This window comes from Podarcis erhardii (assembly GCF_964252035.2).
Source record: "Podarcis erhardii genome assembly, chromosome: 4".
In the NCBI taxonomy this organism is placed as follows: domain Eukaryota; kingdom Metazoa; phylum Chordata; class Lepidosauria; order Squamata; family Lacertidae; genus Podarcis; species Podarcis erhardii.
In genome coordinates, this window is record NC_138508.1 from 43,930,675 (window position 1) to 44,002,763 (window position 72,089).

General features: G+C 41.3%; 1 long non-coding RNA gene across 2 annotated transcripts; it reads right to left on the reverse strand.

Annotated features, from left to right (window-relative positions):
- Window positions 1-14,281: 14,281 nt before the first annotated feature.
- On the reverse strand, window positions 14,282-25,463 carry LOC309339680. Of its 2 annotated transcripts, none has more exons than XR_014155529.1 (3): window positions 25,328-25,463; window positions 20,001-20,125; window positions 14,282-14,341 (listed from the first exon to the last, which is right to left on the reverse strand). It is a non-coding gene; the product is annotated as an uncharacterized lncRNA (long non-coding RNA). The 2 variants fall into 2 exon arrangements; XR_014155530.1 differs by lacking the exon at window positions 14,282-14,341 and adding an exon at window positions 15,152-15,312.
- Window positions 25,464-72,089: the final 46,626 nt, after the last annotated feature.

Sequence of the window (72,089 nt, forward strand, 5' to 3'; positions counted from 1 at the left end):
CAATGGGTGTAGCTGAATAATAAAATGTGTAGTTCACTTCAGATTCTTATATGCTTATTTAAGGAATGTATTATCTGCTCAGTGGATATTCATCTCCTTTAAATCATTGCTAAGAAATTGTGCTTAATTTAGTTGTACACAAAACTTGCATTTGCACAGATTGAAATGTGTGCTATGTTTGTGTTATTGTGTATCTGCAGAAAATAATAAACTGTTCCAGCATATTCTTCATACCTGATAGGAGTTTGCTGTTTGAGTCACCTACTGTGTAGGGAATTCTAATTGAGCTCTTTGGTATGAATATTCATGACAAAAATGAAACTGGTTTAGAAAGAGATTATACATAATTCACTGCTGCCTTGGAACTGCACTGACTCATACATAGCTGTCAAGATTTACCTGGGGAGAGTTATAATTCATAAAGTGTCTTTTTAAAAATTACACTAGCATTTGGGGAAGGACAGGGTTTGATAATTTCTTCACAGAACTTTTCAAAGATGACCACATGATCAAACAACATTAGCTTTTAAATTCTCCACTTGTGTTCTTTTGATTAAACACGAACTTTTTGGTTTGTATTGGTATGAAAAAAGAAATGCTCTTTGAATGATCAGGTGCAAGTGACGGTAACTTGTTACTGTTGAAACAGTTTACTGTGAGCTACGTTATTCAAAGGCAAGAGAGGAAACTTCACATACTTCTTGGAGGCTAATATATGTTCTACAACCTTGATTCTAAAAACTGTTGCTGGATCAGTCCCTGTCACACACAAGTAAAATATCTTGTATTTCCTTTTGTTTTAAAGAAATCCTTTGTCCACTTTGCTATCAGACTTATTTTTACTGCCTGGAATCATCAATAACCTGCCTCTCTCTTCCATGCCATCAAATTCAACAGGTATTTTGAGCGAACAATTGATAAGGAAGTCCAACAGTGTCAGATTTGACTTCAAAGGAAGAAACGTCTGAAAAATGAGGGAAGTGGTTAAAAGGAAGTTGAAAAGGAAGGTCAAGTGGTTAGAATCTCTCGAGAATGCATGGGGGTTATTCAAAACCATAATAACAGCAGCTCAGAGAGGATGTATCCCACAGATCAGGAAATGTGCAGGCTGCTAGAGGCAAGAGGACTTCCTTCATGAAATGGAAGTTGTGGCCAGATGAGAAGGAAAAGGAATACATACTTTGGAAGAAACAGGCAGTAATGGAAAGGAAAAAAGAAAGAAAGAAAGAAAGAAAGAAAGAAAGAAAGAAAGAAAGAAAGAAAGAAAGAAAGAAAGAAAGAATTTGAGAAGTACAGTGGTACCTTGGGTTACGAACTTAATTCGTTCTGGAGGTCCTTTCTTAACCTGAAACTGTTCTTAACCTGAGGCTTGCTTTCGCTAATGAGGCCTCCCGCTGCCGCCGCACCACCAGTTGGGAAATTTCCAAACAGCCAGCCGGACACGTGTGCTCTAGCTGCCAGGGATGGCAGCCGAACATGATGGGGCACAACCACTGGCCACCCAGGAAAGTGGTAGGAGGCCATTCCTGGCCGTATTAAAAAAATAAAAATGAATGGATCACCAAGTCTTCTTCACGCACCACATAGTTAAACTATGCAGTTCCCTACCAGAAGATGTAGGGGTGGCTACAAATGTGTACAGCTTTAAAAGGATTTGAGACAAGTTGACGATACGGCTGCAAGTCTCCCAGTCCTCTGGCCTTTAAAATGGGAGTGGGGGTAATTGTTTTTGCTTGTTACTATGGTATTTATTTTTGTGTTTTTTATATTGTAAGCCACCCTGTGATCCTCAGATGAAGGGTAGTATAGAAAATAATAATAATAATAATAATAATAATAATAATAATAATAATAATATAAAAATGATGGCTGTGTACTACCTCCAGTATTGCAGACAGAATGCCTCTGAATGCTGGTTGCTTGGAACATGAGAGAGCAGACTGCTGTTGTGCTCATGTCCTGCTTTCAGGCTTCCAGAGACATCTGGTTGGCCAGAGTGAGAACAGGATAATGAATTGAACAAGTCTTTGATGATAGTAGTCTGATGTAGCAAGGGACCTTCGTCCTAACTCGTTCTGTGATGGTGGCAATCTCTCTGACAGATCCTGTGAATGATGGAATGTCACTTCTTGAGTATGATGACATTTCTAGAATGTGATCATTCTGTGGAAGCCAGAGTGGTGCATCATACCTGAAATTAAGGGTGACTGGTGAACAAACTGCTGAAGATGCATCAGCTTTCATCACTGACATCTCTCATTAAGTAGTTATGAACAGAAATGCTGGCAAAGGCTGCCTAAAACTATGTTGACTTCTTTTTTAAAACAGATATACAATGGCTATTTTAACTAATTATTGCCATTTCTAAAGGTAAATCCAAAAAGGGTTTTGCTAAGTTTAACATGCAAATTTTGCGCTATATATTTGAAGCTATTTTTTCTTCAGATGTGGGTATCATCTGCATACGTCAATTAAATATGAAGTAAAAATAGTTCAAAAATCCCCAGCCTACTTAGAACTGTCAGAATAATATGTTGAGTCAAAATTTTGTTCAAAAGTGAGCCAACCATCACCACCCACAGGCAATCCATTTGCAAAAAAAGAAAAAAAAGAAAAAAGAATCTCTAAAATACATGCTAGTTATGTCCAGTTCATTGCAGCAAGTGACCTCAGGGTCCTTGGAGATTCGTTGTAAAAGCACTTTAGAGAAGCCTGCATAATGTGTGCTACATAAAAGTCATTTAAGGTTTCTTCTACATGTCCTTTAAACATAAATGGTAGTATTACTTGACAAGGTTGAAAAATAAAAGACAGAGAAGCAACATTGAGAGTTGAGTGAAAACGTAGAGACATCTTATGTTTCAGATGTATACATTAAACAGAGATCTCATACCCATTTGTGGCAGCTCCATCTTTGCAATTGTTCTGCTCTGAACTTTCGCTACTTTTAATCTTTTTCTCCATGTAGGGTGGAGCTGCATCTACTAGCCAAGTGTATGGAGAACAATGGTTGGAAAAGACAAGGAAATAGCTCCTCTTCCGGATTTTCAGTGTTTCACATCAAGGCAGGGACACATTTTGGCCCCACAAAGTGATCCTATAGGTCCACGAGAGACGCTTTCATCAGCACCAATAACAAGAATCAGTTCAGACCTTGATTTGGTGCTTTGAAAATTTTCCCAGTTTGATCCAAAGTGCATTGGAGGTGGACAATTTGGTTTGGGTCCAAATTTGGAAAACTAAGCTTTGTGTCTCCTCCACTTTCACTATTACGGAGAAATTAAAATTTGTCCATAACTTATTTTTTAAAATACTTTTGACAGAAGTGAATGGAATTTGTTGGCATAGTGGCTTCTCTTGAGAGAATAATACTACAGACAAACAGGTAAATAGGCCCTGGGGATTTTGTGGGGGGAATGTTTTAAATATATGTGTTTGTTTGCAGTCTCTCATGAGTGCTTGAGACGATAAAATGGGGAGCAGAAGAAATAAATCTCTATCTGACTTTTAGAAGACATCTGAAGGTAGGCCTGCACAGGAAAGTTTTTAATGTTTGAGGTTTTTTGTGTTTTAATACTGTGTTGGAAGCCACCAAGATTGGCTGGGGCAACCCAGTCAGATAGGCAGCATATAAATAACATCACTACTACTACTACTACTACTATTACTATTAACCAGGCAACACACCTTGAGCTTCTTGGAGGAAAGGTGAGATATAAATGTAATAATAAATAAAATATAAAAGTACAAAGCTGATTTGACTGAAGTGGATGTGTGGGCATACAGTATGGTAATGTCATAGCTTTCCTTCTCAGACCTCAAACTGTTACTACGACTGAAGGTTTTGAAAGTTTCATTGATGACATCAAGGTTGAATCTCAATATTGGGTTACAGATTAGAAGCAGGTAAAGCATAGCAGAGACCCATAAGACATAAGATATATGCTAAGTCATATATCCAAAAATTGACACCCCCCCTGTGCTCTCCATTTGAGGAGTGAGGCAGGGACACCTATTTGTGTGGGTTATTTCCAGAACCTCAGGACTAGGCAAGCAAACAGGTATTAAACCATAGAGGCTGGAGGTACATAGTTTGCTCAGACCAGCACTGTTGCCTCTGCATCCTTGATGAAAGAGGTGGAGCCAGTGGCGCCAGCACCACGTTCGACTTACAGTATCCCCAGGCAGCAGGGAGTGCATAAATGGTGCTGGTGTTTGATAGTTGCTGTCTATATATAAATGGCAGGAAAGTTGGGAAATAGGTCACCACTATAGTTACATAAAAGAGTTGATAACAAAAATTTGGAAGGTAGCAGTGATGCAGTGAAGCATGGTGTGAAGGTAGCAGTCAAGCATGCAGTGGAGATAGGAGTGAAGCTTATGTAGCTGGTCACATTAAGAAATGGCAGACAAAGAACATATCGTTTTCAGAGACAAATGGCTTCTATTAATTGAATTTATGAAAAAACAGACGCAGTGTAAATATTGATTAGTATAGTAGTCGTCACTTTTAGCACTTTTTAAAGTGTGTGCTACTTTTCATCTCATTTATGAATATTTTACCTATGTTTTAACCTAGTTATTTTGCATGTGTAAGGTGAACATTGATTTGTTCTTCACAGAAAGGATGGTAATCTATTCCTTTTTAACCACCCTACTTTACATTCTGCTGATGGAGTACACCAGATTGAGGTAGAATCTCCAAGTCATCTTTCTGTCTAGAGCACTGATGTTAGACATTTAAGTGTTAGATAAAACAAAAATACTGTTGGTTTTACTATTGAAAATGCCTTTTCCATCAATCTGCAATAAGGAATGTGGTGCTTTGTGCTAAAGTGGCCGTGCTAAATTGGATTACCGAGCTATAGTTCAAGCAATAGTTCAGATGCTGCTATGAGAAAGACATCTACTTTTTAAACTGTTTGGAGTGATTTATATGGCTCTTTCAAAAACTTGCAAATATGTTCATTAATGGCTCTCAAGGAAGCAGAATTTAATGAAAGCTATATGAGATGGAAAATTTATGTATTTTCATAATGCAATAATGTCCTTCCAGAAATATATGCTATTTTTTTATTTATGGACACCATGCATCAGTCCTTTTGAAACGCTTCTCTCATTCTTGTTCTACATGGAAAACATGGAGTGTGGACAGAAATTGAATTTTTGTGATTTTTAAAATAATCTGACATTGTGTATTTAAGCAAACAGACATGTGTTGAAATCCTGCCCAGAGATACTTCCCATTATCCCTTGATGAGGTTGTAGCTGATCAGCCATAAGTAATTTCTGGTAATTTCTGTTTGCAAGGGGAAAGCATATGTACCACTAAGAGCTTGACTTTCTGGCATAGTATAACCAACTTTGTGATCTATTATTAGAGGACAATGGTGACAGATTTCACTCTACAGCTTGGGAGGCAAAATAACAGAAATAAAAGAAAAACAGTGGGTGGAACTTTGGGTTAAATTCAGCAGAACCATGAACAGTGTGGCTGACGATCATGGCAAGGAATGACCAAACTAGATGTGATGCTGAATGCAGCTTTAATTAGCATGGTTTTCAAAGTGTAAATAGCATGTGCAGGATAACCGGGAAAGAGTTTGTGATTAAAATGTGCTCCCTCAAAATGTAATAAAATACTCCTTGCAAAGGAAAAGGAAACTATGGAGGCATGTGTTTGATCTGTCTGGTAGATGCATGACATGTACGTGTGAATGGAGGAAGATCACTGAACTCTCCTGCTCCTGCTCTCAACCACAGAAGACCCATTAGACCTTGGTAGGAAGGCTCATCAGACTTTTCTTCAGCTTTAGTATAAATACCGACAACTGGGAAACACTGGCCTGAGAGCGCTCCAATTGGAGAACAGCCTTTACTAAAGATGTCATGGGCTTTGAAGACACTCAAGCTCAGGACAAAAGGGAGAAACAAGCTAAGAGGAAGGCATGTTTAGCAAACCCTCACCATGATCAACTCCCACCCAGAAACTTATGTCCCAACTGTGGAAGGATGTGTAGATTCAGAATTAGCCTCCATAGTTACATAAGGACTCACTGTTAAAACTGTGTTTATGGAAGACAATCTTACTCGGCTTTGAATGATCACCAAAGAATAAGACTTCAGCCTTGCTCAGTTGCATTGCAAGTGTCTTAAGTGAGTTCATGATACCAGAGCAGATGAAGGGAAAGGATAGGGATGAGATGGTATGTGAACAGAGACATGTGAGGAGTGCAGTGATGGTGGTGATGGTGGCAATGTTGAGAGATTGAAACCATGAAGATGCACCAGAGGCTTTCCAAGCAACTCAGAGCAGACAACCTGAAAATGACCAATTGTGCAGTTGGATGAAATCCTCACCTTATCTGTGACCACATAGCTTCATAGAGACAGAGGTGCCTGATTGCCTGATGAACCCATACTCCCCAACTACAGTTGAATAGATGCCCGAAGTCTTTTTAGTATATTGATAATGATAATGATAATAATGTATTATTATTTATTCCCCAGCCACTCTGGGTGGCTCCCAACAGAATATTAAAACATGATAAAACATCAAACATTAAAAACTTCCCTATACAGGGCTGCCTTCAGATATCTTCTAAAAGTTAGGGAGTTGTTTATTTCCTTGACATCTGCCATCTGCCTGGTTCCCTGTAACCTTACTTCTTGCAGTGAGAGAACCGCCAGAAGGCCCTCGGAGCTGGACCTCACTGTCCGGGCTGAACGGTGGGGGTGTAGATGCTCCTTCAGGTTGTCACAGTGTAGAAGAACCACAATTGGTCTGTCCCAAGTAGAAGGCAGGACTTCTTGTTTTTCTTGGACAATAACCACACTTGCTGCATAGCTAGATGCTTTTCTTAATCAGGAAGAGGAGATTCGAAAACTGTTTGTGGTATAATGTAAAGTCAGATGTTCAAAGGAAAGATGTTCAAAAATAAACTTTCTACTGCATGTGCACAAGCCCTTTAAGCAAGCCAAAAGTAGCTCTTTGGATCCTGGCCACTGTGTGTTGCTATTTCTACTTGTGCAATGGTTTCTCTTTTGAGTCAGATAGAAATACAAGGAATAAATAAATCATATCAGGAAGCATTTGTGGTGAAACAATGTGTGTAGCTCAAAATTCTTGGCAACCAAACCCAGTAACATTTTGTAAAACATGATTTGATGTTAGAATGCCAAATTACACATCACGACTGATCAACTAACTGTGACTTTCTGTAATAAAGACTCCACATGGAAAATGTTGCTCAAACAACATCTTGGATGCAGAGACAGACAATATTATTCAGGTCTACTAACAAATGGTCTGATATTCCCTCGCTGCTTAAAAGAGGCTGATGCTATTCCTTAAGGTGCCAGAGCAATAGTCAGGTTTTGCTCATCTGAAAATCATTTTTTTAAAAAACCAAAAAAACCCCAGCTTTTCTGTAAAGCAGAAATGATGCCTTTTAGATGAAAATCCAGCAGAATTTCACAGCAGAATTCAACTTGGTTAGTATGGCACTCCTAATTGCATAATTCGTTACCTACCCTCTTGATTTAACAGGTCTAGTTCTTCAAAGCGGTACAAGATTCATCATAAAGTGCAAGTATTGTAATAAAATAAATATAAATGTACACTTTCCCCAGAAACTTAGATTTAACTCTTCATCTGAAATGTTCATAATGTAGGGAAAGATGGATTCAGGGCCCTTCAAGATGCGATTTTTAGTGAGTATTCAGGGTGATTGTGCTCTTGACAGAGGGTGGCTCCTGGAGGGGCAAGGGGGAGAACAGTGAAGAGAGGAACCCTCAGTTATTTTAACATTTTGTTTGTAGCTGTTAGAGATGAGAAGCTCGCCCACTTCCTGCTCACATTCTGTGCCCTCTTATACAATCTCTCTCTGCGCCCCCTTCCTAAATGTCAGGAACCCTCTGGAACCTCCACTTGTTTTTTGTGTCTCTGTTTGCTTTCTCTTCTGTGGAAAGACAACAAGTTTACTCATGCACAATTGCATAGGGAAAGTAGGTGCCATGGAGCCATAGCACAACTAATGGCTGTTTTAAAGGGGAGGGGGTGAGGGCAGACTGCAGGGATGTAAACAATGAAGTGGGAGGAGTCAAAGGAGGCCAGGGCAGAGTTAATAATGAAGAACTATTGAAAAATATTATTTTAAGCAGCAGGAAGAGCAGATGGTCCAGAACAAAACCATTAGAAATGCACATTGAAAGTGTAATCTTTCATTTTTATTATATAAACATTGGTTTAGTTTTTAATTACACTTAATTATTTTCCCAGGGCACTCCAATCACAATGATTTGGGAAAGGGATATGTTGAAATAAATATTAAACTAATCCTGCCCATTCCCCTATCCAAGCCCTTAGAAAGATCTTTGTTCCAGGGAGCAGAGACTGTATCACCAGAAGTGTAGGGTGGTTGGTTGCAGAAGTCCACACCCCATCAATGCCCCCTGGGATATTATACCTGCCCCTGCCTAAATCCTATTGGACCCACTCCAAAATGGTAAAGTCTTCTCAGCTATCATTTTGAAATTTAGCAGTGTTCATACTCTCAGAAGGGGTGACAATGCCTGCAAATCTCATCCAAATCTGACAGAAAATAAAATATATATCAAACTTTAGAGGTGTCCTACATTAAACTCCCTGGATGTGTCTGCCTACAATTTGGCAAGCTTAATCCACTTTGAAGAGACTCTTATGCTTGGAAATTTTATCTACTTTCTTGAAAAGGGGAGGAAAGTTATAGATATTTTTATATGTACATTTGCGTGGACAGGCGGAGTCCCCAGATCCCGAGTGGTCCCCCCCCCCCGTCATGTGGAATAACGACTCTAGACAACGTGCTATGGGATTAAATTGGCCACAACTTTATTAAATTTCAAATGTGGGTAGACCTTGGCTCAGGCATTGGGCGTTCTCCCTCCCCAGTCCCCAGCCGGGGACCTAGGGAGCTACAGGGTTATCCAGTGTGTGTGTGGGGGGGGAAGGGCTGGCTCTGGAGAACATATGTTCAAGCAGAGAGAGCCGCCCCCGTTACGCCGCCGCCGCAGGGGAGAGCAATGACGACCTTTTGGCGTACGGTCAAAGCCTCCCTTCAGAAACCCCTTTAACGGGGAACCCTGGTATCGCCGCCGCAAAGAGGAAGATGGACTAAAGGATTCCGCCCAAGGCCTCATACCGCCAAAGTTGTGACGTTTTGCTACGGGAAAGGCGAAACCTGCCAATGCAGGGAAATTCCTTTCCGGCCCTTTAACAGTGACCTTATTGTAGCAGCACCCGCATACCTGTGGAGAAAGGTTAACCTGCAAAACCTATGAAGAAAAGTTAACCTGCAAAAGAAGACATTAACTGAGGGTGGGTAGGGTGGGAGAAGCTCTGGAGCCAAGTGAGGATTACCAGGTACGATCCACCCTCTATTGTGTGGGCAGGTAATCCCTCCCCCTACCTGGCCTGCTTTCCCTGGCAACGCTTCCCCCAGGTGGGATTGGACAACTCACTGGGGTAGGCGGGGACCTCCAGGTATCCTACCTGAGGGAAGGCAAAGCCTATGCTGATGGGGCCACTCCAGATCCAGGGCTGCACGCGTCCACGCAAAGGGCGCCCCCCGTTTTAAGCGGGGAGCGGTCATTCTGGTTGGCCACTGTGAGAACAGGATACTGGAATGAATGGGCCATTGACTTGATCCAGCTGCCTGTTATATTCTTATTTCATCAGTACTGTGTCTTGGAATAATCCTGAGACTAGAACATTGTGCTGTACAGGTTACTTGCACACACCATAACACACACATTTTCTAGGAATTTAGTTATATTCATTATATTTATAACCAAGCTAAAAGCAATGTTCATGACGTTTTGGGCACTGGCCATACCTAGGCCTGCTTAGCATCACTGAGGAGGCTGCCTCATCTGCCTGCTGGGACCACATTGCATTGCCCCTCTTCTACATAATTTGGGGAAATGCTTATAAGCATTTATCTTCAACTGAGGAACACTAGATTACATACAAAGCTTATAACATCCTCAGACCCTCCAAGTGCCCCTATTTTCCAGGGACAGTTCTGGATTTACAGAAGCTGTCCCTGGTTTCTGATTTGATCCCAGAATGTCCTGTTTTTCCTTAGGGTGTCCCTATTTTCATCGGTGAAATTTTGGAGGGTATGGAGTTATCTGACCCCCAAGCCAAGAAGTATCTATATAACCTTTAGAAGACATCTGAAGGCAGTCCTATATAGGGTAATTTTTTTATGTTTAATGTTTTATTATGTGTTTATATACGTTGGAAGCCATCCAGAGTGGTTGGGGCAGTCCAGTCAGATGGGCAGGGTAATTAATAATAATAATAATTAATAAATTGTAATAGGACATCCCTATTTTCATTGGAGAAATGTTGGAGGGTATGCACCTTTTCATCTAGTCTACAGCAAAGTCTTGCTATCACATTCACCGCCACAGTAGCAATCACTTGGAAGAAATGTAACAGTTGATGGGAAATATACATTTTGATGAAAATATAAGATCTCTGTCATTCAATTTTTCCACTCGTTTGATTCAGCCGTGGTGACACGAGGAAGAACTGCTGTGCAAACACTTGTTACTGATCAGATATGACATTACTTCTGACAGAATATCAATTACGTCTCGATAGGCATGACTGCAGAAACCTGGCGTTTGATGCATTCTTATAATTTTGTACTTTCAGAATTTGAACTTTGGAGAATCTCCTTTGTGAAACAATCTATATTTGCCTGTTTATTTAAATAATTTGTTAGTCACTCTCAGAGCAGCTTGCGGATAAACAGGTTATGGAACTTGATGTGTTTCTTTAGCATGTTTCCAAGGGTGGAAGACAGATGGTCCTTAATGTCTGTCCATTCTCATCTAGACTTACATTCAAATTCACATTTAAAGTTCTAAATGGCTTGGGATCCCCAAGCCATGAAGGAACATCTCTTCCCTATGCAATCATCTATATTAGAGGCACATTACTTCACAGTAGCAGGGGATGTGATGGGGCACATGGAACCACCCACCAGACATCAACATCTATTACCAAATCAACAGTGATAATGGCAGGTATTTTATGTCAATTATAATTTCATTCTCAAACACACATAATTCAATATTTTTGCTTCCATGCAACAGGTTTTTGTAAGGGCAAAAATATTCATCTACTGCCCCCCCCCCCGATTTAGGTTGGTGTAAAATAGTGGGAAAGTGTGTGAGCAAAAATCCAAAAATCCTTGATTCAAGTCTTTCTTCCGTCAATTGTCCTCATGATGGCCTGAAGCAAGCCACTAGCTCCTCATCCTTTTTTCATGACATGACTTACCTTCCAATGATACTTTAAGGATTGCTATGATAAAGCATGCAATATACTTGCTTCTTATATCACTCCTACTAAATGTCAATATAATGTAATATAGAAGAATGGGGCATCCCCATCAGTTTTATTGAGGTCATCTGTTGGTTTGTAAGGCAAAAGGTGGCAGCCCAGTTCCCATTAGTTCAGGCCAACTTAACCACAATTCTTACCACCACCACATCACATTACTAAGTGCAGCAATGATTAAATGGCTTTTAGATGTTGCCAACTCTTGACTTAAAAAATAAAACAAAACCCCAAAACCAAATTCCAAACATTTAAATAATTTTCAATAGTGGTCTTATTGTTATGCTAAATTATAATATTTTTCTGCATTCGTATAATCACTTTTGCCTTGAAGCATATGAGTCAGCCATAGATTAACAACTGAGACATGATCACTTCTAAGCAAATTAACCTTTTCTGTCTGGGCTAAATTTTCTATTAATATGAAAATCAGCTTCAATTTAATTCCGGTTTGCTTGCATGTGTGCTTTAATTTCAGAACTTATATATTTCCTCAGCTGCACTGTGACTGTACACAGGCATCTACGGCAGCTGAGGATGTTATGGGGAAGAACTTTCTGACAGTAAGTGCTGTTTGGCAGGGAAATGGACTCCCTCGTGAAGTTATGGACTCTCCTTCACCTAAGAGTTTTTTTAGCAGAGGTTGGATAGCCATCTGTCATGGATATTATAGTTGAAATTCCTTCTTTGCAGGGGGTTGGACTAGATGACCTGGAGTCCCTTCCAACTATGATTCTATGTGAGATCAAGAGCCTTCAACATACAGCTGGCAGAAATGACCAGTGTAAAGCTTCTCCTGGCAACTTTGGTCCTCTTCATTGGTCCATTTCATTGGATCATGCACAAGGAGGCAGGAGGTTTCCACTTATCTCCCCATCTGCCCACCTTTCAAAGAATTGTAATGTTGGAATGGACCCCAAGGCTCATCTAATCCAAACCCCTGCACTGCATTTAACAGACATTTCATTCAATCGGCATGACTAATTTAGGTTGATTAATTTCCATGGGTGTACTCTTATAGGGATGCATTGCATACAACTGCTGCATAAAGACAAAGTAGTCGAAATCATGAGTGAGGACATTGCCCAGACACAAAGAGCGCAGAGGAAAAACAAGGGACCAGATGAACTGTTTGTTTTCTCATTTTCATAGCTGCCACTTGCTCAAGGCCAGTACTAGAAAAACCTAGAAAAGAAAATGAAAGAGACTTATAATTTATAATGCATACTTTCATGAATTGCTTGGAGCATTTGACTAATTTCAAACACTTTCCTGAAATGCTAAGCTGCCCTGCGTATGAAGTGTGCTAAAAATCACTGCTCCAAAAATAAAGTGTCATTATAGGTTGCTTTTCTCTTGTGTTATTTACCTGTTTTGTTTACATTTGGCTGCTGTTGAGTTGTTTCACAATATTATCAGATTTTATTAATTGGTTTGATAGCTGAGACCACCTTCATAGACCTGTTAGTTAAATACTGCACCATAACGCCAAGCTATTGCACACTGCTGCATAGCATTAAAGTGCTTTTTAAAATGCCCTTGACCTCATTAAAAATAACAAGACCTCTTTACAGCTTTGCAAGCACTTAGCTAGGCTGAAGGGTGTTGTAAAGAGGGTGGAATATATTATGAAGTGCCATACAAAGTCTAAACTAGGTAGGCAATTAGTGAACTAATAAGGGTGCAGTAGTATTTCCTTGGAAACTGTTAATTTTTACATCGATAAGTAATTATCATTTGTGCTGGTAACACAGCATAAATTCATAGCTCGTGCTGGTCTAATAGCATGGCTCAGAAAAATAACAAAGGGATTTTAAAGATTGTAAATGTAATCTTATTGTGAGAAACATGGAAATATAGAAGCCCAAATAGGGGGAAATCAATTAAGAAAGATTAGCACTTCTTATAGCAGCAGTATCTCAAAATATATAGAATGCTACTTCCCCTGTTATTATCTGGGGTAGTGAGGGGAAGTGATATTAATCCAATCCTCCAGTCTTGGCACTGTCTTGTCTGTGAGCTATTCTGCCCAGTATACAAAGCACTGAACAACCTGTGACTCAAGCACTGTACCTGAAGAAAAGTGTCTTTTCCAGTATTGCCCCACCTGATTATTAGCTGCGGGTGCCCTGCTTGTTGTCACACTAGTGGCTAAAGCTGACGGGGCATTTTCAGTAATCTCCTTAGGTTCAATAAAGCTTACTACCAGGTAAATTTGTATAGTATTCCCTGGTCTTTCACAGTCTTCATCTCCGTATAGAAATCTCCAGACTGCTCTGCAGAAGTTTTGAAGGTGTTCCATGACTTACGAATGTAGGAAGAAATGTAACAGAAATATTTTCTGTTGAAAAGGCTTTCTGACCTTCATTCTGAAGGGAATACATTCTGGTGCCTGGAAGGACTATTGTGCTTCACAGCTGTATTTGCCGTGCCAACATGTTTAAAATGCTTCAAAGGGATGCATCTCACTGCAATACTCAGAGCAGACCCACTGAAATCAGTGGAGGTACTCTGCGTATGACTCAGGGTCCAATTAAAATTCTCTCCCTCCTGGGCTTCTCAGGGCAGTAGTCACCCCATACTCTTACAAGTTTAGTGGCTGGGAGAGCTGGGTTGAGGGACACCCCCACCCCCAATACTTGGTTCAATTTGTTTTTGGATGTTGTGTTAGGCTGCAATCCTAAGCCCACTTACATGTGAGTAAGCACCTCTGAATTCATTTGGACTGACTTCCTGGTTAGGACTGCAGTCTTAATTTGATAAAATCACATGAAGCATTTTCTAACGCAAAAAGAGGGCATGTCTCTGGAACTGTTAAAGCATTCTGTAGATCTCAGGGTGGAGGAGATGATTTAATTTTTTCTATATTTCCTTGCTTGTTCTTAGGCCGATGGTGGCATGTGGAACGTTCAAAAACAGATATTGCACTTTCAGAGGTCAAGAGCACTGTAAATACAATAAATATTCCAGTCTGAGACACACATTTATTATTGTTCCTTCAAGAGCCAGAAGCTATATCATATGAGAAAAATGAGAGAGAAGTGAAGAGGTCAAACAGGTTTGCGCTATCATAACATGGCAAATATGAAGCAATACATTTTAAATAAAAATTGTCATGCACTGTTGTGATAAGAGAATAGCTGCTTATATTAGAGGAAATTATTCTTATACAATATAGCTCTCCAAGCTCATAAAAGGGCCTGTGCTAAGCATGCAGTTCCTCATGCAGCAATTGGAAAAATGCTATTGAGATAATAAAAAGTATGTGTGAGTGAACAGTATGGCATGTGTGAGCAACCTTTCCCTTCAATCTGCATTAATAGTTACACTGAGTAAGGTGCGTAATCCCATTACAACATAACACAGTCTTATGAAATCCAATGATACTTTTTGCAATATGCTGCCTTTTCTTCTTGCTTTGACAAGAATAACATTCAAATGTCCTCGCTTACAATAACTATACATGCATGGCTGGGGGGGGGGGGGATCTAAAACTCTATATACCTGCCAAAATGTTCCCACCCCTAATACATACTGATAATGGTGCTGCTGATACTACTACTACAAGTACTAGTAATACTACTAGTAGTTGAGTTACTAGGAGCAGCATCAAAAGAAGAAACATGAATAAGAGTAGTAATCTAATAAATACCGATAATACCACTACTCCATAAAATTTATGGAGGTATATATTATATAAAAGCCCTGTAATTTAGGTCAGTATAAACCAAGCTTCCTCTGTGAATATCCTGATGGATTCACCTTAATGGATTTTGTTGGCATAGACAGCTCCTACTAGACATAGGAATAAATACTGCAGAAAGTTTGCTTTTAAATACCTCTTTTTTCCATTGATGTCCAGATAGTTGCAAATAATAGATTCCCTTCTTAGCCGTAGTCTGTCCCTTGATGGAATCCTGTGGAATATTAGTTTCTCTTTTTTTTTTTTTTTTTAATAATATTTATTAAAATTTTCCAATTAGTTACAAATTAATAAAACATCCAATTTCAAATCTTTTTCCAATTACATCCTTTCAGGACTTCCCCTTCCCTCCCCCCCTTGTATTCCAAATCTCTCAAATGATCTCAACAAGTTCTTCTCCTCAATTCAGACTTGTTATCCTTAACCCAATTTTTTTTTTTTAAAAAAAAACATTATTTTCCATTCCCCTAAAATCGGCTTATTCCCACCACGAGTTCCCCACTTTAGAATACCATGTAGATGTATATAGCCTAAATAAAACATAGTTTACGCCCTTTGGATTCCACATTTCCGACCCCCCCTTTTCCCGGTTGCGTTCCCAATGTTCCTCAATGTCCGATATTTCCACGTCTCTCTAAGTCATGGTCCTTTGCCAGTCCTCTTTAGTTTCGAATGTCCAATCATGGAAGGATTCTGTCTCAAAGAGAGGCCCATTTTTTCCATCCAGATTTTTATATCCAGGAGTGAAAAACTCCAAATTATAATCCTTAAACTTGTCAAATCTGGATGTCCCAAATGTCCCCACTTTTGACTTGGTCCAATTCTTGTTGTTTTGTTGTTCTTATTGATCACACTCCTCTTTCTATTTCTTTCTGTCCCTGTTTTCCTGCACAAATGTCCTAATTCCAAAAGTTAGTTCCTTTACAGAGGCTTGTTATTCAGAAACAAAACATTACGTCAAGTTCCTTTCATTCCACAACAGATGATTCCATTGTCTTCTTCGGTGTAGTGGCCTCTGTAGTCATAATAATGTTCCATTTCTGCAGTTTCCCAGGAGATAAACAGTTCAGTTCCAATTTCCAGCTAAAACCACTTGTAGTATCCCTCGGCTCCTCTAGGTGGATTGCAAAAACTGAGTTCTCTTCCAGATCACGTCCATTAGCCCTAGTAACTTTATAATCCTTATGTAAAACAATTTGTATCCAATTTATAACAAATATAACCAGCAAAGTCCTTGCAACATAGTCTCTATCTTATTTTCCGCTTTGACAGCTCTTTGACAGCTGTCAAAACTTGCCTTTCTCCTCTCCAAACTCCGTCATCGATCGCTCCCGGGGTTCCAGGGGGGGTTGTTTTTAAGTCCAAATTCTACTTTCCTCCTCCAGCTCAATCTCATATTCTTCACTCGTGAGGTTAAAAACTTGCCAAAATGATGTTACTCCGATCTTAGTTATCAGATCCTTTGCTTTGACCCTTCTACAATGGAGGGGGTGGCTGACTTCCTTTTTTGCGCCTCCCCCGCTCGCTCCGAAATTTTTAAAATTTTTGTCCCTCTTTTTAGTCCAAGTTCCAATTACTTACGGGTTGTTCTTTTAGGTCCGAATTTTCAAAGGAAAAAGCCAGCGCTCTCCTCCGAATGGCATGCGGCTTCGCACGGCAGGGATAGCAGAGGACTCAAAACACCACGCTTCTCCCCGGCACCCGATCCGTAGCCTTTAAAAAGGCTCCTTCACGAGTCGGGAGGGCGCTAACGGTGTCAGCCGAGTCTCCATGTCCACGGCCCCCGTGGCCGTGGTTTTTAAGGGTCCCCGCATCGCCGGTGCGGTAGGACCCAGCCCCTGCCGTGCAGGCTCCCTCCGGAGCTCGGAGGGAGTCCGCCATTCGGCGATGGCGCCGACCCGGAAGTCCATGTGGAATATTAGTTTCTCAAACATGTTAATGAATACCAGCTTTATATCTGTTGTTTTACCAATGATCCCAGATATATGGAATAATTTTGTCCTCCAAACAGAAACAAACCCAAAACAAGACCATTCTCTTGACAGTTTAAAAGAATAAAATATTTTCCAGTTTCTCAGTAAACACCCCACCTTCTGAATTTTTGATGTGGGGTAGATCATCCAGTGAGACTTCATAACACAGTGAGGAATTTCTTCTGTAACTTGAAACTCAAAGAAATGCAGAAGACCTAAAAAATAGGTCCTGTTTGTGGGCTTCCCATAGACACCTGGCTGGCCACTGGGAGAAAAGGATGGGCCTTTGGTCAGGTCCAGCAGGACTTTACTTGTGCTTTTAATATTTTAGCCTAACCATTAACAGTGCTTTAAAAAAACCCAAAAAAAACCATTCCATTTTATAACTTAGATGTGCAGTTAAGAAAGAGAATTACTCGTTTTCAAAGAAGCTCCAGATTTTATCTGCCAGAGAGAATTACGCAAAAGAAGCATTGAGTACATCTGCCTTCTTTCCGTCTTTTAGTTCATAAATAGAATGCGGTGGTTTCTTTATATATCTTGGCTTGCAACATCTGCATATTTTTGCTGTGGGAAGTGAAAGTGTGTGTGGGGAAGAGAGAGAGGCCAGGAAAACTGTTTTCACACCAAATTCTACCCACCCCCCACCCCAATCCATGCCCCAGGCTATCATCTCAAACATATCTTTCAGCCTGGAAAACAAACAACTATCTAAATTCTAACAAAATGTCAACATGAGAGGATTTCCTGCATTGTATTCCTCATTGTTCTCCCCTTCGTTCCATTCATTTTGAATTTCAGTTGAACTAGGATAATTTCTATAATTTATTTATTTGAGCACGCACAGTTTGTTCTGGTACCTTTAATTTGTTCACATATTCCTTTCTACTGCATAATGAGGCATCTAAGACATTGGAATAACCTGCTGGGTTAGGTCAAAGGTCCATCTAGTCTAGCACTCTGTTCTCACAACGGACAACCAGATACATATGGGAAGCCCACAAGAAGAGGCTGAGTGCAACAATACTCTCCCTACATGAGATTTCCAGTAACTGGCATTAAGACGCATACTGTCTCTATCAGTGGAGGTAGAACACAACCACCATGGCTAGTAAGCATGCAAATGGGAAGGGAACAAACTAGTTGTAATCATATTGTGATTGACTCCAGATTATTTGTGTATGGTGTTTTGCTGATTTGCACATTTGCTATGTATGGATGCATCAACATTCCTAATTTGCAAAATAAGAACAGACCTGCTATGTCAATGATCCAGTTTTCCAGCATCATGTTCCCCAAAGCAGCCAACCAGTTGCCTCTGGGAAGTCCATAAGTGGAGTATAAAGGAAATGGCTCTCTTCAGCATAGTTCCTCAGCTACTGATAGTTGTGTCCTCCATGAATTTGTCTATAATCTCCTTTAAATCCATCTAAGGTAATAGTTATCACATCTCAGGGCAACAAATTTCAGAAATTAATTCATGCTTATGAAAACTCAGAAAGTGTAAGCAGCTGAAAAAGTGAATGCAATTGCTATAATAAAAAGGGTAAAGGACTCCAGATGGTTAAGTCCAGTCAAAGGCGACTATGGGTGTGGCACTCATCTCGTTTTCAGGCCGAGGGAGCCGGTGTTTGTCCACAGACAGCTTTCTGGGTCATGTGGCCAACATGACTAAACCACTTCTGGCACGATGGAACACCGTAACAGAAACCAGAGCGCAAAGAAACACTGTTTACCTTCCTGCCACAGCGGTACCGATTTATCTACTTGCACTGGTAAGCTTTTGACCAGCTAGGTTGACAGAAGCTGGGACAGAGCAATGGGAGCTCACTCTGTCGCAGGGCTCAATGGTTTAAACCACAGCACCACCTATGTCTCTAATTGCTATAATAATACATTTTCAATTGAAAGAGAACAGCACATAATCCTTACATTAGCCAACTCAGTCTTGAATATTCCTTTATAAGCTGAGGTTTCACCACCCTAGTAAAGTACTTTCATTAAAGTTACACTAGTGCGTCCAGGATTTTTGGTGATTAACTGGATTATGAATAAATCAATTGACAATATGGCATATTGGCTTAATTCAGATGTCAGGTTAAACCGGGAATGTCATGAAAAGGATGAGGTTGAATGACTTCTGGCACTGTGTTCTCCCTTCTCTCTCCTCTCTCCTCCTCTATTGTGACTGCAAGGAGACAGGAACGTTTCTTTTTCAGTTTCAACCACAGTAACATTATGCTCAAACTCGAAATCATGGTTAGTTCAAACAAGTCATCTTCATAACCCACATGAAGTTTGAAGGTTTTTTTTTAAATAAAAAAAAATACACAATAAAAAAGATTAATCACAATTAATCAGGGAGGTTTGGATAATACAGCTAATTATAAGAAGTCACAGCTAATTAAAAAAAAAAGAGAGAAGCAAAACTGCACTGAAAGGGGGGGGGGAATCCAGGAGCCCAAGGCTTGCCTAGGCTTCTTCCAATCATGATAAACCATGGTTTACTGTGACATCTGAAAGCAGACAAACAGTATAGTTTTTTTGCAAGCTGAAGTGACTATAATGACCTTTCTGATAGCGTGGGGACGTGCAGAAGTTATTTAGGAAGATTTAATACAGTTAAGCCAAGAGCGAAAATCTTAATGCTCCAGCAATTATTTTGATAATTAATTGGCAGATAATTTAGACATACAAACTGGGAAATTTACAATTATACTTCAGGCAGGTTTTCTGAATGACATCCAAGTTACTGATCACAGTCTTCTCGAAAACTGCTGGTTGAAATGAATTTGCTTGGTGATTATCACAGTCTGCGCAATAGAGTGTATCTCAAATATGCAGGGGGTGAAACAGAATTAATGAACCATAGAAAATGCTCGGGTTTTTTAGTTGCAACTATAATAATATCTAGATGGATGCTACTTACCTGAAATTGAAGTGGTTGAAAATATACTTTCTCTCTGAATTATTTATTTTCTCAAGCCAATAGTCGCACATCCCCAAAGCAACTTACTAATTTAGCCATGTTTTCCCCAGTGCTCACTTCATTCCCTGCAATGAGAAAATCAGGCAGGGGGGATTGGCACCATCTGTATAGAGGACTGTAAGGAGCAGCAAAGTGATACCAGAGTTAAGTAGTTGGGATTGTTCTGGGACTATGTACCTGGAAACAGGGAAATACAGAATCTGACTTGACCCAGTGATAATTGAAGGCTTGGAAGATGGATTGCTAAGCATCTATCCAACTTCAACTGGAAATGTAGTTGAGAATGGGTAATTGCCCTTTTAATTCCCTCTGTATTTGTGACACCTTTTGCATTTGGGCTGCCCCTATAAAATACCAAAGGAAAACGTTGAAAATAAAGTGCATACTTTTCTTCATGAAAGTTTCCATTGCACTTTGCAGAATTGACATTTAGGCTGCAGTTCTAAAACCACTTATTGGGAAGGAAGGCCCATTGACCTTAATAGGTCATACTTCTTAGTAAACATGCTTTAGTCGATTGTTTCATACTCCCAATTTCTCTTGAGCAGTGGTGGGAAGTTTTGGGCGAACTAGACAGGCCCAGTTTCCTTCGCAAAAGTGCAGTGCAATGGTAATCAATACCTGTTCACAAATGTACAGCTTGAGCAGGTAGCAAGCAAGCCGGCACATCAATAGGCAATGTGAGTCCCAAAGCAGTATCAGCATACTTGAAGCCTCAAGAGAGCATTTGCCAGTTTCATTAATAAATTACAGGAGGGCAAGAAATAAAACAGCTTGTGCTCACAACATACAGCCTAGTCACTGAGGAAAATGCTAGTCACTGAGGAAAATTTTAAACTGGGAAGGTCAAACCGTAACTAAGAAGGTGGCTCTGATAATAATTTTCAATATGATGACACCATATCATCATTGCAATGCTTTACTTTCAAAACTAATTTATTTTCACTCAGTAGAAACAGTAGATCCTGGAAACTTAGGGTAAGGGTATTCATGTTAAATCATTGCAGGTAAGACATATGGGTGTCATATTTTGTGGCCAGAAGGATGTGAAGACCACTGCTCTTGTGCAAATGAGATACATTGCTTAATTTCATTCTTTAAAATAATATAGTAGCTAACTTATAACCTTTAAAAAGAGAAGTATTGCATCTTAAAACTAAGAAACATGTACTCTGACATGAAACACCTACTTTAGCCCAGATCAGAGCAGCTTCATTGTGGTGGCTCATTGGTGAAAGGAACGAACTCTGAACATGTTCAGTAGTAGTCACATGATATTCCAGGGTATTCATTGATGATATATTCCAGGGCTGAGCACTGGCATTCAAACAGATCCTTGTCAAGCCATGGCTCAGATTAAGCCCTGAAATCATATCTAAAATAGTTTCCCCTCCATTAAGGTTTAAAAATTGTTTCAGAAAGCCATTTACAGGGGGAAAGCAATGTGAAAGGCAGACTTCTCATGGCTCCCAGGTGGTCCCATTCTGCTACTAAATTACTAATGCAAACAAAAGTACCAGAATTGTCACCTATTCATTGGAGGAGTTAGGCTTTACTGTCACCTCCTGATAACACCATTTAGCAGAGCATATTTTACACCAAAACTTATTGGCCAGTACATATAGTTCTCTGGAAAAACCGTCTGCAAGGCCATTACCCTGCCTGAAGCCATTACCGCTTTGCCTAGATCCAAAGGCATTTGCAATATCTACAAACAATCAAGCGACGGTCAAAGACGCAATTCCAACCCCTGGAATACAAAAATCCATTTCAAATAGAAGAGCGCTGTAATCGGTACAAAAATGATTAGATTTCACACATCCACGGGACTATTTTGACAATTTAGCCCTTTGAAATCTGTAGGAATAACCATTGTGCAAACAGAGAGGCATCAGCTCTGCATGATTCAAGTCTTAGATCTTCAGCTAAAATCCAAATAAAACAACCAAACGTGGAATTGTTCATCTTTCTGATATGCTTTCTCATATGTTCTACAAAGACACAGAAGCCTTTTTCTGTTTCATGATTTCTACTTTTATTTCAGTTTATTCCACAACATACTGATTAATCTTATTATATGGCCCCAGTGGGTTCTATAGCTTATAGTTAGAAAATGGTTCAATAGTCTGCTTTGAAAGATGTCAGTGCGGGAGAGGTAAGTTATACGATAGTCCATGCTGAACTTGGTGTAGAAAGATTTAAAATGACTTGTTTTGAATGAATTAAATGTCTAACAAGTGCATAAAAGGTAAAGGTAAAGGGACCCCTGACCATTAGATCCAGTTGTGACCGACTCTGGGGTTGTGGCGCTCATCTCGCTTTATTGGCCGAGGGAGCTGGCGTACAGCTTCCAGGTCATGTGGCCAGCATGACTAAGCTGCTTCTGGTGAACCAGAGCAGCGCACGGAAACGCTGTTTACCTTCCCGCCTGAGCGGTACCTATTTATCTACTTGCACTTTGATGTGCTCCCGAACTGCTAGGTTGGCAGGAGCAGGGACCGAGCAACAGGAGCTCACCCCGTCATGGGGATTCAAACTGCCAACCTTCTGATCGGCAAGTCCTAGGCCCTGTGGTTTAACCCACAGTGCCACCCGCATCCCTTAACAAGTGCATAAAACTGTCTAAATTGTCTTGCGGATGGGGGAGAAAAAGGACTGCCCTCCCACCAGCTGGATTCAATTCCCCAGCCCTGCTTTATAACATGAGGAGGGTATGAGATGTGGCCTAGGGAAGGTGGGGTTGGGGTGTAGTCTGTAGGGAATGCTGGGTACTGGGCTGAGAGTCCTGGCATGCCACACTTGGCCCAGAGACCTAAGGTTCACCATCCTAGTTGCAAGCATACCACGGAACCCAATTTGTGATTTGTCACTGGCAAATATGAATCTGTTGGCGTGATGAGTGACTATGAGAGATTATAGCATCCTAACTGCAATATCTTTACTAAGAACAAGATGGGATCCTGAGCACAAATTCATGACTCCTCAAGGCACTCTCCATAGCAGGAGACTATGAAAAGATCACAGTGTTCAAAACAAACAAAAAGAGGGTTGAGAATGTAGACCCTTCAGATTTGAGTGATGATATTATTTTCTGTGAGACCCGCAGCAAGGCATGAAGGCTTGCTTTATCAGATTGGTAAGTGAAAGAGACTAAAAATGAGACTAGCCCCCTTTACCAAAGCAGGGCTATGTGGGAATTTAACCAAAATGAGAACCATTGATGAGTGCCATCAAGTATTGTAGTGGTGAAAGGGGGATCCTGAGAGCTGTGGGACTCTGGGGGTGGGATAAGAACCCCTTTGAGGTCCATACAAGCGTCACACTCAGATTCTTAGCACATATGGGGATAGTGAATCAGGTGTGTCTCTCTCAGACAAGTAGGCGCTGGCTGGTGGCATGCTGAAACATCTACAGCTTATGCTCAGAGCACATGTGGGTTGCTCAGATTCTACAAGCCAAAAGGAAGTGGAAAGCCTTAGCCTATGTTTACACAGGTTCCAGTTCTCATTGCACATTTATGTTACAGTATGCTAAACAAAGTGTGGTTTTCCCAAGCATCTGTGTCCTGCCTCCTTATTTTTGGCTGCAGGTGCAGTGTGTATTGAGCAGAAACGAAACCAGTTTTGTGCAGACTCAGACTCTGTATAAGTGCTACCTGTTCATTTTCTGCTATATTGTGGCAGCAGCATAAGACTGCAATCTAAACTGTAGCGGTACTGATTAAACCTAAGCATAGCTGAAGATTAATGTGTAAGGTTAGATGGAACCGAGGTGAACACATAACAGATGATTTCATGCTGTTCTAATACTGAACTATGTGAAAGCATGAGTATATGGGAAAGTATGTAATGTACTTCAAGTATCTGGGCCTGCAAACCCTGAAGAGGCATCACTGCAACAGTTCTAGCTGAATGAGTTCTAATTTGCCACTCAAGAGGCAACCTACCAAGTAATAACTATGAGAATTGTACAGTGCTCCTAATGCAATGTACTGTAGCTCTGTTTTTAAGCCAACGGCTGAAATAATTGCATGCCAACTTCATCTAAATGTCTACTTGCTATCTAACTATTTTTTAAAAATTCAAATAGTCATACATACTAGTAAAATTAAGGAGATCCTACAAATTTAAAACAAGTGATACATAAATTCCTTCACTCATAATCCTTAAGCACGTCTCCCATAAGTTTGTGCTATAGTGATTTTAATGTCCTAAAGCAGTTTCTGGGAAGAACTATAGCTCAATAGAAAAACAAATACTTTGCAAGCTGAAGATCCAAGGTTCAATCTTTGAATTTGTTAAATAATCAGATCATAATGATGAAAAAGACCACTGCCCAAGACCCAAGGAGTCTCACCCAGTGTACAACAGCTTCCTGTATATAATTTTATTATTTTACTGCTGTCATTTTAAAATTTTAATGCTATTGTTTTCTGCTTATGATGTACAATTTCATTAGATCTTAATTATTTATTGTTCCTGCTGCTTTTATTAACAACAATGTGTATAAAAACAAACAACAGCAACAACTTCAATATTGCTTTTAAAGAAAAGCAGCCTATCAATATTTTAGAATGAATAAGGACCCTTTCCAATGTTTTATAATTATGTTACATGATAATTGTAAGTTTCTAAACTGACGTGAATATCTTGCATGAGAAAAGGAAGACGGAAAAAAATAATCATAGTAAACATTCACTTTTATTACAGTATTGCATAGATTTGAAATCACCAATCACCAGAACAGAAAACTTAGTTTACACACTCACCCAGCCAGACATGCAGAATGGGCAAGGGTGCCAACTTGAATAAAATATGGGGTGGGGGCAGGTAAGCCCTGCCCCACATAATCAATCCCAAAACGTGGCACACACATCACTTGAATGGCAATTTTGCCCTCCCGCCTCCCTCAAATATTTTATGGGGGGGTCGAGGCGACCTCAGCCCCTAGGAGTTGGCTCCTATGAGTACAAGTTGTGGGTGTGCCCCTTTTCATGTGCTCAAACATATGGTTTATGGGTATGGAAGTCTGCTGCATGTTGCAGAGTAGCTAATTCCACCCAAATTAATTTCTTTCCCAATCACTACTAAGAAATAAAAAGCTAATATATCCCCCCCCCATTACAGAAGTGGGTGGAATTTACAGGTGAACTAAACCTTTCAAGGTGGTTAACTAAAGTCTTTCAAATTACAGGCAAACAGGCCCAGATACTTTTGTGCTGGACAGTTTAGGAAAGGTTTATAACTTTTTAAATTTTGCATGCTTACCATGGGTCAAGGAGCAGATTAGCCAGCCTACCACACCTTACCAGTTACTTTATCCTCCATTCCCCTTTTCATGATTTCCCTTAAGGTGGCTTATAAGCCATCAGGAAGAGTCAAGGCCTACAGCATTTTATCAGCCACACCCTCACCCAGCTGCAGCCTATCCTGACTGATTGAGCTACCAGTGAGCAAACAGTTGGTCTAGTTTCTTCCCTATGTGGCCAATGGAGTCTTGGTTCCTGGGACAAGCAGTGAGTTGCCCCCCCCCCCCATTTGGGCATGGCTTCAAACACCAGTGGTGGGAGTGCACTGGAACCAGAGTAAATAGTAATGTGAACATCGGCTTAGTTTTGGTGCTTCATCACTCCACTTCCATCATCAGCAAAGACAGTTCAGTTAAGGGAAATGCAAATATGTGTGGGCTGCAGTGAGGTTGACCCCAAATAGGGTATTGCAGTGGCACAGCACAAGTAGCTTTGCAAACACTCATGGTAGTGTGCCATAAGGCTACCCAGGCTGACTTCAATTCACGCTTTTGTCGTACATGTGGCCAAGTCTTCATGTTGTAGTGGAACTGAAATATGTAGGCTCCACAAGTTGAGAGGTGAACAGCCCTTTGTAACAGGGTTGGACTTCATATCCTTGCCATAATTTGCTATCCTCATTATTTCTTTTCTCAGCTTGCCCCTCTGCCAACTGTGGAAAGATATGATGATGATGATGATGATGATGATGATGATGATGATGATGCTTGGTGGTGATTTATTTTAAATGCATTATAAAATCCCACATAAAACATTCCACCCTCTAACTTTCCAAAAGAACAATAAAGAAACTAATAAAGAGGTGTTGAAAGTGTAGATGAAATGTGTGTTGTCAGCGATGGAGAGAAAGTGAAGGACTGGCAGTAGAAGAAGGAAATGTGCAAAGAGGTGAGAGACACTTAACAGCTAATGTTTTTTATTTAATATTCTTTCATCTAGAGAACAAGTCCAAATCAGTTTATGCCTTTAGACTCATGCACGGGTCTCCCATCAACTATTAAAGGCATCCCCCTCTTTACAGGTTAGGTGTGGGAGCTCTTCCACTCCTGGTTCCTAAGCAGCTCCCATAAATCTGGCCATTTGACTTGCTGCCTCACATAAGCAAAGCAGAGCATGTAAGAACCCAGGATTTATAGTGAATGACAAACTGAACATAAAGCAACAATGAGATGTCCTAGTAAACAGTGGTACATTTAAGAGACTATTAAGTACATTTAAGAGACACCAAGCATTAAGTAGGGTGCATTCCACTACTGCTCTATAATAATGCCCATACAGCACTTGCGGATGTTTAAAGCATGTCATACATTCTCAGGTTGTAATCCTTACAAGCCTGTGCCAAGTGTGGTCCATATTATTCTCTCATTTTGTAGATAAAGAAACAAGTCTGAAAGAAAGTGGCATAAGCAGCCTTATATTCCTGGGTTCTAAATCATGTGAGGAGCCTAACTGTGCGGAAAAGACAGATGTTCCACCACAAAAGTTTGGGGATTTGCAAGAACAGGGATCTAAAGGGTGTTGAGGATCAAACAGGCTCACCCCTCTCCCCCCATCTCTCAATGATAATCCTGTGAAGAATGACTGAATGGGGGTAGCATTTACAGGACCATACGAGATATAATGAGCATTGCATGTTGCTTAAAGAGGCTGGTGGATACATCCAAGATGTTTTTACATAAAGCAAGGCATTTCTGAAAACTATCAAAAGCTTCTGAACTTGAAAATAATTTATTCAAGTGAGAGGTTTCTGAATGCAAACAATACAAACAGAATAATGGCAACCAAATTACAGATATTTCTGTTGATCACCAGGATATCACTGGGTCTCCATTCATTTCACTGAAGCCCACCTCAAAATATGGCAGCTCCACCAGCTGAGGAAGTCTTCACATAGCTACATGGGTAACCAGTCTTCCAAGGGAGCTTCAATTTTTGGCAACTTTTCTTCACCAATGAAAAGTATAATGGTGCTTCATTCTAGGGCAGGGTACGGTTAAAGAAAATTACACAGAAGCTTTTTCTGTACTGAACTTAAACAGGAACATCTTATCTTTAAGTAGACTAGACAGCCAGTACTTTGAACTTAGGGACAGCTACCTATAAGCAAGTAATTGACTTGAACAAAATTTGGAGGCTACTAAAGTCCCTGGCACATAACTCTATATTTGATACTTAAGTAATGTCTTCATAAAGTGTCTCATTATTCAAGGGCTGAATAACGAGATATCTTTAACATGGTTCCTCCTCCTCGCCATAATGTCTAGAACATCATGAGGTTCATCACCACCATGACCTGGATCATAGTGAGTGCATCTCATCTGCAAACAATGCTGAATTTATGTATAAGCTACAGCTTAGGGACCCACTCTCTTGGAAACCCCCAAAAAATAAAGGGGGGAAAACTGGATGTACATTTCCAAATATAAGATAAAAAACAAATAAAATAAAACCTACATACAGCAACAGCGTTTTGTGTTGTGTAAGTAATGGGGCCCGCCTGCTAGCCTGCTCCCTAAAATATTCAGCACAAAAATTTGTTGTTGGCAGAGGACAGCTGGACATATAAAGGGCCCCATTACCTTCAGTAGCTTAGGGCCTCATCAAACCTAAAACCAGCCCTGTCTGCAAATCATGCTCCTGGCTGCCAATTATATGATGGCTGCAATCACATGATGGAGGGAGACTTGTCCAGTCCAGCACAAAGTTTGCTCCAGCCCAGTTAGGAAAAGGGGAAACATGGTTTGCACTGGCTTAATTCATGTGCTTCTGTGATATATTTAGCAATTTATCAGAAACAAGAGCAGCACTATAATATGATGTGGTGGTATTCACTATAAAAAGATCTCCTTTCAACCTTTTATAAGAGAAAAACATAAAGATGATAAGGAGATTCTGAGTGATACTGATATATTAGGACAGTAGAAAGGAAAGATTTATTACTTTTTCTGTGGGAAATGCAGAGAGAGAAAACAGCTCTTTCGAGTATAGGGCCACCTCAGTTCCTGATCTACAGTGCAATCCTAAGCATGTCTACTCAAAAGTAAATTTTATTGAATTCAGTAGGGCTTAATTCCAGGTAAATGGGGTTAGGACTGCAGCCTTAGTCATCAGCCCAACCCCTTGTGCATGCTATATATTTTTAATCAGCGGTGCTTCTAAATGTGGGTCAAGACATTTTTTAAAAAAAATGCACTAATACTGTTCTCCCAATAGAGGGAAGCATCCTCAATGCAGTGTGCAAGAGGCTGCAATAAGCAGCATGGAAAAGAAAAGGGAAGACCCCCCCCCCCAGTGTTAACATCCCTAGTACTTATTCAGAAAAAATGTTTTGAAAAATATTGTAAAACTCCGGGAACGTCTTTAAAGCATTGTTGAAGTAAAGTGCTTATAGGTATCAAATTTACCAGTCCTGCAGCTGCATTATCTCATTTTCCTTTTCACAGATTTAATTATTTCCCAATGAACAAAGGTTTTTCCAGTCTCTGGAGATGTCTGTTTTCTGCCAGTGCATTGCTATAACTAATATTTGGCTTTTAACCTCTTCAGAAAGCAGTAATCTAAGTGATCGATTATCTAACACAACACAACATATTTCTGCTTATTTTCCAGCTTGTGGCCTCAGAATAAATAAATCATTCTAAAAATAGATGTTGTTCATTATTAAACTCCCAAGCCATACTGAGAAAAGAGGTAAAACCAGGACTTTTAATAGAATATCAGTTAACCAGATGGGGAAACCAATTAAAGATATCTAACAAATAATGCCTGATTTTAAATAATGCTATGGTAGGAAGATGGTGGTTCAATTAGTTATTTCCACCAAAATCCCGACTACAAGATGCCAGGTCCTTGTTTAGCTCAATGATAGCTCTAAAATTCTCTCTGACCATTTACTTTTTGGATATAAATAGGATGCCATTGCTGATACATTTATAGCTGTATGTTTATGCAAATAGTTTTTGGGGATCTCTAGAATACTCCACCATCCTGCACACGGGCCTTTTGAGCAAATGGGTATACTATATCTGGACTTTATAATAGAGAACAAGGATTCAAAAATGTGACTTAAATGGATTGTGTTTACAAACAACCTCCAGCTTCATTAAAAAGATACTGCAGAAAAACCTGGCATTTCATAAAAGCAATAAATTAGAGCAATTAACATCTACAAATGTTCAGTTTGGCTAAAATGACCATGTACAGGGCAGTGCTTGACATGAATTATGGTGAAATAAGTAGGGTGGTCCTTAATGAAATTCACAAGCTCTCCCCAAATTTAGCCACATATGCTCCCTGTAGCCTTCTGAAAACAGGAGCTACTACAAAAAGTAAGGGGACTAACCCCCTCTGTCCCCCCTCCCCAGTAATTCAAGCACCAGTGAAGGAACATTAGAGCAGCAAGCTAGCCCTTAACATAAGTGCATTCCTGGTGACTGGGAGTTGGAATCTGATTTCATTTTTAAAAAGCCCTCTCCGATCTTGCAGATGTTTTAAGCACTTGTTTCCAACCCAATGTAAGCTAAAACAAAAGGTGATTTGGTCAGAAGAGTCACCTGGGGACAGCTGGCCAGGCCCATTCATAAGAAACAGGACACAGTACATAAGGCAGGATCTTTGCAGAAGCTAGCCAAGTTTGCATCTGGCTTGTGTATGGATTGTGGACTACCTGGGAATTCTCTTTACCAGGTTTACGGCAACCTTCTTTTTGTCAAAGGCTACATGACCTCGGGAGATGCACAACAGCAATGTGCAAGCCTGATGCCAGTGTTAGGCGGGAGCAGAGCCACAAGTGGATGGGTCCCCTTTATCTCTCTGCCACGTGCTTTTCTTTCTTTCTTCCCCTCCCCCCTTCCCTCTCTCTCCTTCCCCTTCCATGGATTCCTGGAAAAGGGGAAGGCTGCCGACTCTTACAAAGTCTGAGTAGATGGCTATTGTTAAGTTGTGGGCAAACATATCAGACGACACAGCAATTCTTCAAACAGCTCTTCTTTATTCTGAGGCCAGAACAGAACTGACTGAAGGGCTCAGTCAGCCTGCTTAGATAGAGCTCCAGTACCTTGCTACTGTAACAACTTTCTAAAAATATCCAATCACTGAACGTCACTTTCGATCCTTCATTTGCATACAAACTATCCAATCACTGAACGTCACTTTCGATCCTTCATTTGCATAACTATCTACAGTATCCCCCTGCAGGCCCAGGGTGAGAACTTCAGTACATAACAGCTATTGAATCTGGGTCATGGGCTGCATGTGATGAGGCAGCCTAGGGCTGCCGGTTGCCCACTCCTGCTCTGTACGCTGCCTTGAATGGAAGAGAGGTGAGATACACATACATAAGAAAGGCAAGAGCTAGTTGCAAACCATATCATATCTACATGGTAGATGATGGGTGTTCTGAATGAGGCTGAAGAGCGAGACTGATTCTGACAGCAGTATAAAAGGAGATTCTAGGGTAGAATTTTAAAAAGCCATTTTTTAAATGGCTTGACCTGTTTTCAGAATAACAGAGCATGTACTGCAGTAAACAATTTGCTTGCACTGCAAACACAAGGGGCAATTTCAATGAGGACATGGATCTATCCAGCTTTTTTCACTGGCTCCAGTTACAGCATTGAAGAAGGAGCAAAAAAACAAACACCAAACAATCCAACATCTGCATGCAAATCTGGCTAACTCATTTTCGGAAAGACAGAAACCATGAGAAAGATCAAAGAAGAGCAACAAAATAATTACGGGGCAGTAGGGATTTGCCTATAAGGAAGATTAAAAGAGCTAAATAAATATGTAAAGTTTGGCTAAGCGATATCTGAAGAGAGACACGCAAATCATCAACAAATATTTGATTGGTTTAAACACTTGGGACAGCAGGGAATTGCTTTGCCCAGACTGAACAGGTACAGCTCAAAAGATGAAATTAAGAAATGGAAAATTTAGGCAGAAGCAGAACTCAAAGCTAATTCTCCTGACAGTAAGTTGCATTAGTGGCCAGGCAATGTACTAGCAAATGTACAATGGGGGGGGGGGGATTCTGCACTGATAGGAGAAGGGACCAGATGACCTACTGGGTCTTTCCAATCTCAAATATTTATGATTCCGTAATTAAGTATTATTAAATATAATTGCCTGTGCCCATGGTTGTCCCTCAGAAATCTTTGACTAATGCCTTAGGTCAGAAGTGTGCAATTATCTCCTAAATAAAGGTCTTTCACTTTCACTCATCCACTCTCCTGAAATTACCTTGCTGATTTCATGATTTACAAGTGCTTTCATAAAAACCACGTGTTTTGATCTTGCAGCATTTTAAAGCTTTGGAGAGCCGATGACTTGTAGGTGGGGGTTGATTCTGACTGGCAAGCAGGCCCCTTTTCCCAGTGGTCGGATATCTTAACCCATCTTTGATTTCCTGAAGTAAGGATGACATGCAGCAGCAGAGCACATCCAATATGCATGCAGTCTCTGACCACAATAGGAATCTTGAGCCTTTATGGTGAGTTGAATTGTCCACCATCATCAGTGCTGTTTACAACATGAGGGAAAAGCTACGACAGAGAAAGATAACTCAAGAAGGAATTTTCAAATGCATGATACTAGCAATATGCATGATAATAACTAATGCATGATAATGACAATTATTACATACTAAACATGAATGTGGGAATATAATGTCAGTTGCAGAGTACTGGAAGGTTTGATACATTTTTCATATAGTAAACAAATTAGCACCGTACTGCAAATTCTTCTTCACTGTTCTCCATCAATTATTGAGAAAAAAAGTATTGTATTTGAAAATTTTCAGTGGGAGACGGAAAATTTCCATTAAATTATCATGGGTCCAGAGCAGAATTTTTGTGGTGCTTGCCTTTCTTTTTAGATGGTAGAGAGATGTTTATGGGTGTCTCATTCTACAATAATCTAATGAGTGGCCAGTGCTCTGAAGTCTTCCTGGGCGGCCATATTTCAATCAAAGCCCAGGTAAAGATGTCACAAGGTAACTCCTCCTATGTCAGGCTTGGTGGATTCTCTCCTCCCCCAGTAGCATCAAGGATCAATGAAGAAACAAGAAAATTCCTATTTATGATTTTATTCAGTCATCATGGTGCAAGGCAAAGAATCCAGTCCTTAACTCAATAGTGATGTTGCTCACTCTGAGCTCCTCTCCTTATTTCCACAGCAACAGAACTTGGCTCTACAGGGGACCTCAGGAGTCAATTGTCATTGAGCCCATTGCTCTTGAATTCTAATTGAGCGGTGAGTCCATGGGGATGGTGGCACTTTTATGTTCTCCAAGGTTGTCTCTGCTGACGCCTCTCCCCCTCCCCCTCCTAACACCCCATAACTTGGCAGTTCTGCTGTAATTCAATCCTGTCTCTCCTCTTGAAGAATCAATCCCCCCACTCCCCCTCCTCCTCCAAGGGAAGGAGAGAAGGAAGGGGTGATCCCAGCCCTCCTCTTCAGTCCAGTCCCTGACATCCTATAGGTTTTTTCAGATGAGGTAGTGCAGTCAGCCAGGGGGGAAGCAGAGTGCTGGGAAAACATTTACTGGAGAGAAAAACGTTGGCAACCTTGCAATGATAAAGGAAGCTCACAACCTAATGCTGATCAAAATTCTAAAGAAGTTCTGAAATATCCTGAGAATGAAGCAAAAACAAACAAACAAACAATGGAAGTCTCTTTCACAGAGCAAGAAAACTTTCAAGAAACTAGAAGGCAGATTTCAGCACAGCAGCAACTTCACACATTCTGCACACTGTGTAACTTGCTTCAACGTTACTGTTAGAGCATTATTGCTCCTGATTTATCTTGTGAGCTACCCTGAGATCTTTTGAAGAATGGTTGTATATAAATCAAATCAAATCAAATCAAATCAAATAAATAAAAAATAAATTGGAGCCTTCAATATTGGAACCATGTGGGAAACCAGATTTGTGAAGTGGTCCGTAGTTGATTGAGCTAATACTCACCCAAATATCTAATACATTTATTTCCTACTCTTCAAGAGAAAAACATGTTTAGGGGGGCTTACCAAGAAATCTAAACCAATAAGAAACAAAACCAAAACAATAGTAAATCAATAATAAATCAAGAGCAGATTGAAAATAGCAACAAAGTAAAAATAATTTCCATCACAAATTAAAAGCTTGAGAAAATAAAAACATTACAAAGAAGTCACCAGACAAATGTCCAGTGGGAAATCATTTTAACTAGGTGTCACAACCAAGAAGTCCTTGCCCCCAGTTGCAACCAACCTCACTTCAGCTGGCCAGAGTAGATGGGTGTTTGCTAGAGAGAGGAGTAGTGATTAAAATTGTTTGAAACCTGTAGATATATATTTGCAAAAGAACATTACATGATTAAATACCACATGATTCCTGGTACTCTAAAAATGTTTGAAAAATGCCTGTAGTGGAAGAACAGTATGACAGAGTGTTATAAAGAACCTTTCAGAGATTCAGTATTGGAACACAGTATAGAGTTTCCTTCTGCTAGGCTGTAATCATTTACCAAGATATACTACATCTATTTTTCCTATATGCCAGCATATATATATATTTTTTATAATGCACACAGATTTTTGCTCCTGCCTTTCATCCCTTGGCTAGTTATGCAGTGAAAGGGCTGCTCAAGCATTGCAAACTTTCTACCATCTTACATTGTCAAACCTCTTCTTCATTTTGATCAGAGCAATGGCCAAATCCAACTTAACAATAATCTTTCAATGTTATGTTTCATCTCGAATGATAGAGAATAGAAAGAGTAACACAGAATATATCCAGAATGGCATTGCTTTTTTTTAATACATCATTCTGCACATTTCTGCACTCCACAAATACCTAAAGATAATGCAGCCAAAATTTATCATGTGCAAAGCCCCATTCACATGTTGGTCATCTGTAGGTTACTCCATACAAACTGGAGAGGGATCGCACTCTTTGGTCCACTTGCAATGCCACACCACTGCAATAGCTCCACCCTCTGATGATTGCAAACTTCCACATATGAGTGGCTGCTTTTGCTCAGGGACTAAACACAATTGGGAATCCTACACAAGTTCTTACACTCTCCACCCCTGTTTCCACCTGGCTCTCTCTCATTGCATTTAAATAATCATCTGCACACTTCTCCAAACGGGCTGCAGCCCTAACTTCTGGCCATGGGCAGTAGTCTATCATGATCCCCAGGGGTGCTCACTACTGAGGAAGCTTGATGGCCTAAGGAAGAGTAGGCTAGTTCCCTAAGTGGACAGGCAGGAGTTCCAGGTGTGGGTTCAGGACCATGGATAGCACTCTAGCAGCGGAAGCCAGACATACAGTTTCCTTTGCAACTGGGAGTTTTATAATGGGGGTAGGTAGTAAAGGACTGGAGGCCCTACCGCCCGAGTGCTCCCTTCTTCTGAAGCTGTTGACTTCTTTGAGGGGCCTCCAGCTGTGGGGATCTCTCCTCAAGACTCTTTTGATCCCTTGAGGAGTTTGTAGCCCAGCCAGCAGTCTGTCTCCTCAAGACACAAGTGAGAGGATTCACACTTATCTGCCTGCAGGTCCTCACTGAATGACAGGGAGCCAACATTATATCCAAAGCCTTGCCAGTCACATGAAGAGGTCGTAGGGGTAAAATTGTCCATTTTTTGCTGTGCCAGCTCTAGGCCAGTGCAGTAAAGAAGCTTGATTGGTTCAATCTAGATTAGTTTAGGGACCAACAGAGCCTTGGCTATGCCCCCTCATCCTCTTCCTATCCACCAAACACCACACTTAAGGGGTTTATACTGGCTTCCACCCACCTCTGCTTTTACCAGGCACAGCATGGACCTCTGTCACATCCTAAACCTCTGCAGCACTGAGCAGATCAGGAGTTGCAATGGCTCTGCCTGCTATTATGTGAAATGATGCTGTAAAATATTCTCTTTTACTTCTTTGTTCATCTCCAGTGACACTACAGACATTTCCACTGATTTTAGTCTGTATTTTGTCGATCTCTGCACATTGTATCTATAATAGTTCTTCAGCAATAATTTCTCTTCCTTATTTTAAACTGTTTATTACTTGCAGGGATTTGTAGAATTAAAAGAATCTCTAATCACATTTTCCTTAGGCTGCACCTATTTCTGCACCAACCTTCTTCATCTGGCAGACTCTTCTTAATCTCCTCTATTGTAATTGCTGTTGCCCCGTTTTTAACAGTTTATTGATTATTTTCATAGCACACAGCCTAGAAGCTGTTGAGAAAAAACATATACTAATAATTTATAATGAAAATGCTTCCTTCCTTAAACCTCACAATAGTAAGCTTGGAAATACATACACATTCACCAGAGTCAAAACTAATTTATACATTTTCTTTCACACTGACTTTCCACTGAGTAGGAAGTAAAAATACATACTTCGGGAGTTGTAAAATATATAGCTGTTTACTCATGCGTGCAGAACAAATTACTTTTTGGTAGCCTGAGAATATTAGACTTTAGAATTGAAGGATATTTTGTGTTATCCTAAAGAATAATGTCAAATCTTCCCTCACTGGATAATTTTTTAAAGACAACAATAAGAAATTACTTTGCAGCAGTGATGCGTTGTTAAATTCAAGGCACTCACATATTCCTGTATTCTTTTTCTCTTTTTACCCAGAGTTACCTGGATCACTTCTGTGAAAGATAATTTTCTTCGCTGACATCCTCCAGATAGTGTCTGCAGATTGTCCAGGGAAAAAAAGAATAAACTCCTATTAGTGGCGGAAGATGACTGTTCTTTTGCAATCAACAGTCTGAGAGAAATGATTTCCTCCCCCACAGTTCTTTGCCTAGTTTAGACTATTTGGAGCAATTTTTAAGGGGTTGTCAGGTCTGTTTCTTTGTGCATCCCACAGTTAAGTGTCCTGAAAATTTGGGCTGAGATAGTAGCTGCTTTGTTAGTAGGGATTTGCTTGTGCCAGATCTCACCACGGATCAACCCCAGCACCTGTTTTTAATGCCATGTGTGAGGAAAGGTGAAGGAGTCATCCTCTCTTGTGCATCAAGGTGTTGGTAGTCCAATCAGAAGAAGAGTCAGTTGGACCAGAAATGTCATTGCAAGGAGAGGATGCTGAGGATGCAGCGCTGCTCAGCCTGACAGAGTGGTACCCAATGTGCATGTGAGCTGTTGCATACACAATGTTTGCCTTATGTGACACCTGCCGATGAGGATGAGAGAGAAATTTGCACTTCTTGAACTAACAGGAGAACTATCATGCAGCTCTCCAGTGAAATTCATGTATCAGCAATCTTTGCAATGCAGTGCCAAAGAACATGTGCATAAATGTGTATATAAGAAACTAATGTACAATAATACATTATCTGGGGGGGGGGATGGGGACAATTTATTGCAAAAAAATGCACATACTGTACAAAATATATATTGGGAGAAATATACACAAAAATGTGTACATTTTTTTCATGCAAACTTTATAAGAAGTCTGCAAACATATGCAGGAATGAGACAAAGTGAATTTTGAAAAGATTGGAAAATGAGAAACCCAAACTGATGGTTTTGTGCATTTCTAGCTGTTAGGTGGTGTACATGGGGTATTAAGGGAGGGGTAGTACCTCCTGTGGGGGACACCTCACACTCTTTCTGGGGTAGTTTACCCACTTTTAGTCCTCACCCTGCACTCAGCTCTCACTTGTGGCTCCTAGAAGCTGTCAGCATGCAACAGTGGCCACACCCTGGAAAATGGCTTCAACTGGCTGGCTAAACCATGCGAGGGTAGCTGATGGCTCTCAAGCCCTTGGTGAGATAGGGACTTCCCCTGCATGCAAAGACAGGCTGTGGCAGATTGAGCAGACATGACCAATAGTTGGTCCAATGGTCAAGAAGGCAGTTTCTGCATATGCTGTAGAGGAAAGTGAGGGACAGATGGGGCTCATCAGCCTGGGAAGGTAGCCAACCTAGGAAGAGGAAAACTCTGATACTAAACCTCCGCTGCTTCGTGGGATATACTCAGGAGAAGAAAAGGTTGAGGCTAAAATAATTCCAGTTGAATCCAAAGATGGTTGGATGGCGCCTAGTACACTTCCTTGTGGTAGCTCCAGCAGTCATGTTGATTTCCAAACATATTGTTCTGCTTTCCTTTGGACCACCATTAGCGAGGCTGTGAGGGGGGCCTTGTTGTCTGGGCATCTCAAAACCTCCATACTCACCGCTCAGGCTTTCACCCTGGGGAAGTCACTTCAGCGCTGGTAACGCAGTGATTTGGCTTCATCCTCAGAGGTGCATTCCATTGTGTCTCAAAGCAGATGGATGCCCACAACAACAAATCACTAGGCAGAGTTATATTAACTGGCCTCTATATGACAGCTGTGTTGCATGAGCTGTATATAAATCACCCTAAATCCAACAGTTCATTTTTAGGTAGCCCGTGGATCTGGCAGTCCTTTTGAGGGGAAAGCAATGGGAACAATTGGCCCTGGCTGGATATACAAGAAGGAACTATCAAAACTGACAAATGTTTGGAGGGGGGAATGACATAGACAAAGGACACAGTGAGAAGGAAGTTGGGACACAAATGAACATTCAGACAACCTGAATCAGGCTATTTTTTGGACAGGATTCAGAAAATAATGCCTGAATCAACCAAGACATACAAGCATCTTTCAAAAGATTTTATTTTTAAAGGTGAGAACTAAAAAAATAAAAATGGAGTATCAGAACCTGCACCTCTGAAGAAGAAGATGATAGTAGGGGAGACTTTCCCTAATTGGAAACAAAAGTAGAAAGGGGAAGGGATTTACAAGAAAACGGTTTATTGATTCAACATATTTTGGACCCTACTGGCTCTACTTCAGGGAAATTCAGAGAACAGGAATTTGAAACTCAGGTGTACTTCCTGTTCTGTTTCATACAATGTAAGTAAAGTGTGTTCTCCCTCATGGAGAGCACAGGTTGTGGGCGGGGCTGACAAGACACCTCACTGTTACTAGGCAAATGGTTTGGCCATCCTGTAAGCAGGGGCGGGCTGTTACTGGGGTAATTTAGATGTTGCCAATTAGTGATTGACAGCCCTATTTGTTAAATACAAGGCACGCAGCAACGGACGTCCTCTTTTGCTGCATGCTTTGGATCACCCGCCCTCCCTTCCCTAATGTTAGGCTGTTTGCTTGACCTTGCTATTGCCTGTCATGGGGTCGTCTGCTTTGGGGCAGGGGCCCGGTAGGAATTTTGCCATTTGGCTGATTAGTGTGTGCCACTTGGTTTTCGCCTACTGCATAGCAAATTGTCACAACTTGTAAGGTTTGCGGTTAGGCATTGGTCTGGAATTGGTTGCTGGGGGGGTCTGGATTCGGCTGTGCCTGCCCCCCAAAATGCTGCTGCTGCTGCTGAAGGATTTTACAGTTAAAGGAACCCAGGTGCTCCCCCATGCTTTTGTCCAAAACCCCCTGGCAAGGGGCTAGGGCCACACAAACCCCTGGGAGCATGCTGGGGAGAGGTGAGGCATGGTTCCCAGTCCCGTCTCTCTCCCCAGGTAACTTACCCTTCCTGACTTCGCAGGGGGTGCGAATGTCAGAGCTGTCCCCATGCGGGGGCAGTTAGTGCTACCAATGCCTAAGCAACCACTCACATTGCTGTATTTGAATAAAGTTGTGGCCAAAATTATGCCAAAAACCTTAAACAAAAATTAAGTATCAATTGTGTTTTTCTTGGGGGGGTGTCTTGGGGACCTTGACGCACAACAGCATAAGAAACAAAAGAAGAAGAGTATATGAATTTTGAATTTCTGTTCACTGAAATTCCCTGCAGTAGTACCAGAAAGGCCTGAAACAATGGTTCAATCAAGCTTTTTTATTGTCTAACCCATTGTTTCCCCCTTTTGTTTCTAGCTGCTTTTTTAGGATTCCCATATATGTTGGACAACTTTTACCACATCAGATAAATAAAATCAGAACCCATACAGTAATTAAACCTTTTAAAAGACTTTAAACGTACAAAAACAAGGCACAATGACTTTTCAGTAGCAAAGGGATAGCTATTATATTTTGAACTGTGCTTCTGATTTACTCTAATACTTGGGTTGGAGAAGGCAAAGGAATAGAAGCCTAAAGGACAGATGGTCAGGATGCATCACGAAACAGGCAGTCGAATTGGTGCAGGCTATTGGAGAGGATGAAAGAGAGTTAAGTGGATTATACTAGAAACCTGGAGACTCACTGATGAATGGAGGCCTCTAAAGAGAAAGAAAGAAAGAAAATAGTAAAATACATGGAGCTCCTGAAGACATATGTAAGGAAGAGAAGAAAGGGCAAAAGTAGAAAAGAGGTGCTGGCAGGATAGAAAAATCTGAACCCATGAGAAGGGTGTAGAGACAAAAATCAGAGACTTCAAACAGCTTTACAAAAAAAAACCTGAAGGATCTTTCCGAAAGAAAGATAGTTCACATGTGGTGCCCATTAGAGACTCTCCTGGACAGATATTGAAAACACACGAAGAATAAAGCAAAGAACTGAAAAGAGCACTTTGATTCCATATTATATTACTCACGGAGAAGGAAAATATCATTGTGCCTGCAGAAAAGACGTGATAGTGTCCAGATGAAGAATATTGCTCCACACAAGTTGCAAATCAGGATTACAACAAACATTAGAATTTTGGATCTGCTGATAGGGTTATTTCACTGCATAGCATAAGCCGGTATGCTATAATCCGATACATGACATGCAAAGTTATATCTAGACATATGTATGTGAAAACTACCCTATTGTTTATGGGGATATTTCCTTCTCTCTGTAAAATGACAACAGATTTTCAAGACATGTAGGAGGTAAATGGTATTTGTGAGGACAGGATACAAGACGTAAGATAATTTTACATCATTCATGATGTAAAAATATAGAGACTTGGCTCAGTTATTAATGGTTTCTGCTACTGAAGGAAACAGGAAGTAAACATTGCACTTTTTAAACAACTGTGTGTGTGTGTGTGTGTGTGTGTGTGTGTGTGTGTGTAACACGCACTTGCTAGTTACAGCCTTGCCATTTCACACGGTTTAAGGTTATTGCTCTTTAGAGTTCCCGATGAAGCTTACACCAAAGCTATGAATTGCAAAATGGAAAAGCATTCTGTGTCATTCACAGCAGACTGGCACAGCTCTATTGTTTATACAAGGAAGAGTGAAAATGACAGGAGATTTCCCCAGTATTTAAACAAGGCGAGCGATGGACTGTGTTGTTTGGCAGCAATCTTTTCAACGTTTCTTCCATTCATCTCTGTAGTGGGATTTTAAGTCATATGGAGAAAAAATGTTTTGCGTCTCCCAGTGCATACTTGCTTGCTGAACTTCTGCCTCATTATGCATTGGTTAATGGGTTGCTACTGAAAACGATTTCTTTAAAGAAATGATTGTTTTCTAAAGCAAAGCACTAACCAGCTTGTCACTGCTCATTTGCATTGTAGTTTGCTCAGTGTGTAGTATGGGAGCCTGTGGAGGAGTCTTTTCAGCGGTGGCCCCACTGATGTGTGCCTTTGCCTTTATAATGTATTCATTATGGCAATGGATGAAGAAGATAGACCTCTTTTGTCAGGCTTTAGAAATGAAAGGTGTGATGGATGAAGTCTACTCTGATGCTGCTGCTATATCAGTTATGTAGATATTTTATGTGGATGGATTTTAATGATTTTATATATTGTGGGGGTTGTTTGTACAGCACCCAGTGAGGGCTGTGAGCAGTCATTGCAGAGGGAAAGGGGAGTTAGAGATGTTTTGGCCCAGTACAAAGAATACCTGTTGAGTGCAGATAGGTTCCCACCAGATTCCCAAAGAATCTTCTGTTTTATCTAAGCATTTAAAATTAAGTTCATATATTTCATGGCAGCCTTTAGTAGCTGAGTATCACAAAGTGTTATGGGTATCAAATGAGCCAGTGAATATTGTAAAGAGTTCCTGTAATATAAGTTCATCTGCAATAAGATCTGATATAAGCATGGCAAATGGTTCTATATTGCAATTGACATGGGACAAGGATGTGCATTGTTGTCATCAATCCTCTTTGCACTAGCGTTAGATGGTTGTGAAATTGCATCAAAAAAGTAATATGGATGGGGTAACTGAGCTAACGGAGATGAACTACGCAGCATTGGCTCTGATAGTGATATTGCCTTTTTAGGTATGTCATAGAGTGAAATAATGGCCCTCATGTCAGTGAACGAACTGAAAGAAACAAAGCCTGCAATAGCGGTCACAAAAATGAGAAATAGAACAAGATCACCGTAGTAAGACATCCCTTCTTATTTAACTTAGGTATAGGTTGGATAAGAAGGAAACTGAACAGGAGGACTACTAAGGAGCATAGTAATCTTAAAACAGTAGCTGAAATAAAGTCGTCTCTGGAAGACTAAAGGGGCAAACTTAAATGCATGCATCACATTAATGGCTAAAAGGGAAATCTGATGCATGCTTACTGTGAAATATGTCCCCCTGCCTTCAATGGTTCTTACTCCCAGGTGTGTGTAATTAGGTTTACAGGTTAGAGGGAAACAGGGAGGGACACTAACCAACAACCTACCGCAATGAGTGTGTTACTGCATGGAAGAGAACAATGGTCAATAATAGCTGTCAACAAAATGATATTTAAAGCTGCTCTGCCATAGATTGTTTTGAAGGGTGTGAACATTTAATTGAAAATGAAGCTTGAAATGTTAAATAAAAGGCAGCCAGAACAAACAGGAATGGAAAATATCTTTACAGAAAGATGGATCAGCTTATGCCATGGTGCGAGCAGTCTCCATGCTATTGTCACTATCGGGGTCAAGTAAAAAGAGACAAACAGGACCATTTCGGAGAAAGTTAGCAATTGGTTGTCAATACCCAGGAGTTGTTTTGAACAAAAAAAGTACATTACTTTTGCAACTAAAGCATGGGTCAAAAGGAAGGTAAACAACACTTAAGGTAGAGCTAAACAAGATTTTTCCATTTGCAAAATGGTATTTGTGCATGGATGGCATTCTGTTGTATGCCTTGGTCCCAGCTTTCCGGGATTTTTATTTTCATATTTGCCATCTGTAGCATCGGGATTGCTCTAGCCCACAGTTTCAGATGTGGAATGGATTCCCAAAGGAGTCCCATGCAGATTGACTTTATTAGAAAAAAAATGTGTTTCTTGGATAGAAGATGAATTTTTATATATTTAATGGCAGTATTTGAAAATGATGTTGGCAGAGCATGTCATCAGTCTCCATCACAGTTGGCCTCTGGCTCACTCAGAAACACACTTCCTTGTTGTTCCTTGTTGATTTAATGTGCAACCAGTGTCCCAACTTCATCCTGTCAAATGTTTAAATATAAGCTAGAGCAGTCATACTGTCCTGCTCAATCACTTACAGTGATCAAAGTTGGGGTGCCAATAGCTAAACCTGAGTTTCCAGGAAAGGGATACATGCAAAAAGATTTGTCCTCTTACGAAGACAAGTTTCTCATAAATTGATCTCTTTAGTCACTCAGAATTAGAGAACAGAATATAATTTTTCTTTTTCTAATTTAGGTGTTTTTCCTGTAAAGGAGAAGATACTTAACCCAAAGGTTATCAGTACTTTTAGTCAGCATATGATGGAATTATGGCAATCGTATTGTCAATGCAGAATCTTCATTGCTTTATGAGGTTGTAAGAATTGAATCACAGCACCCTGAATAGTAAATGTGTCCGATCCCCTTTTAAAGTCATCCAAGTTCCTGGCCATAGCTATATCTTGTGGTAGCCATTTCCACAATTTAACTATGTATTGGATAAAGACGTAATCTCCCCAGGCCACACCAAGAGCATAGCATGATTTGCTGGCACCCGGGGCAGGCGCAGACAGGTGCAAGCCAGGCGAGTACAGGGGGTGGAGGGTGAATGGTGAGTGGCTTCTGGTAGTTTGCACAGAAGTGGCCTTCAGGCTGGAGAAAGTTCCCCATTTCTGCTCTAAGAGGAGGAATTACTCTGACACCCAAGATAATAGGGATTAATGGTATTCAGTATTCTATACAAAGCACTTTACATTGTGAGGGTTCAGGTTATAGAGTGTTTGCACAACACTGTTGCCTGGTAGATGATAGAAGGATAACAAAATCTTATTTGAATGGAGCCATTTATTGGGGGGGAAATATCTAATTTGTCACCAGTATCTCCTGTTGAGCCTTGTGCAGCCTTAGAGTTTTTCAAACTCCTCCTTTCCACATACTCTTTGCATTGTTAATTATTCCCCAGATGTTTGAACTTGGGGAAAAAATTAGAGTTCAATCTCATTTTGTCATTTGCAAGGCATCTCTTTGATGATCCATAACTAATTGTACTGTACTTGTCACACAGCAGATGTCTAGGTACAGTCCCATAAGCATACGGCTTTCTGTTATTACAAATGCAAGTATTTTCCTGCTTGACTTCTAAAAAATTTACTATTTCTTGTATAGCTGGTCATTAAGCACTGCTCAATCCATCATCAATTCATCATTCAGTCTTGCTACTTTCATAAATTCTTTGAACATGAAATTTAGCTCTTGAGTCTCATATTCATCACCTTCAGATATTTATCCAGCCACCTCTGGGGGCATGTCTCAAGGTGGCTTACCAAAGAACCCTCTCCTAATACATAAATGAGACAACAAACTATTCAGTGTGCAATCCTAACCCCCCAATCCATGCCCAGGACTGGGGAGAAAAAGATGGAAAGGAGTGATAGCAGCTTGGTGACTTTGTGGGAAACATTGGAGTTATTGGGTGAATTCTGTGTTTATGGATCCAGCATCACTTGAGCTCTGTGAGTGTAGCTTTCTCCTGATTGAAGTACAGAGCGTTTGAGGCCCAGGACATTCACAGGGAAACCAAAATGCTTGTTTACAAAGCTATTGTACTACCAACCTTACCGTATGGTTGTGAAACATGGACCACTTATAAACATCATCTCCAACTCCTCAAAAGATTACATCAATGGTGTCTCCGGAAATTTTTACACATCACTTAGGAAGACAGGTGAACTAATGCCAGTGTACTGGAAAGATCACCAGTGTTGCAGCAGTGATTCTTCAACATCAACTTTGCTGGACTGATCATGTTGTGCGGATGCCTGATTATCGTCTTCCAAAGGAACTACTCTACTCCAAACTTAAAAATGTTAAGCATAATGCTGGTGGTCAACAAAAGAGGTTCAAAGACTCTCTCAAAGCAAATCTTTAAAATGTAGTATAAATACCGACAACTGGGAAACACTGGACTTTGAGCGTTCCAACTGGAAAACAGCCTTTACCAAAGATGTCATGGGCTTTGAAGACACTCAAACTCAGAATGAAAGGGAAAAACATGCTAAGAAGAAGGCACACTTGTCACCATGATCAACTCCCACCCAGATACCTATGTCACTGTCGGTTTGCAAGCCCCCTCCACAGAGGCTGGCCCCTCTCGCTGTCCTCGGAGCTTGCATACCGGTAACCTCCTCTGGCTGACTTCCCGGCAGACCAGGGAGATTTTGATAGGCAACATTTTCCCAAGAGTGGGTAAAATGCACACCCCCTCCTCCTGCTTCTTCCCTAGCAGGGAAAAGGAGACAGTCAGAAACGTCTTTTACATTCTTTTATTTCTGACTACGGCACTAGAGAAAAAACACGTCCTTTCAGTTCAGTTCTTCTAGCAAGTCTGACAAACTTCCTGAACATGCGCACACGGGAGGTTTCAAATTACACCCTTCACAGAGACTTTTCCAGCCTGTGAACTTCCTCGGAAATTCTTCTTTCCCACAGATAGGCGCATCATGTGATGTCAACAATCTAGCTGTCTGCAGCTGTGATGTTTCCATATACTGACAGTCCCCACTGTGGAAGGACCTGTGGATCCAGAATTGGCCTCCAAAGTCACTTACGGACTCACTTTTCAAACCATGTTTATGGAAGACAATCTTGCTCGGCTATGAGTGATCGTCAAGGTGTGAGGTGTGAGAGTAGAATGGGACGAGTGATTTTTGGAAGAGTAGTGGTCATAGTATGATTTTTACAGCTGTAGGGAAGAATGTGGATGTGCTGGATATGTGTTAATGGGGTGAGTTTATCATACCAGGAGTCAGGATGTGTGTTGGTAAGCAGGAGGGCAAAAGGAAAGGATCTCCAACTCTTAAAACAGTTCTCAAAATGTGCTGCCATGTTTTTGCTTTGAGGAGGATTTTATTGTTTTATATTGTATTGTATTATATATTGACACCCCCCTCGAGAGCGCAATATACAACACACACAAACACACACCACATACCACACAGACACATGTCTTGTTATTTTTATAAAATGCTTAGAGGCTGTTTTAGTATTAAGTGGTATGTAAATAGATGAAATAAATAAATAAGGAACCCCAAAGCAGGCCCTAAAAGGCAGATCTTGAATCACATGTGGTTTCAAAATGGAAAAGGTGTTCCCTAGAATATTGCTGCTATAGAAATCACTTTCTATATTGCACTCAGCTATGGGCAGGGGCACATAGCTTTAGTCAGACCATGGTCCTCCCAGATACCTTCGCTTTCACTCATTGATGGCTTAGACCTTGCAACTTGGGAGGATTTACTTTAGATGGACAATTTCTGGCTGCATTTGTTCATAACCATACTATAACTAGAGAATGTATCTAGCCTCTTTGCAGGCTCATTCATCCCTATTCTTTCTCTTGCATGGAGTTTCCCCTCCTGTTTTAGATAAGCCACAGTTCAGCATGTTGTTTTAACCCTATACTGTGCTTAATCATCACTGCTAACTACTAGTAAATACTAACTACTACTAATTTTTCTACTAACCATAGTGAAAAGTAATCAGTTTGTCCAGAATTGGACAAAATAGATAAGCAGAAGTTGAACTAAAACTGAAGCAAAACATTTCCAAGCTCCTCCTTGCCGTCATGCCAAAAGAGGTTGCACACAAGTCTGGATGAGGGAGAGAAAGCTCATCTTGTAATGCTAAACTGTGTTTTAGTGCAGGTTACCAGTGTGGCAATCTCTGATGCTGTTGAAGTATTGGCTGTGCTAGTTGAGGCCATTGGTTACCCCTGGCTTAGTACTAGACGTGACCCCTTTTATGGTGTCTTTGCAGTGTTTATTTTATTTCTAGATTTACAAGCAGAGTATGGCACAAGCAAATAAACTGCTACTCAAAAGCTGGATACAGTGGTACCTTGAGTTAAGAACTTAATTCTTTCTGGAGGTCTGTTCTTAACCTGAAACTGTTCTTAACCTGAGGTACCACTTTAGCTAATGGGGCCTCCTGCTGCCGCCGCCGCGCCACCGCCGCTGCCCGATTTCTGTTCTCATCCTGAAGCAAAGTTCTAAACCCAAGGTACAATTTCTAGGTTAGCAGAGTCTGTAACCTGAAGCATCTGTAACCCAAAGTACCACTGTATTTTTAAAAATGTGAATCAGGGCAGTTCCAGTAGACAGGCATTTAGTGCTGCAGTTTAAGACAAGGCCTATGGTACGGTGCTGTGATTTCAGTTGCCTCTCCATGAAAGCTCTTTAAGATGGAAGAAATGCAGAGAGGATGTGATATTTCTGGGTTTGGCTAAGTTTTTGGCTGATATCCCTGGAGGTCAATCAGTCCTCCATACTGACAAGTGGTAAGGCCTCTGAATATGAATTGCTGGAGAGCAACGGGGAATGAGGACAAAATATGGGACTAGGACCTTTTGTCTGATTCAGTAGAACTGCTCTCAAATCATGTTTTATGTTGCCTTAATGCAATTTTGTTAACTTTATTGCAACGACTCTGCTTGAATAAGTATTATGCATGAATTAATTGAACCAGTATGGCACATGTAAGAATAAAATAACATGATTGAAAGATGAACAGATTCATGTTCACATTTGATAGATGTGGCCACAACTCTTCTTCATAGGTGTTTTATTGGGAATAACAAACAAGATTATCCGGAGTCTTCTGGTGCCAGAATCCCTATGTGGTCTATCTGAAAGTACGGTTGTGCTGCATATCGTTATTCAGGAAGTCGCTAATAATTGCTGGACTGATTGACTGCATTTGTATTTACATTTCAAATTTTGCCCTGGAATGGATCACTCTATGTGAAATGTAATTGCAGAGCAAAGGTGGAGAGTGACTGCTTAAAATACATTAGAAATTATCTCTCAGAAGTCAACTCAGTTTCTGTGGAGTGATTTTATTTAATTATCCCTTAGGATCTGCTAGGTTGTCTGACTTTTTTTTTAAGTAGAGCAATGATAGTTGGCTGTCATGGATGTGATTTATGAAACAGCTAATTTATTTGGAATTGGAGCTTTTGCTTAAAAAAAATAAAATGGGTGGCTTTTTGTTTTTGATTTGTGTGATCCCTAGCAATTTATACAGCAGGCATCAATATGCATTGTCAAAAGCTGAATGGAGTGTTGTTTAGAACAGAATGCAACATTTTGAAATGGCATTGCAGTTAATCCAGTAGTCAGTATTCAGAGACTGTTAACCACCTTTGTTGGTTTCACTGCAGCCATTACCAATGCCTATTCATTATCCTACACCAACAAAACAAAAATACAAACTTACATGTCATCTATGTGACAGGGATGGAACACATACACCTGGCTGATTATAGAAAACATTTTCTCGATGCAAATAAGTAGAAAGTGATGCAGGTTGGGGCAATCAATCAATCAATCAATCAATCTTGATTTCACATATATACCCATGAGGTTCTGAACCAGTGCCAGAAATAAGGTGGTGTGGTCAGTTCCCCTCCACAAGACACCAAGTCAAGGGGGCACAAAACAACAACAACAACAACAACAACAACAACAACAACAACCTCCTATATTTGTACAGGTACGTACTGAGCAGATACATTTAAAAAGCAACTGTACCAAAAGGAATCAGAAATACTTGGGAGATAGGTGCCAAATTGTGTCCTCACTCAGGGCGCCATATTGCCCAAGTCTTGCAGGAATGTTAAGAATAGTAGGAAAGGATATATTGAATAAGTATTATCCTTCCTTCACTCACGCTAGTAAGTGGTGTAGCAGAGCAGATTCCCCTCAATATAGCTGGAAGCTAGTTTGCAGATTCGCTTGAATCTCTTAGTTAAGATTATTTCCTGGTGCCCCTTTAATCCCTCTTAAAAGAATAAAGACACAAGAGTCTTTCTGAGTAAAGTAACAAAAAATTACTCACATTTCAGTTCACAATTTGATCCCTGAAAGGCTGGCTTTTCTTAGTAGTTACACAAAGAAAGAGAGTTCATCTCATAGGGAGACTGAACTCATGTGCTGCTGGCTCAAAGCCAGCAGACAGAAAAATTACATGAAGATAACAAATGGCTGCAGGAGAGCAGCAACAAGAATGAGATCAGACAAAACTGGACAAGAGACTGAGAACATGGCTGCGTGACTCGGCTCTTTTATGGAGTCAGCCAGAGCCACGCCCATCTCCCAGGTCACCTGCAGGGAGAGGAAGCTCCAGACCAGTGGAACAGGAAGTTACACTGACTGGATGTCCACCTGCCTGTGCCCACTCTAGGGAAATAAGGAATGTTGCATTTGACTGTACCAATGGATTACACCCCACAAGTCTGCCTCTGGTCTTAACTGGTGGTGACTGACCAGGAACAAGACCATAGGGTCATGGTAGATACCTGGATGAAAATGTTGACCTGTTAGGAGTTCAGTCTGTCACAGACCCCTCTGTTTTCCTGGATTTTGTTTACATTGGCATTGAATATTCTCTGGTACCTGGTGTCCACAGAGCAGTCCTCTTTGGGCTATTGGGGGTTTTTTGTGGGAGAAGGCATTCCTTGTTGGTTTTAGATTTTTATACTTCTTCATACATTAGGATCTCACCTGCCCCCTAGGGTGTGCACACCTCCCTACTGCAGCTGTTTTGAACCCATTTCTCTCAGCATAGGGGCACTCAGTATGCTATTAAAAGGAATGTTCTTTCTCTCCCTACAGAAATGAAGTCATAAAAGTTATAAAGTAACACACGGTAGTACAAGAGGCAGCAAAAGAGAGAACATGCATCCACATACCATTCCCTTGTACCCAGGTGAGGTCTATGATGAACAAATGTGCCTATTCATCTTTTCTCACTTTTTTGAGGCTTTTCCCTTTTTAGAAAACATTAGTGCCTCTCTCTTAGGTCTTCAGAAGCTACAGTGACAGTGAAAGTCTAATTACCATGTTTAATTTTGCTCTTTTTAGCATGCTCTGCAATTCTTGTCATCATACAGCTGTGGAAAGAAGTTATTTTATAGCAGTTTCTTCATTCCTGGTCTTGTGAGAATAATGCCGCGGCGCAGAAGGTTTAGATTGTTCGCTTGTGTTAAAATTAGCATTCGCCCTGCTTTTCTTTGTTAAGGACTTTCTTTAGGTTTACTTTATACTTTGGTGTGAAGGAATTTATTTATTATTTCTGCATTTGTTTACTCTCATACATCCACACAGTGAGAAATAAAATGCTTTCCTCACCCCATATGTTTCTATTCTGTTGTATTTCTGTATAACCTACAAAAAATATTTCATTAAAGCCTATTGAGTAATAATCCTATACAGAGATTTAAGGACTTGAAAGGAGAATATTACATAGTGAAAATCCACTGGAGGTTGATACATAAAGAAATTCCTATTAAGGAACAAAGGACGCTTGTTGCAACGAAGCTTTAACATTTTGTTGTCTTTCTGTTGCTAAAATGTTGTGCTTAGAAAAAAACACACAGCTGACACATCAGAGGAAGGGGTGGGTGGGTTTGTAGGGAAATGCAGATAAAAGATTGCTGTTCCCAACAATCATGTTTATTAATCTTCACACAGAAAACCGACTTCCACCTTCAGAAAAGGAAGAGAACCTTACTGCAAATGCAGCAATCACGGTGGGAATGATTCAGCCAAAGTGAAATACTTTTTGATACCTTCACCAGCTCATGCCATGGCAACCTGAGGCCTCCTTAGAGGGTGCACACTATGGCAGCTGTACAGGAACACCCTGGGTGGATGACTCAGTGCCAATAGTGGGCTTCTCTCTCTCTCTCTCTCTCTCTCTCTCTCTCTCTCTCCCCAACCACTGTGGCCTCTTCCTCTGTGGCCTCTGCTCAAAATAGGACACTTAATGTGGTATGGGACTGTCCTCTGCAATTGTAGGGCATATGCCCACCTTATATGTACATTTACCTGGGAATAAGTCCAATTGAACTTTGTTGTGTGATGAGTGGTTGGGTGGTGTTTAATATACAGTGGTACCTCGGGTTAAGAACTTAATTCGTTCCAGAGGTCCGTTCTTAACCTGAAACTGTTCTTAACCTGAAACACCACTTTAGCTAATGGGGCCTCCCGCTGCCGCCGTGCCACCAGAGCACAATTTCTGTTCTCATCCTGAAGCAAAGTTCTTAATCCGAGGTACTATTTCTGGGTTAGCGGGTTACCTGAAGCGTATGTAACCTGAAGCGTATGTAACCCAAGGAACCACTGCATTAGAGAAGTGGGTAAATTAACCCCATAGTAAGATAGTCACCTGTATACACCCAGTGTCTCTCACATATTCTGAAAAGCAGGTGAATGTAACACTATTTCATTTGGAAAGGACCATGCATCTGAAAACATTAGGCAATATAATAGCTATGGTAATTTACATTTAAAATGTAAGGGGGGAGGGTGGAATCAACTACAGAAGTATGTTGGAATATTGTTCTGTCTGGGTGGGGGGAAGCACCTATTTGCAATTTTCTAGGGAACTATGGTTTGCTAAAATTAAAAGCCCTTATTTCAATTAGTCTTTTTCATAAAACTAAAATGAGTCTTTCCCTGGACAATTCCGATAAATATGCAGACTGAATCGTAAGTATAAATATACGTAAACAGCATTTAAAGCATGATTTGAGATACAGAGACTCATTACAATGAAACATAATTTCCAAACTCAATTTACTAAGAAATTGTTGGACTCATGCATCCTCCTACCAGGCAATCTGGCAGCTCTACACACAAATATTACCCAACACAGGTATTGTTTTGATGTAAGGAAAAATGTGGCACATGGTCATCAATATTTATATCATGGCTGGGGAATCTATCATTCCCCAGATGTCGTTGGATTTCAGCTCCCATCAGCCCCAATATCTGTTTGCCCACTGGGCTCTTCTTGTGTCATCCAACAATGTTTGGAGGCCACAGGTTCCCTGCTTCTGATTTAGATTTAACACAAGTATATCAAAGGGAACAGAATGTGCAACATTTATGCTCAAGCAACTTCAGTATAATGCTTTGGAACAAGCTACAAATTACACTGGAGTTGCAGGTAATGAAGCCCCAAACCATCTTTGTTTCTAGACTTGCATTTACCCAGAAACATCTGGGCTGAAGTGTAATGTGTAGTTTATGCCTTAATTGTACTATTTAACTCTGTTGCAATGGACAGCAACTGTATTTAATCTTTTCCCAATGAATAAACTCCAACGTACCATCCTTTACAGATGTTTTACCAGTGCTTATTACAAAGAGCTGCATTTGTTTCCAAAATCTGGGAAATAGTCAAGGGGGGGAAATCAGCCTCCATTTTTTAAACTGCTATAACTCAGAGATTTTCAATCTGATTTCCATGAAAATCGGGGATCTTCTACCCCTCACTCAAGAGAGTTTCTGTTTCAAATTTCCTACAGATAGGACAAGTTATCTTGATTTTATAAGTAGAAATGTCATGTTTTAACAGAAGATGTGTGATACTTTAACTATAAAGGTGTTCCTGAGGGCCTATAATATTATACAGAGAGAAACTTTGAGCATTAATAATATGTACAGAGACAGTAAGCACACATTAAGCTTCCTGTAATCATGCTTATACATGGTATCTAAAATTGTGATTTATAAATCACCTCTCTGAAAGATGTATGTCTCCTGCTGTCGGTGCATTACGCACTCTTCCCCAAGGGAGATATGAACCAGTTCCCACTTTGACAATACCAATATACTCAGGTACAAAAGTCCAGCCTGCATGCACTTCTTGTACTTGCAGGTTATCATTAATGTCTGATGGTTCTCAAAGACATTTGGCTCAAACTGAGAAAATACAAGACAATATAGTAACTATAAACCTGCTGCCTTGTTTTGAATCCAACCAATCGACCCTTTACCCCAGTAATTGCCTTTTAGCCTTACTGTGCAAAACTGTTTTTCCACAGCTGACTGCCAGTTTCCCAAAACACTTCACACTTCTGATGCAATAAGCTCCAGCCTATAAAAGCTCAAGGTACAATAAACAAACATGGTGCATTAAGGTATAACAGGACTCTTGCATTGTACCCCAATAATAGCACCCTTAATTGACAGCAAGTCACACCTTGTAGAGCTGACTCTTGCAGCTGGCAACACATCTTTATTTCTGAGATTTGAGCCCACGTGTAATTATTTTACTTCTTCATGATACAGCTGGAGCCAGTTGTGTGAAACACCCCTCCCCGTGTGAAAAACTGAAAAATTGCAGTGGCAATGGGATGCTAGACTGCAATAATTTCAAGAGAATCTACTGTCAGTGGCATTTTGTGGTCCACTGAGCCTGTCAAAGAAAGGGCAGCTGGGCTTGTGCTGAGCAGAGGCCATTGGATTAGTGAGACGGGCAGGAATTCTTGGAGAACAGGAAGCAGGCAAATGTTGTTCATATCTTCAAAAAGTGAAATAAGAAGACCCAGGTAACTACTGACCAGTCAACTTGATATGGATACTAGGAAAGGTCCTAGAACAAATAACTAAACAGTCAGTCTGTGAGCACTTACAGTAGAAAAGGATAACTGTGATTACTAATACAGTGGTGCCTCTCAAGACGAAATTAATTCATTCCGCGAGTTTTTTCGTCCTGCGATTTTTTCGTCTTGCGAAGCACGGACTTTGGAAAAGCTTCAAAAATCACCAAAGTCTTCAAAAACCTCAAAAAAGGCTACCACACCGCGTGTTATGAGTTGCTCCTCGAAGTGAATGCACGGTTTTAAGAAAAAGGAAACAAACTTGCAAGACAAAGGAAACAAACTTGCAAGAAGTTTTCGTCTTGCAAAGCAAGTCCATAGGGAAATCCGTCTTGCGAAGCAACTCAAAAAATGAAAAACTCTTTCGTTTTGCGAGTTTTTCATCTTGCGAGGTACCACTGTACCTGGCATAGGTTTCTCAAAAAAAGTCATGCCAGATGAAGCTCATTTCCTTAAAAAAAAAAAAAAAAGAGTTACAAGTTACAAGCTTGGTTGATCAGGGGAATGCTGTGGACATAGAGTATCTTGATTTTAGTAATGCTTGCTTTCTCCTTCTCCTACTCCAGAGGCTAGGACCTGAACCAATGGATTCAAGTTGCAAGAAAGAAGATTCTGACAAAGCATCAAGAAGAACTTTCTGACAGTGAGAGCTGTTCTACATTGGAGCAGACTCCCACGAGGTTGGATGGCCCCCTTTCATGTGTGATCTGGTGAGATTCCTGCATTACAGGGGGTTGGACTAGATGACCCTCAAGACCCCTTCCAACTCCACTGTTCTGTTATTGTCCAGGAGATGAAGGTGCTTCCTCCTTCAGCTGAAATCTTGGCTTCCTCATGAAAGAAGAAGAAGAAGAAGAGTTTGGATTTGATATCCCACCTTTCACTCCCTTCAGGAGTCTCAAAGCGGCTAACATTCTCCTTTCCCTTCCTCCCCCACAACAAACACTCTGTGAGGTGAGTGGGGCTGAGAGACTTCAGAGAAGTGTGACTGGCCCAAGGTCACCCAGCAGCTGCATGTGGAGGAGCGGGGAAGCGAACCCGGTTCACCAGATTATGAGACTACCGCTCTTAACCACTACACCACCATTTTCGCTCCTTGGGTAGAAGTGAATAATTCTCTCTGTAGCTCTCTGGGAGCATGAAGAGAAGAATGAGAGCATGGAGGAGGAGAGAAGACAAAGGGTGGGGCTGTGCAGATGCACCAGCAGAGCCTATCCAGTATTCCTACTGATGCACCTGCACAGCCCCAGCCTTGCCACCCACCCTGTCCCACCTTTTTCCCCATTTGTGATGCTGGTCAGAAGGAGGGTGACTCCACCACACCACACCACACCACACCACACCACACCACACCACACCACACCACACCACACCGGTTGCTACTGCTAGAACACATTCCTTTCATGCAACATGGTCCTTACCTTCTCCAAAAGAGTTGTGGAAACCCTTCTTTAGAACCTGGAGAGCTGTCGTCAGCTGAAATAAGCAGTCCTCAGCTAGATGGATCAATGATCTGATTCAGAATAAGGCAGCTTCACATGACTTTTGACTATGATCTCAGCAGATACTCCAAGTCTTGAGGCACACTGTCCTGATAAAGGGTAGTCTTCTGCACTCTTTAAAATATGTACACTTTAGGATAGATATATCCTAAAGTAAATAGCTTAGGCAGCCATCAAAACATGAGTTTCCCAGTGCCTTGAAATATCATTTTAATAAAGTCAGGGAAGCTTAATAATATATGGAGCACAAATGTAAAAGAGAGAGAGAGAGAGAGAGAGAGAGAGAGAGAGAGAGAGAGAGAGAGAGAAGTAAAAACAGGCAACTCTGAGCTATCAACTCAGTGGGTTTTTTTAAAATGCTAACAAAAAGTCATCCTGCAGTAACATCTATAATTAAATATTTAATAATCAGGAATAAATCAATTCCACAACTTATAGCTGAAAGAATTAGGTCTGTGTGATTTAAGGATTACATATAGCATTGAGCCAAGTTCTATTTACAACATGTTCTGAGTTCAACAGTGGATAAATAGCAAACCAAGGCCACTATCCACACAACACCATCAAGTGCAGTTAGACTAACAGTGCAGTTCAAGGCTCTGTTACTGTATAACAGGAGCATATAGGACTTAGATCTCCAAGGTCAGAAGTGGGCATGTTCTACCTCCTTTGCTGGAGCAACAGCTGCCATTTGTGCTCCAGAGCTCTGCAGGATGATGCAACATCCCATAGGAGGGCATTTCAAAGTACAGTATGGGGGGGTTGGATATAACAGCAGAGCTTTGGGTGGGAATCTGAATCCCTCAATGTTTTTTTGAGAAGTCTAGTCTCTATAGTAGTAGTAGGATTTGACAATTGTGTTAGGATTTTCACCCTATTGACTGCTGCTTTCATTGCTGCAGAGCCAGCTTCTGCTTGTCTCAATGCAGCCAAAGTAAGGAATAAGACCAGGAAGTCCATCATCTTAAATTTGAGTATTCTGACTTACATGAAGTTGCCTTGATTATGCTAATAGTTATATATAGGAGAGTAATTCCTTTTCACTGGGCTGACTTATCAGTGAACTTACAAAAATAAGGGGCTGGCAACAGTGATATTTTATTTCCTTCATTGATTGATCTAGTTTGGGTAGCACTTTTAGGTTATTTTATACTTAGCCTGATGGAAATATCTACTGTTTAATTGTGATGTGATGAGATGAAATTATCACATTTCATTTATACTCTCAGTTAACTTGAATGGTTATTTCAAACTTCTCCTTCTTCTTGCTGAATTCCAATAAAATTAAAGCTACAACTTTTGACTGCAATTTGAATATAGAATATGAAGACGAATGCCACTCTACATCCTGTTTATCTTGCCTTAGCCATGCACTTGCATATCCCAACTTTGGTTTGGAAAATAGCTTTAATAATGCATGCCTTCTTAAAGGTCTATTCACTTGGTGCAATTCATTAATTAAACACACCCTCGGTGCCATTTATTAATTCAAAGCGCATTTAATGTTTCAACACTGTTTTAAAATGTACAGAGTACTCGCCTACTTTGAATAAGCAAAGTGGTTTCCCTCAACATGCCTGGCGACAGCAGATGTGCTGAAGCTGTTTTCATTGTGTGTGCAAAGTCAATTTAAAAGGGAGCATATTTTGAGTAAGTTTATTACTACTCTCTGCTGGGATCCTGATGACTACTTTAGCATTTACAACCACTTTATGTGCACTTGCTGGTAATTACTCGAGTCCTCTCTGCACGATCAGTTTATCAGCAATAAATACATATTTGATTCTCATCTTCTTCTAGACAGACCTAACAACTTTCCTTCTGTTGAGATAAGGTCGCATCACATTTTCTAAGCACTAAACTTGCAATTTCTTAATGTGGGAGAATGTGACACCTTCTTCAAACTGTGCTGCAGTGACTGCTGTGTGCAACGCGGTTGCTTGCCTTGGTGTCATAGTTACTGCTGCTGTCATGGAGTGACAGTTCTTTCCTCTTTGGAGGTTTTTGTCCTCTTTCCCCCCTTCCTTAACACCATGCAGCATGAATGTGCTATGTGCTAGAAACCTTAATTTTATCCAAACAGACATGCACCTAGGGAAGATTTCATTTTGTTTTTAGAAATGGCTGTGAAAGAAAAGACAAGTGTTCCTGCTAGCCACAGACTACACATTGATCTGTAGAAAGGCTCTTAATGCCATAGACAATGGACAAGCTGCAAAACAAACAAAAAAAAACCCCAAACCCCAAAGAATTCATATTTGGCAATTTCCTATTATTCTAAGCACATCCTAAAGGAGTATTTGTACAAATTCAGTGCTTGCTTTCAATTTAACTTTGAAATGTGTTCATGGTATATTGGTAGTGTGAGCACAAAATCACATGCTGCATGTCACCAAAACTTTTCCTACATGGAAAGCGGCACAAAATGCAATCTGTGTCTGTGATTATCTATTTACGACTGCTACTCAAAACACATTTAGAAGTCATACTGAAAATGGCTTTGGGTTCCCTCAAATTTTATCAGGTGTTTAATTCAAGAGGGAGCACCCCCCCCCTCTTCCCATTTTGGGGCAAAATGTCATTGGTAATTCTGGCAACAATCAAAAGTGTTGCATGAATTGGCCCATAATCCAACTGTTGTTCCAACTCAGTCTGAGCCTGTGGGTGAGATATTTGCCTTGAACTTAAGTGTTCTGTGCATATCTCCCAGCAAAGCATATAAGATCCATACTAGATCAGACTAATGGCTCATCTGTTCTCACAGTGCTAGCCAGATGCCCATGGGAAGCCTGCAAGGAGAATCTGAGTGCAACAGCACTTTCTTCATCTCTACCTGAACACTGAAACAAGCCAAATAATTGTTGTAGCTGTGGGCGCTGCCTTGTCACTTTGGCTGGGAAATTAGTATCTTATAGGTTAGCTAATGTGGATGGAAGTCTATATTCTTCTACTTCCTTATGAAAGGGAAATAAAGTCTGAAGGTCTGCTGGAAGATTGCTCACATCTACTCAGAGTTAATCAATGGAAGGATTGATTTTCAGGTTATGGGGATCATCTTTTGTATTGAGGAAAGATTCAAGGGATGAACTGTGACTCACATTAAGTCATACAAAGTCACACAGTGCATCCTGGGGAATTTTTAGTTGTTTGCTTTATACCAAATGGATCACTGAGGTGATGAGACATTTGTGGTGATAAGACATTTGAGGATGAGGGAGCACAGTAACTGTTGCCTCAGTGTGAGGCTGAGATCTGCAGATTACCAGTTGGGTAATGCTGCAAGTCTTTAAGAGGCCAGCATGAGTCATTTGAAATGCCATGGGGGAGTAGAAAGAACCATAAACCTGAAAGGAACCCAGATGAACATCAGTCTGGGAAATGACTTCCTTTGGTTGGCACTATCAAGTTTCTCTCTCATATATTTCATTACCTACTAAATTGATAGAAGAAGAAAATGTGTCTATTAGGAGAAATAAGGAAGAGGCTACAGAGATGAATCTGACTTCTTATTCATGGAAAGTGGGGCTGAGCCAGTGAGGAGGACTGGAACGTGGGGGCGAGGAGATCTCGTTGCAAATCAGCCCATTACTTTAAAGAATGGGCTATGAAAGCTACACATTTGGACTGAAAGGGGCATTAAAAGTTAGAAAAATAGCATTTATAGTTTGTATGATTCAACCCTCATTATGGCAAGTGTGGGCCATGTCTATTTAAATAAATAGATCTAAACAGTCATTGTTTTCAGCTTCCATGTCCCAGATGTAACACGCAAAAACAATAATGGTGCATCTGAGAATAGTGCTGTGACCATGACTATAATACTATTTGGAAAGCATTTTCAACACTAAAAGAAGGAGTGGGGATGCTGGGAGCATCCTGAAAAGATCTCAAGAGCCTGGCAGCAGGCCTAGGAAATCTCTCTTCTTCAACTGCAGAGTCCTCAAGCTGTTAGCTCTCAGCCAGAGGAGAGCCCAGCCTTCCTTTATGCATATTTTAGAAGGCTCTTCAACTCCTTGACAGGCCACAATAAATCTTGCTCTTTGAGAGCTTAAAGAGAAGTGGGAGGAATAAGAGCTAATGTATATAAAGACATCACTTAATTTAAAAGACAATTGGTAGCTTTTTATGTGCAGCATTATTCCTGAAAAGCATGCAAAATTAAAAGAGAAAAGGAGTTTTCATTAACAGCGTGGATTGATTTAAATCATACCAAATGACGATGAAACAGCATATAGTCCATTTAATTCTAGTCTCCTGGTGCTTCATACCATATTGGTTGTAAAGTGAGCTCTAAGCAGATGTAGAGTTGCTGAGAAAGTACAAGGAAGCTGTTGGATGATATATTTTGCTTTGGAGAGAATAGATGAGTAAAGTAGATAAGAAAGAACTTTTTTTTCCTGGCAAAGAAAAATGATGTACATAATAAACGTTGCTGCCACAAACTTTGCAAAGTGATGCCAAACGATACTGAAGAATTGAACAAGGAAATTTAACATTATTCTTTGTTTACAGTTTACTTTTTAAAAAACACCTCAAAATAGCTGCTGCCACAAAGTTCAACTTACTGCTAGTATTCCCTTCCATGTGTCTATTACAGATACAACTCTTTGGTTCCTGCCATCAAGACAGGCTGTAGGAGGAAAGGGAAGGGACTGGAAAGTTCATGCAGTGATAACCCTTATTTTAGGAAGACAAAGCATGAGTGTTTATCTGTGAGATGTGGGGTTCAGCAGGGGCACACCATAGCAACCAGTCCACAGTGAGCCTCTGCAAACTAAACTAGGAAATCAAAATATTAACACAGAAATTTGTAATGGTAGAAAATATTATAACTAACATGTTTATACAGACTCAATATTTACAAATCGTAGTTCCAAGAGTGGACATTTTGCACAATACGAAACACTGGTATTGGTTCAGGATATTGAAAGGATCATTAACAAACACGTGGCACATTTCAGTGCAGGTCTACTCAGGTAAATCCTATTGTGCTTAACAGGACTTACTTCCTAGTAAGTGTGTTTAGATTGGCACAGTCAACGTCTTCATTCTAACCAAGGTAGGTGCCTAGCACAGTGTTTCCCAACCGGTGTTCTGCGGCACACTAGTGTGCCGCGGGACGTCGGCTGGTGTGCCGTGGGAGGGAGGCGAGTCGGACGCCCCGTGCTCCACGCAGGGAGCGCAAGGCTTGCGGGCAGCAGCCTGCAGCGCGGAGCACGGGGCGCCCTCCGGAGGACGCCCCGTGCTCCACGCAGGTGTCCGCAAGCCTTGCGCACCCGGGGGATCTCCCCCCGGGAGCGCAAGGCTTGCGGGCAGCAGCCTGCAGCGCGGAGCACGGGGCGCCCTCCGGAGGACGCCCCGTGCTCCGCGCAGGTGTCCGCAAGCCTTGCGCACCCGGGGGATCTCCCCCCGGGAGCGCAAGGCTTGCGGACAGCAGCCTGCAGCGCGGAGCACGGGGCGCCCTCCGGAGGACGCCCCGTGCTCCGCGCAGGTGTCCGCAAGCCTTGCGCACCCGGGGGATCTCCCCCCGGGAGCGCAAGGCTTGCGGGCAGCAGCCTGCAGCGCGGAGCACGGGGCGCCCTCCGGAGGACGCCCCGTGCTCCGCGCAGGTGTCCGCAAGCCTTGCGCACCCGGGGGATCTCCCCCCGGGAGCGCAAGGCTTGCGGGCAGCAGCCTGCAGCGCGGAGCACGGGGCGCCCTCCGGAGGACGCCCCGTGCTCCGCGCTGGTGTCCGCAAGCCTTGCGCACCCGGGGGATCTCCCCCCGGGAGCGCAAGGCTTGCGGGCAGCAGCCTGCAGCGCGGAGCACGGGGCGCCCTCCGGAGGACGCCCCGTGCTCCGCGCAGGTGTCCGCAAGCCTTGCGCACCCGGGGGATCTCCCCCCGGGAGCGCAAGGCTTGCGGGCAGCAGCCTGCAGCGCGGAGCACGGGGCGCCCTCCGGAGGACGCCCCGTGCTCCACGCAGGTGTTGGCCAGCCTTGCGCACCCGGGGGATATCCCCCCGGGAGCGCAATGGCTTGCGGGCGGCAGCCTGCAGCGCGGAGCACGGGGCGCCCTCCGGAGGACGCCCCGTGCTCCACGCAGGTGTTGGCCAGCCTTGCGCACCCGGGGGATCTCCCCCCGGGAGCGCAAGGCTTGCGGGCGGCAGCTGGCAGCGCGGAGCACGGGGCGCCCTCCGGAGGACGCCCCGTGCTCCACGCAGGTGTTGGCCAGCCTTGCGCACCCGGGGGATCTCCCCCCGGGAGCGCAAGGCTTGCGGGCGGCAGCTGGCAGCGCGGAGCACGGGGCACCCTTCGGAGGACGCCCCGTGCTCCGCGCTGGTGTTGGCCAGCCTTGCGCACCCGGGGGATCTCCCCCCGGAGCGCAAGGGTTGCGGGCGGCAGCTGGCAGCGCGGAGCACGGGGCGCCCTTCGGAGGACGCCCCGTGCTCCGCGCTCGTGTTGGCAAGCCTTGCGCACCCGGGGGCGCATGGGGCGCCCTGAAACAGAGGGTTCCCCATGCTGCGGGCTGTAGCCTGCCGACGCGCGGGGCGCCCTGAAGCAGAGCGCCCCTCGCGCCAGGCAGACATGGGCCAGCCCCACAAGCTCGGGGGACAGCGGGGAGGCGCAGCACCGCCATCCCACTGTTCCCCGACCTGGTTTTTTGGGGGGGAAATAAAGGAAAAAATTTTTTCCTTTATTTCCCCCCTCAAAAAAGTAGGTGCGTCCTATGGGACGGAGCGTCCTATGGGACGAAAAATACGGTACTTACTATTTCATAATAAAGTAATTATAAAATACTTTCTTTGTGTTTATTTGATTCCTATTAAAGAGAGTTACTTTATATATAGTCAATATAGGCACAGAGTTAATTTTTTAAACATTTTCTAATGGTGGTGTGCCTCGAGATTTTTTTCATGAAACAAGTGTGCCTTTGCCCAAAAAAGGTTGGGAAACACTGGCCTAGCAGCAATGGGCAGGCTGGAGCTCAAAGGGAAAGTCTGAATCAGCCCAATATGTTTCAATATGTACTCAGAGGAGTTTAGTCTAGAAGATTTAACCTATGACAATTCATGAACCTTTCCCATTCATATTTCTATTAAATAGCAACATTGTTGTGCAGAAGTATATTGATTATCACATCTAAAACAAATGCAGAATAACTTAAATCACCAATAAGATGGTTTAATATTCTTGAATTTCTTATTGATCAGAGACAATACTTTCAACATTAGTTAAGCAGTCCTTTACTAGTTATCAACTCTTTCCTAATAGTTCAAGATGTCCTAATGTGATCTGAGTGTTCCCACAGGTCTTCCTGTTTACTGTTGCAGGCTATACGGCATTAGTTTTAATTGGATCAGGAGTACCCTTTGAGAAATTGCATTAACCGTAATCGCTGTCTGATAATACTTTATTTTAAATGACAGTGTGGAATCTTTATTTTGCCTCTAAGTAAGCCTGTGTATGTGCTTTGTGGAAGGAAATCTCAATCACTTTAAAGGCTGCTCAGATCACTGCAGGAAGCTACTGCAGTCATTTTCCTCAAAAGAAAAACAGTATTTGCTTAGCAAGAATTAACAAACTCTCAGCAAGACAATAACTACAACAAATCAATGTCCCAGATCTGCCTCCTATGTTTATTTATTTCCCTTTTGAGAGATACTCCTGCCATCCCCTCTTAGGCATATTTACAATAAAAGTGCTAATACACATAAATGTGTCAGCTAATCAGTGGGAGTTAATGCACAACAGAACTACTAGATCAAACCTCATGCATGCATTTTCTGCTTAGTCAGATTCTTGGTCAATGCTTTCCTTTCAAGCAGTGGATATTAATGCTGAGTGGATCTGGGCCATGTCTGGCACATTGTGAAATGACTGACCACCTGTGACACCTGTCACAGTGATCACATGTGCACATATTTTGAAATATGTATGTACATATTTCTGATAGGAACCCCAAATACTGGGACAGGTGGTTAGTGCCTCAGTTAGTTTCATCAGCGTGAGTCAATGGCCCAAATAGCATTTCTGCTTGGGAAGAATAGACCTTAGGATGGCACAACCTTGGCTGTCTGGAGTCTGTACTGACTCTAGTCAACAGAGAGCGGCATCTGCTTTTGCTTTGCTTTTGTTCTTTGTATCCTCATCCTATAAATTAGGGTTGCCATACATCCAGCTTTTCCAATATTTCAAAGGCAGAACTGACATCAGCTCAACAATTTTGGAGGTGTCCTGGTTTTTACTTTTTGAAATATGGCAACCCTATGTAAATAAACTCTGTTAAAGAGCAAATATGCTGTTCTCTCTTGCCTACCTGAATCGAAACGAACCATTGCCCCATTGGCAATACAATAACACACAAAGAAGGGTCTCAGATGATGAATGTAGGTTCTGAGCAGGTTAGGAGATTATCTCAATTTTATCTGCATTTATGCCTATCTGAAAAGCAATGGCATGCAAATGTGATGAATAAATGCATTTTGGTGGTTTCACTGTATAGGGGCAAAAACCTGTTTGCACTGCTAATTTTTCACACTCTTGCTGAACTAGGATATTGAAGTGTGTTTAAAAGTAGGAAAAGAGCTAGATGGCTTAAATTCTGTCAAGGTTTGACAGTGGCTAAGCAATAGTATTTTGGAGCCTACGCTGCTGGCAGGTAACCATATTTTTCAGCAGAAAATTCTAAGTAACACAAATCCAGTCTGAAAGGAAATAAATCCCTTAATCTTTAAAAACAAAATAAAAATAGTAAATGGTTGCATGCTGTTTACATTAACCTTTTAAAAAAGTTTTGAGTGATCTGATTTATGCAAGCAGATTCCTACGATTATCCCTTATCTGACATAAATTTTGATTGAAACTTGGAGCAGTTTGCTTCAATAATGACACTCCCTCCTGTAAATTATTGCCTCCAGCAAACGGCTGTGTGAAAAGAAATTGATTCCTACTGATTTGACATTTGCAAAAACATCCTTGTAGGACAGATATTTAGAAGATACTTGACTTCAAACACAATATAATCATAGCACCGGAGTGGACTTCAAGGATTATGTGGCCTTACATACTGCAGTGGCAGAATTTGCTAGAATGACAACTGTTCCCAAGAGAGGCTCATCTCCTATTTAGTATCCTCCTTCATGGAAGAAGATAACACCATCTTTTGGGATAACATACCCCCTTCTTGCAGTCAGGAGGCTTTTCTGATACAAAGGTCACATCCACACCACACATTAAAAGCACATGGATTCCCCCAAAACAGTCCTAGGCTAGATCTAGACACATTATTTGGAGATGACATGTCCTTTAAATGTCCTTTGAATCTGTGGCCTCTTTTGCTGTGCTATTCATCCATTACAAACACCTCTTCTGGGATTATTATAATCTGGGTGCAAGGGAAGCTCTATGTGTATGTAGAAAATGCTCTGTAGCACACTGTATGAATACATTTACGTCACATCCACACCATACATTTAAAGTATTATTAATGCCACATTACCAATGATGAGTGCTGAGAATTTTCAGAAGACCCCTGTTCCCTCACAGAACTACAATTCCCAGAGATCTCTGAAAAGAAGGGTGGGTTGTTAAGCCATTTGGGATATCATAGCTCTGTGAGGGGAATAGGGGTTGCCTAACAATTCTCAGCACCCTGAATAAATTAATATTTCCCAGGATTCCTTGGGTGAAGTTGTGGTGTGAATTTTGCTTTAGTTCACTGCACTATAGATATTCAACCTTCAGGTGTTATTTGAAATATGTTTTTTTAATAATAATAATAATAATAATAATAATGGAGTAGGCATAGTTTACATATTGTACAGTGCACTCCTATACATTTCTACTTAGATGAGTTCAATGGGACTTACTTCCAGATAGGTGTGTGTAAGATTGCAATTGTATTGTCATCATAGGGGAAAACCCATACTTAAATAACTAGTAGTATAACATCCAGCAGATTGAATATTTCTATTGTTTGTGGAATATAAAATTTAAAAAATCTTTCAGAAATGTGATTTTTCCTTTGTAGGAAAACTCCCCCCCCCCTTTAAAACGTACTCAGAAAACAGGACCAAACTCTTGAACTTACCTGTATTCAGTCTGCTACCTTAGCTACATAATTCTTTCTCAGAAGAAAAAGCAAACCTGTTCAACAGCAAAACAAAGCTGTATAGTGGTTGTGCACATCTGCTGAAATTCTAGTGGTGAAATACTCTGGATTACGCATTTAATTTTAAAAGGATACATGAAAAAAATAAATGGCAAAGTACTTACATTTTGTAAAGTGGGTTTCATTAACAAAATCGTGTCAACTAATTATTTTGAATACATTTTTCATCTCAAAACTGTGATAAAACTAGAAATTGTATTCAGGAAGAACCATGGTTTTGAGACCTGACTGAATGCTTCTGTTTACACACTTAGTTCAAAAGCAAAACACACACCTTGAGCAATATCACCTAGTGATTTTTGAGAAAACGTATTTTTCGGATGTTACAGCTTTTCAGAGAGGCTTGAGTTGCTGTGTTGTGAATTATAATTAAAAGCCTTGGTCCTTATTAGCATTGGATTATAGTATCATGTATATGAACTTAAATAAGTGTCAGAGGTTATATGTCCAGGTGAATTTTGAAATTATAATTGAATGCCAAAGGCAAAATTAGGATTGTTAGCACAGTGAGAGATACTTTATAACAGAGTAAGTTATCACCTGGGGAAGGCAGCTGTGAATCAAGTTGCTATTTCAGCTTTTGATTAATTTAAATTTTTTCATCTTCTATCTTGTAAATTATATCAGATTGATTTATCACAGGAGTTCAATAACTTACGATAGGCGCAAAGACACTGTGATAAATTGACCTAGACTTCTCCTTAGGATACATAATTCCATTTCAAAATAACAGCCATGTCAATCATTGTGCAACATGACTTAGAAATAAGACCATGGTCTGTTATGGTATAATATATTCACACACACAAAAGTAAGAATGAGTGATAGTGAAATTTAGGTACTCAGCGATGAGGATAGATCATCTGAAAAAAAATACCTTTAAAATTGGTATACCTAACTTGCAACTGTAGCAGAAAAGCATAAATTTTGCCAAACTTGCAGACTAAGGAATCACAAATGGAAACTTGGTGAAAATGTGAGGCTGAAAAAGGGGAGCAGGGAGGGGCATTGTAAGGGGGCCCCAGGGAGGCAAAACCCTGGGTTTTTTGCAGCATGGCCTAGATCCTTCCCTGACTTTTGAAAAACAACAACAAAAAACAACTTTCCTTATAGAGCATCTGGGAGCACCGCAAAGCATTGTGCCCCCTACCACCATAATTTTCCAGAGACATCTGTACATATAAATTAGCACATGCAGATTTATATCATGGGCCTATCTTCCGAGTCCTTTCACTACTAGCAGCACAGCTAGTAGTGACACTTGGCAACTTGGGACATTTAGTACATGCCCATCAGAACTAATATTCTGTGAAGCTGAAGTATCCATTGCCTTAGTTGAGGGACTTTATGTGTGTGCATAAAGTGAATGCAGAGAATCAGACCATTGATATGAATTTCACACAAGAATCAGAGGGGAAGTAGGGAATTACATGTACCCTTTAGATGTGACAAAACAGCAACCACACACAGTAGTCTAGTTTGGGCACCCAAAGAAACATAAGTTGGGCCTGGTTAATGACCCATCTAACCCAGAATCCTGTTCTTACAGTGGCCAACCAAATGCCTATGCAATGGCACTCGAGCCACCTGTGATTTCAAGCAAGGCAAAGCTAAAGGTAAAAGGTAAAGGACTCCTGGACGGTTAAGTCCAGTCAAAGGTGACTATGGGGTTGTGGCGCTTATCTCACTTTCAGGCCAAGGGAGCTAGTGTTTGTCTACAGACAGCTTTCCGGGTCATGTGGTCAGCATGACTAAACTGCTTCTGGTGCAATGGAACGGCGTGACAGAAACTAAAGCACACGGAAATGCCGTTTACCTTCCCATCACAGTGGTATCTATTTATCTACTTGCACTGGCGTGCTTTTTGAACTGCTTGGTTAGCAGGTGGTGGGACAGAGCAACGGGAGCTCACCCCACTGTGGGGATTTGAACCGCTGACCTTCTGATCGGCAGGGCCAAGAGGCTCAGTGGCTTATAGCACAGCACCACCCACGTCCCTTTGGTATTTAGAGGAGGTAGAACATGGCCATCATGGCTAGTAACCATGAATATGTCTAATCCTCTTTAAAAGCCATCCAAGGACCCATCAATAGGATGGGCTGCATCAATAGGAGTATAGCATCTAGATCAAAGGAAGTAATAGTGCCACTGTATTCTGCTCTGGTCAGACCTCACCTGGAGTACTGTGCCCAGTTCTGGGCACCCCAGTTCAAGAAGGACACTGACAAACTGGAACGTGTCCAGAGGAGGGCAACCAAAATGGTCAAAGGCCTGGAAACGATGCCTTATGAGGAATGGCTAAGAGAGCTGGGCATGTTTAGCCTGGAGAGGAGGAGGTTAAGGGGTGGTAATGATAGCCATGTTCAAATATATAAAAGGATGTCACATAGAGGAGGGAGAAAGGTTGTTTTCTGCTGCTCCAGAGAAGCGGACACGGAGCAATGGTTCCAAACTACAAGAAAGAAGATTCCACCTAAACATTAGGAAGAACTTCCTGACAGTAAGAGCTGTTCGACAGTGGAATTTGCTGCCAAGGAGTGTGGTGGAGTCTCCTTCTTTGGAGGTCTTTAAGCAGAGGCTTGACAACCATATGTCAGGAGTGCTCTGATGGTGTTTCCTGCTTGACAGGGGGTTGGACTCGATGGCCCTTGTGGTCTCTTCCAACTCTATGATTCTATGATTCTATTCTATGATTCTATGATTAGTAAACAATCATAATCAATTATCCTAAAAACCTGCATGGTCAAAATCATAGGAGGTTGGGGGGGGGGGACGTTTGCTTAAGCCCCTACACAAATAGGTTAGCAGCATTGCCTCACAAACATCCAGTAGGCTTTCTGCCTGCTAATAGTTTTGTTTAACTGAACTTTCAACGTGAGAGTGAAAGGGGAGAAATAATTATAATGAGACATTATTTCCTTCCCCTTACCAATCTGGGAGTCTTTTACAGTTCTGTGGCTCAGAAGTAATTTAAATTGGACAATACACTGTGGGAAATGTATGTTTCATGTTGTTGCTTTACTTGTATCAACAGATTGTAAAGCTCTTGCCTACAGCCTCTGAATTGTAGTAAATCACTGATCCTTTGCTAGAAAAAAGTTTCCATCTTAAATATATTTACTTGGAGTTAAGTTCTATTAATGTCACTTGAGTTTACTTCCCAGTATATATTTGGGATTAGAGCTTTTGGCTTCATTCCCGCATCTAATCAGAGGCTGCATGTGCAGTGAGTCCGAGCACAATGCTGAAGCGGAGATACAGAACACCTCTTGTCCTTAAGTGGGGTTAGGTGTCATGTCATAGGATCTTCCGATTCGTACTCTATTCTGAATCCATAAAAGAATAAAAGGAAATCAATTAATATACATAGGCTTGCCATAGATCAGGAAAATTCCTGACATGTTCTGGTTTTCAGGTGTAAAAATTGCATTGGAGGTAATTTTGTTGAATAGGCAAAATGTCAGGGAAAACAGCTCAAAACAGCTTAAAATCACTATTTAGGTCCCCCCCCCAAAAAAAGCTCAACAATTCTGGTGGTTACCTAACAACCACTTTGCGGGTGTCAGGAATTTTACATAGTTAAGACAGATCACTTTTTTGGTATTACATTAATACCCCACCTTTCTTCTGAGGAGCTCAAGGTAGCATACTTAGTCTTCTCTCCCCCCCCCCCCCTTTATCATCACAATAACCCTGTGAAGAAGGTTAGGCTATGACACAGTGATTGGTCCAAACTCACCCAGTGAACTTCATGTCTGATCCCCTGGGTGGGGATTTGCACCCAGGTCCTAGGCCAACTCTGTAACCACTACATCATGCTGGCTCTCGTTATTAAGTTCTGTTCTATATAAAATTAAAACAATTTGTCATGTCAGAATGAAAATTGACATATAGAATCTCTACATGAGGAATTTTAAAATGTCTCCAGTGCCCTTAGGATGCACAGAACTGAAAACAGTTTAAATGAAATGGCTCATGATCCTTTGGAATTGATGTTCAAGGTGCTAATGCCTTCTTGCCTTCATGTTTGAATCCTGAAAGTTGCTAAAGGTGGAAAGGGAAATCTTCATGAGAAGAGCCATGTGCCACTGTAGATGTGTCCAAAATTATTTTCCCCTACAAAAAAACAGACCCCTGGGCCACCTCATACTTTTAATGTGGTGAGTACAACTCCCTGTCCCCACTGCATAAACCAAACAAAGCAATTACATTAAAGTTCCTCACCTCAACTAGCCTTTTTGCAGGCCAATTTGATTTACGCTCAGCAATTCTCTCATCCTGCCTTGTGTGCAGCCCCCTGTGCCCAGGCAAAATATGCTCAGGGGCCCTCTAGAACAAATCCAGTGGGTGCAGGGGCTGGAAGAGGGTGGAAAGAAACCAGAAGCATTTCCAGGTACTTCAACAAAATATTTGCTTCCTGATGCTACGTGCTCTGAGAATAATCTTTAGCCAGGAGCCATTTATTATGCAATTGAATACCATTGTACAATGTGAGTTCTTAATAGGTGTAATAGGTGTCCTTTCTTGATAACATACAGCTCAGCAATTTGTTCCTCAGGTACTTACAAGTAGGCTACATTTTGAGCAGTTGTCATTGAATCAGGTAGGACTCCTACCATGCGTAAGATGGAGCACACATACGAGCCTTTGCAATACTAATCTTAAGAGAGAGGGAAAATGCACACTTGAATGGAGGCACAGTACAAAACTAATCCATCACTAAACCCCTGTGGACTCTAAAGACAGAGGTTAATTAATATAAGTAGAGTCTGTATGTGGACCATTTAATTTAAAGGTAATTGAATTCATTTCTGTGAGCGTTGGAAGATGCTTTTGCCTGAAGAGCAGGAGGCCCATCCATACTGATTTAGGGCACAATCCACCAGAAATGAATCTTGCACAAGCCCCGTCAAGGGAAACTGCATGAGCTCGCATGAGCTCAGTTATGCTCTTGTTCTGCCCTCATTCATTTCAGCGAAGCTTTCACTGGAGAATGTCCTAGTCAAAGGTTTAGAAAGGCCTGGCTGCCCTGCAGATGAGTTGCTTCAGCCAGTGCATATGTGTGTGTGCATTTAGAAGAGAGAGGCACAGAGAGAATTTTGACTCCAGGTGGCACTGCTTAGTTTACAGCATTGATCCCTGCCCCATTGGGATGCATAATAACTTGTCTGAAAAATGTGAACCAATTACAAAGCTCCATTGACTTCAATAGAAAGCGAGTTGCAGTCATAAATGCTGACTTTGAGGTATTCAACAATGACATGTAGGTTTTTATAGTTCATGTTTTCATCTATTTGATATTTTGTGCTTTCACACAGAAAGGCAGATTATTCCAGCTTTTTTAAAAAAAAAAGAAGAAGAAGAGCAAAGCAAATTAGGGTGGAATGCCATAACTTAAAACACAACTGTTTCTTCAGGAAAATGGGTAGGAGGAACTTTTCTTTTGTTTTATAGTCAGATTCTATTTCTGCTCTATTCATTTAATGGGATGCTTGTATCATTGACTTTGGGATGAGAGAAAGAAGGATCCTTCAGGTTGTGTGTGTTTTAATACTGTTCCACTTCATTATTAAGCAATAATGCCAAGCTGTTCACCAAGATTGCTGCTAGCAGGCTTGAACAGCTTCTGCCAAATGTGATTAATGCAGATCAAAGTGAGTTTATTCAGTGGAAGAGATTGGCAGATAACATTTATCATCCCTTTGAGAGAGAGTTGGGATTTCCAGGTTGTCATTAGGCTGGTGATAAACTTCAGAGCTGAAGGGTATTAGCCCAAGCAGAAAGTAGTAGTTGGGAGAAACTTGCATTAGTATCATTAGCACAGAAATTCGAAGCGATTCTCTGGGAATTAGATTTGCATCTAAAAAGCTGCTCCTGGTAATGAACATTTTTCCTGACAAACGGCAAATAGGCATCCTGCTGGCAGTGGCAATAAATTAATTTTTAAATTTAGGAGCATAAGAATTGCAATCACAGGCAGAGGCAGAGAACGACTTTGTTTCTTACAGGCTTCTACCTTCGACTTCACAGGGAAATAGCAGCTCTTCTTTTCTATACACCTGGGAGTTTTTTCAAGTATTTTGCAGCACTGCATTGGACCCATATTCTGGAGCTGTAAGATAGAAGTATCAAGGTCATTCTGTTTTTTCAACTGCTTTTGGTAGAAGCAAATCAGAGGCAGACAAGTCTCTTGGCCAATTTTCCCCATACTGTGTGCCATCAAAAATAAACTCATTTTAAAAAACCAATACATCTCCCGTGAGTCCAAAGAGGAGGCTGCCCACTGTGTCTCTGTATGATCAACTGCTCAGGCCTTGCTTTTCCCCATCTCTACATTTAGGTTGAATTTGGACCAGTCAAACATTCCCAACAGAGAAATGTCTGTCCTCAGGGAAGATGCACTCTAAATAAGCAAGTCATTGGAGTAGACTTTGCATGCAAGATAACTTAGATATCTTAGATAACTCCAGATAAAGCAGGGGTTGGGGGTTGATTTTTTTTCCAGGCTGAAGTGCAACATTTCCTTATGGGCCACTTTCCAGGGTCCACGTGTCAGTGGCAGGCTGGCCCAGACACAAAAGGGAGTGAAGCAACAGATGTGACCCGTATAGAAGGTTATATTCCAGCCATGCTGAAGTCAGATGTTTCCTCACAGACAAACATGCACCACCCACAGATCCATCCAGGCAAGTAATAAGTGTTATCACAGTTCAAGGGTGCATTCAAACCAGGCGAAAGCACTCAAGGAGAGCATATAGCAGGCCTAGTGAGGCAGGGTGGCCTGCGGAAGGGGCAAGATAGGGGGTTGAATACAGGCCAGGAGACACATTCATCCCTCAAGCCTTAGTTTTCCATCCCTGTTAAGACCAGTTGCTGGGAAACAACCAGAGGAGAGCTTCCTAAATCTGGTTGGCCATTGTGGGAACAGAATTCTGAACTAGGAGAATCTTTAGGGGGAAAACCACTGCCTTGCGGGGAGGGGGGGAGCACTGGTTTTACCTAATATAAGGCAGAACACAGAGGGACAAGATCCTTTGAGTGTGGTTGTTCCACACTGAAAATGAGCCTTCAATTTTTGTTCAGGGCAAGGTGTCTTTGCTTTGGAATATTTTTGATACGGTGACCTTTCTCCTGTTCGCGGAGGGTGCTGTCAAGGGGAAGCCCCCTGGCAGTGATTGTGAGGGCGAGAAAGCATGACCCTCTCCTTGACTGAAATGCATCTTCCCTGGAAAAAAATGGAGTCGCACAGGATAGAGAGCTTGAAAAGAATCAAGACTGCTGCCTTAGCAAGCTGCTCATAGCATGTGGACATATAGAGGGTGCCTTTATAAATGCCAGTGGGATTCCAATCAATCCACTTTATTGAGTTCAGCTTGAAGGT